We start from the raw sequence: 67150 nt of genomic DNA, 5'->3' as shown, positions 1-67150 counted from the left end.
TATTTTTTGTGTTGAGCGATTATTCTGGGTTTTTACGATTTTTTTTTTGGCATTGAACACACGATGAATAAGTGTATTAGATATATGTTGTGAAAAAAGTCCAATTAGCCCTGGGGTTGAATATCGAAAGGGGGGATGCCCTGTCCACAAGTACATTTGGTTTTCCTATGCGGGAAAATACATAAAAATTAAGTTTAGAAGACAATACAAATAAATATATATACTCATGATATAAGTAATTTTTTTAATATCTAAGAAGCTATAATATAGATTGAAGTATATTTTTCTGATCAAAAATCCAATAATTATTAAAATTTCCTTCTAATATATATAACACTCTTTCTTACATTGTAATATAATTAAATGACCCATTAGTTATAATTATTTTAAACGATTTCTTCATAGTAAAAACATAATAAAGGGGAGTAATCAAATGTTGAACCCGCTTTTGATTGGCTAGTTTGGATCTTGAATTTCGAATCTCGAATTTCGAATCTCGAATTTCGAATCTCGTACTTTGAAACTCGCTTCTGATTGGTTAGTTTGGATCTTGAATCTCGAAACTCGAATTTCGAATCTCGAATTTCGAATCTCGTACTTTGAAACTCGAATCTCGAATGAGCCTTCTGGGCTTTCGTATTCTATGGCAATCACAACGCTCTGAAGAACATATTTTCTAAAAGACCGTGCCATATTTTGTAAATGTCTAGTTTCCAACATGCATTGAAATTTTTTTTAAAAATGTCCTTTTATGTCCATTAATTCGTTAATTTTTAACACGTTGACCGTTTTCAAATGAAAGAAATTACAGTGGCTGCAACGTTATTGTTGACAACTTACACGAACGATCACGTTACACGAACGATTCCGCACGATTAACGCACAATTAAATCTGTTACACGAACGATCTTTCACGTTCACGATTCTACACGTTACACGATCTTACACGGTTGCTAATGCAAACGCACGATTCTTCATTTAAAATAGTTCAAAATATTTAGGAATCAATATTTTCAAAACGATATACGGCTTAATACTAAGTCAAGATTTCAAAGAATTATCAATATTATTTCATAGACTTGGAAAAAAACCGGAAATTGATATTTCTGTAGCTAAATATATGTAAGACTTAATATTAGATTATAAATAATTATTTCTAAGGTAATTCTCCGACCTAAGAAAACGGATTTTGTTCGCTCTATCAGAAGATGTACATCGTATAATGTCGTATAATTTGACTGAATTGGATTTCATGATATGCAGAAAGGGGGATACGATTGAATAAAAATGGCAGCATGGAATGACTTAAGTTATGATTACAAATCTTATCCGTATGCTTCCATTGATTCAATGTCTGCGAATCTCTAAAAATAAACTTGCCAATTATTCAACTTTTTTATTTGCAGAAATTTAAAATTAATTAATTAAAAATAAACTCAAGAGATAAACACAGATAATGAAAACCCCGAAAATCATGTTGTGTGCATGTATATTCGTCGACTAAATAGTTATGTAAGCATTGAGAAATGTTTATTTATTTGTAAAAAAAAATATTTATTTTCGATGCATTAATTTCAAGATTATCCTGACCACAATAAGAAGTAAATAATAATGAAAATCAGCGTTAAATATCTAAGTACGGTTTATCACAATATTGATCGCGGTATTTGACGAGAACTTTATATTGTACGACTTACTATATTGCTTATTTACGTGCGATAATTAGTTCGTTCTGCATTCTATTATGTTGCGCTTCATTCATTGTATTTGGATTTAAATAAATAAATTAAGAAAAACAAACAAGGGAAATGCTTATTTTACAAATAACATTCCGATAAAAACTTACAAAACGAAATTTACACGATTCTAAACGCACGATCTCGCACGATTAAAAAAGCACACGATTGAGTCTGATATATACACGATCTCGCACGTTACACGAACGATCACGCACGATACACGAACGATTCTACACGATTGGTTTGTCAACAATAACGTTGCAGCCACTGTACATAAAATATTGATATAATGTAAAATTAGAGATTAAAAACACTGTCTGGTGATCGAATCGTGAAAAGCAGAAATATATAGCAATAGGTCTCTGATTACAGCAGAGGTGAGATCTTGTTTCGAGAAGTAGTAAGCAACACCTGTATAAGACAAAGCCATAGAAAAAGGCATTTTCATATTTCTGGTATTTAAAGGTTTTGAGACTTTTAATCTTCAATCAGAATTTTGTTTAAAAGTCCATATTCGATATACACCACTTCTTGAATATATTGTAGCATAATTGAAAGGAAATATTTACTAACTGTTGATAGTTTTCCTTGGATATATTTTCTAATTAAGAATTTGGAAATTAACCTTCTCTTTGAAAAAAAATTGAATATGCAGGTAAATTTAAATATTTTTTTCATCTATTTCCAATACATATCAATATCTATATTAATTTTAACTATTAGATTTGCTAGACGAATTCATACATTGATATTATTTCAATTGAATCGGGTATAAATCCTAATACATTGATGGTAAAAATTATTACTCAGCAATATATTTGTTATATAAATAAAACTATGGATGACCATCTTTTATTTTCTTAATTCTTGCATTAGTTAATAAAACTTATAATCAAATCACTTTAAATTCTACACGCTTGTGAACATACCCACACAAACGACAAACACACAAACCAATCACGATGTAATTTTATTTATGTACTAGTTTTTAACAATTTTGACTTCTGATTCCTCTCTTGTCGTCAAGTTTATCTGTATACCTTTGGCCATGACTACTCTGTATCTAAAATAAAACATTATTCTATTTGTTTAGAAAGATTTATATTTAGAATAGCAATCATTTTTTATTCGTGTTTTACAACAAACTTTTCACTTACGTGTTTTCTTCGATTGTAACAATAACAGTAGAATTAGGATTTCGTTTATAACATCTGTTAATTTTATCATTTATTTTTCTTGGATACACGTTCCACTGGCCTTGTTTATCTTTCCAATGCCACTGATCTAATGCAGAAAAAGATAATGAATCTAAACTTCCATCAGGTTCTACATCAGTTGATTTGTCGTCAACTTTTTCGTTTTTGAAATATTTCCCTTTAGGCAATGTCAAGAGAGAAAGTCCAGCACTGGCATTTTTGCAAATCTTGCTGGATTTAATATCAATATCGTTTTCAGATGCACACGCTTCTATGTGAAACAAAAAGAAGTCTCAGTCATATATTTTTAAAAGAATTATATGTCTGTTTAATTTAAATAAAAGTACATGTATATAAGATAAGAATTCTTGAGAAGCGTACCATTTGACGGAGAACTTTCAGAAAGTTTCACAGATGACTCATTAAGTTCTGCCTTTCTGATTTGTTCTTGGAGATACTCAACAGCTTCCGGTGAGAAAGGATCGCTGTTTAAATAATGGTACTCACCAATTATGATTTTATACATTTATAGAACATAACTTATAAAGGATAAATCAAATTATTTGTAAATCCTGAGTTGGAAAAGTTTTAGCGTAATAAATCACTTTGAGATATATAATAATTAAAATAAAATAAGGAGTATAGCTTTTGAAGCTGTTAGTAAAAAGTAGTGATGTCAATTGATACAATGGGCCTTTATCGCTGAATACAACTGGACATGACAGAATAATATGCAATGTATTGGAAACGGATATTTACCAAACCTGTAGATCATATTTCCCACGATATCCAAATCTGTTTTCTGTTGTTTGGCCGTTTTGCCATCGTACCTGTAAGAAGACAAAATCGTTATTTGTGTGAGTAAGATTTGAAATTACTTTGTCAGACTTCTTTCATTTGTAATGTGAAATGGATGGATCCGACTTTGACAGAAAAATGTTAAGTAAACCTGTGTTTTTTGAAAATTCGACATACATGTTCAGTATAATAAATATGAATTTTAATTTTGCAAAAATTTGACCATAATTATAATTTGAATAAATTCAAAATGTTATTTAAAAAAACCGACGGAAGAGAGTGAAATATTAACAATCTTACGAACTCACAAGCACGATTCCATTGTGTTTACGTCTGTAAACTGATCCTATACTCAGGTTACTCTTTTCCTGGTATCTCCAATCCCAGTCTGGGCCTGGTTAAAATTCACATTCTTATAATTATTTCTAAGCAATCACCCATCTTAAGACTGAGCAATGCCTTACCTAGTTGAGCTAGCTAATCTAGTCCAGACAAGTTCTGGCACTACTGCTGGTGCAGCGTTAGCCTTCCTAGCTCGTATATAGAAGACATTGTGCATCAAATTTTATGCTTTTTAGAAACTGATTGTTTTATCATTGTTACCTTTTTTGACGAGAGAACCAACAGCAATAGTTTCTTTGTATAAAATTCTAGGTTCGTTACATAAATTTACATCATATTTATCTATTATAGGTCCGTATCTGTATGGATATCTCGAGCCAGTGTCCCATTCTACATTTAACCAGCCAACTAAAAGAGAACATCAGACATCTCTTAGAAGAGATATGTTTTGATATTTTCAGAGTGGAGGAACCTTATAATAAAAAAGAAGGAAATTTTATTTAACCCGATGATTTACTACATTATTTTACAGTATTTTGAATTGTCAAGTCGTTTAAACATCTTAAATGAAACTACCATTGAGTAATTTCATTAAATTTTTATTGAGATTTACTTTTTTCTGAGTGTCCAATAACCGTTCCTGGCCCATTGTTATCCTGATTATTACATTCCCAATCACGTCCACGCTTGACTCTGCTCCCCAAAGGAAGCATTGCTGGATCTCTTTCTTGGAATATGTAATTCATTTCATCATCAAGTTCTGTACATATTTCATCCCATGATTTGCAAAGTGACTTCTTTGAACATATTTTAACTATATCTTTCTAAAAAATTATATTTAAGACATTTTAAGGTAGTCCGATTCTCAGGTTTATAGAATTAGCAGTTAAGTAATCAAAATACCCATAAAAGTATCTCTGAATACACAAAGTTGTATAAATTTATCCACAGTATATCTTTAAAGTAAAAGATTAAAAGTGATCATATTACATAGGGAAAATTGTCAAATCTCCTATATTTTTGCAGAAAAAGCGAACTGGAATATATGCATTTTCTAATTGCAAATTTATCAACAAATGTATTTTAGGTTAAAAAACGATAGGTATCCAGGCATTCAGAGAAATTGTCATGATTTTTATACTTATTTTGTATTTTTTGTCTTCTATTTCCGTCATGTATTCTATAATACATAGTGTGAAAGGCTTTTGCTTTCATTGCAAGACACGACAAATCATTTCTAATTTCATATCATGCTATTAACATTGGTATCAAAGGCTGGATTCAAGAAAATCTTATTTCTCTAAAACTGTATTATTTTTTTTTTCCTTTTAAAGAGTACAAAAGTCAGCTTTTATAAGACCTTTTCTAAGACTTCCAAAAAACCTTGAATCTAATAAAGATGAATAAAATGAAAATTGTTGCATGAAAAAATTTCATTTTCAAGCTTCATTTTGAGGCATTTCAAATTAAATGTTAATTTTTGGAGTTATCCTTCCTGGCTGAGGATCGAATATCCTTAAGGGTATTAACTTGTATTTGAGTTTGAAATTTAAAAAAAAGCTAAAGAAAAGCTCACTTGCTTTGAGCTCAGATGAGCTAAATACATGATTTATCAGGACTTATGAAAATATTTGAAAGTTAACAATAATCCATATTTTAATTTAGTTTTGTACATGCATGGTTAATCTTTTTAATTTCCATTTTACCTGATCAATTTCTGTAAACTCTCTTTCAGGAAATTTGCAAGCCAGCAATGTCAGAATCATTTCGCGGTCAAAACCATCATTTTTCATTGTAAACGATAACATAGAAGCAGTTTTCTAGAACAAAAATTTGATTCAAATAAATACATATACATGTACATGTTTCAGAAAAGAAAATCAATTAAAGAAACTTCCAAAATTTATTTTGGCTTTTTAACTTACAATATTTTCAAAATACTTTGCTAACTGTCTTGCTTCCTTAGGATATACAATCTTCCCTCCCCTGGATTGAGCAGACATGAAATCTAGAGTTATCTACGAATATATAGATCAAATTAACTCTAATTGCTCTATATTATGTAACGTCTAATTAAATTTTAAAGGTTTTTACAGAACATGAAAATATACAAGCTTACGTAAACTTTCATAACCATAAGTATAAATGAATGACAAATACCAGATCAGGACTTCTCCCCACAGGGATGCAAAAGATAGGATTTACTTTTCCAATACCTCTCGTATAATCAAGCATCTGAGTCTTATCCTGAAAAAGTTTACAGAATGACAATCGACGCTTTATTAAAACCAGTATGATATACAATAAACAACGACGCTTCCTATTTTGTATTGTTTTATGGACTTCTGATCTCGAGTACATATGGAGATAACGAACAGTGCTCCTTGGCATGATCGGGAAATAACGGAAAATCCGTCGATAATTTAATTTGTACATTATGGCCTAAAATTTGGTATAAAGAAGTCAGTCATGACTTAATGAAAAATTGTAGTTAGTGACAATGTCATTGTATCAACCATAGAACTTACGATATGATGACTTAAAATGAGACTGTTGATATTCGTCTCAGCAGTTTGTTTGACAATTGGTAATTCACCTCGTTTTAGAAATTATAGGACTACCTCTTCAGTTTCATAAGCCGATGAATCTTCAACGTCACCAGTAGCACTAAAATCAGTTGGTCTACCGTCCGAAATAAGAATTATTCTTGGATGAACATGAAAGTCTCCTATTCTTTTGGTATGTCCTATTTAAGAATGGTTCAAGAGGTTTTATTATAAAAGTTAACGAGAATATGATGCAGTGTGTTGCGAAGCATTTTTTGAGTCGATCATTCTTTATTTGTTTTGCACATTATGCTAGATTATCCGTCAATTTATTTTATTTCAGAAAGGAAGAACGCCTTTCGATATTAAGAGCCATTCTCTGTAATGATTTGAAATTTTATATAGGAGCTGTGGCACGCATAGTCTCAGAATTTCTCCAAACTCTCTATGATGAATGTCATTGATACCCTAAACTGAAATCAGGCAAAAATTGGTTGCTATGTTTTATAGTTACCATGGCAACATGTCTTAAAGTTCGAAAAATGGCATTTTTAAACATGTTTAGAGCACCATAGTTAACATTTTCGGCAAAGCAAACAATTGTCAATGACTGTTTCCAAAAGTTGAAGGTCAGATGTCTCAAATGCATGATAAACATGTTTGGTAAATCAACTATTACATACGTTACTATGGTAACAAAGTATTCAAAAGTAAAAAAAATATTCATTGAATTTTATTAAGTTATACACGTAAAAATAAAAAGCAATTATAGGATGAAATGTGACCAAATAATAGAAAAAGAGCCTTGAAACACATACCAAGAAAAAAATATGATATTTCATTTTGGTTGCCAAGGTTTTTATACCACAGAGAGCCTTCAAAGTAACACTATGTATGTTTAAATCTGATCCTATCTTTAAAAAAAAGCTCATTTCCTCATAACTAATGACCAATTTCATAAGATGTTGGTGTGCTCCAAATTTTCCCATTTGAAAAAATTCAGATTAGATTCTTTAAATAGAGCGTTGCTATGGAAATAAGCAGAAAATATATGCTTAAAAACCTGAAAAATATTTTGTTTCCTTGGATACGTACCCTTAAATGTAGATTCCCAAAACTTTTATGATTGATATTTATTAACAGCTAGTTTGACTTTTAATTTTGACTATCATCCAATCTCTAAGTGGATGCAAGAAGTTGGCACACAGGGTTTAATATTGATATAAAGTTCTCAAAATCGAACATTTTCCCTTCTTGGTAACCATAGCAACAGTGTTGTTTTATTCATCAAATTTTATCAATATATGATATTCAACTTCAGTTCTAACAGATAAGTACTATTCAAGCTGAGTCCTTTAATTTGTTTCTTGATTATATGGCAATTTAATTCTTAATGCAGCGGAAAATAATTCACTTTTAAGCACTGGTACTTTGTTTCCATGGTAACACTACAAAGTAGCAATTATACTCAATTTTTCTTATGGTTTTGGTGTTGCAATGTCCTAAGGATGCATATTTGCCAGTCTTGAATTTTCATGTTTTTCCTCAAGACAGTAGCATTAACCCAATCTTAGTTACTGGTTTTGCATGGTTACACTGTGTTACCATGGCAACCATTGAAGTTATTTATAGAATAATATTGCTTATACTTATATACTTAAGGTCAATCATTTTCATTGTTTTTCTTAAGTCGTTGATTGAGTTCGAGCATATAACACCTACCATTAGTGAATACTGAGCGTTTTTCAGCATATTTCAGCATTTCAAATGTATTCCAAATGTACCCTTGGTTACCACTTACTTAGAGATATATTCTAAACAGTTTCTTTACAGTATAAAAGACATCAAGGTGTCATATTTTTGTGAGAATGGTTTGTTTGCTTTTTCTAGTTTTTATTAAGCCACAGTCAAGATTTAAAGTGGCTGAAAATCTCGATTTTTCAAACTTTTCCGGCTGTTGCCATAGCAACCGAGACACGTAGCAACGAAATTTTGTTTGATATTTGTTTCTGGTGTCAAGTACTAAGCATGGGTGAAGTTTCATCAAAATCGGTGACCATGCGTGGCAACGAAGTTTAAGTGGTTACAGAGAATGGCTATTAATTATCATAATTAACAAGCACTTGTATATTAAGGCAACGTTTTGTTTATATAGTCGCAATAATGATTTTCAAAGATTGTTCGATCTAAATCCTTGGTTTGCAAAGAAACAACACATTTGTTAAAATATCGGACGCAATATTTTGTGAATAGTTAAATGATATGATACTTATTCTAAGAAATGTTAATAGTAACAATTTCAACTTACCTACTTCACGTCTTAAGCATGCTGTGGCTAAGATGAACGCTGCTGTCAGTGGTGTTGGTCCTCCAAATTCAACGTCATCTAAACATGAAGCTAAATATTATTCAAAGTATTGAATTCGAGTATGGGCTAGATAGTCAATTGTATGAGATAAAGTGTTAAATATATATGTTCATTTTACCATTTTAGATTTTAAAAGTAGGATTGAGAGTATTAGGAGAGAATATGATTTTTTAAAGAATAATCTATACTTATTTTAAAATCCTGTTGAAAAATTATTATGATACTTAGGCAATGTTTTATATCCATGTATTGATTTGAATAATAGCGTTGAAATCTTGTGTGTTTTCCACATAATATAACAGCTACATTTTCATCGATGTCTGGATGGTTTGTGCATTCTAAAAAAATCTTTCAGAGTTATTACAGTAAGCAATCAATAATTAAATATTATTCTTAATTTTTCATTTTTTTAGAACAAAAATTATTAGTATTATTATTAAGTAAACATTTCCCATTTAAGTAGAACTGATAGGCAAATCATATACTAGTGAACGAAAGCCCCAAAACACCTTCGACATTCGAAGCTCAAGCATACGATTAGCAGGTTATTTTATTATTATTAAAAAAATATTATAACACATATTTACCCTTCAGCATTTTGCTGTTTTTAAATGTCTACGCGAACAATACACAATATCAAGAGTCATAAAAAGGGGCATATAGATATATATTGTAATTGATTATCTTAATCCTATAGGGAGTGCCCATACCTGACTTGGAGTTTAAGCCCGTTTTTTTCTTTTTTAAATAGTTTTACTTTGTCTCGATAATGGATAAAGTCGTCCCTAACTTTGAGCTTAACTTTCACCTCTTCAATGTTTTAATTAGCTGACGACCATAATTTAGGAGATAATATACATACAGCATAATAGCATACGGAGTTAAAAATATCTATACCATCAATAATGGTGCTAAATGTCTCTTTCATTTGTTGAAAACCTTCCTCTCCAAGACTTAGAGATGTATCTAATATAAATATACTGCAAGGACCTCTTCCATATTGATGGCGAACTTCATGATCTTGAAAAGGTTAAGAATGCATCTCTAATTTACCAAAGTTCTCGCAAAAACGTTTGCAAAACAAAGTCAAAAGATAAGTTTAATATTACCGATCTACATAAATATGAGGGTGCATGGTTTTTGATGTGTGTATAAAAGTAAACATACCTCTTTCTAAATATACCCATTAAGCAGTTAGAGGGTATTAAAATCTTATCTTTTCATGGTATGTATGTTTTTCTACATGCTCTCTTTTAAGATAACTTGCTTTTTAGCATTTGTTCATAGAAGCGATTATTAAAAATGCATACTCTTTGAAGCCTCAAAACCAGCTTGTTCTTCCCAAAACTCTTGTGCTTTTCTGAATCCGAAAGCCATCTACCTACCCAAGGTGGGAAAAGGAACAGTCAATCATTGATGTCAACATGGTATTATGGAATATGAGATATGGATTAGGAATATTCTAGTAAGAAGATAATGTTTTTGCAGCCCGAAGGACCAGGCTGCTCTATAATTAATTATAAGTTCGGTTCTTTCTGATGAAAATTACGAAGAACACAATAAAGTACATTTTTAAGATAGTATATGATTTTCATGTTATATAAAAAGTTGCTTATCATCTTGTATCGACAAAACGTAAGATCCGCCATTTCTAGAACATTAAATTTTACTTATAGTATAAAAACATAAGTTACAAAGTTTATGTTGATATTCTTTAAGTCAAATGTATATTGAATAATAGGTGATTTGTGATTATAATTTATATTTTACGCAGCCAATCGTTATTTGAGGAAATGATAACTTTTAAAACGGTATCATATTTTTTTCCGATTTTAATCTGATTAGAAGCTTTTCCCGTAGAAATATAAGAATATAACAATGCTGAATTAAATATATCCTCAAAAATTGAAGGCAATGCAAATAAAATAATTCCTGATTTGATTCCAAATCAATTATCTCTATTTTGTTAGAAAAGTTCATACTTGGATAAAAGTTTAGCTAAAATTGGCCTTTTACTTTTACTATTTTCTGCTTCCAGGTCCAATCATCACTGATTTAGTGCAATTTTTGGTTCATCAGATGTATGACTTTCCGACGAAAACTAGATACTGTTTTCGAAACATTGCAAACATGCAAAAATCCTGGACCCCCTTCCCCCAAATCCACCTGTAACTGTCTATTCTTTACACAGAGAACTTTGTTATTTCACATCTTTAAACACAATCATGGCTACTCACAAAATTGTTGTGCATCCCTAGCTTACCTTCGACTGTCCATTCTGTAAACAATGAACTTGACAAAATCAATTCATAAAAGTGATACACCCCCCTCCTTTTCCCCCTTTTTCATTTTTAAACTTCGTTTCTCATAAGAAAGGAAATAATGTTTTATGTAGGAGAAAGTCCTTAATCTGTCCATTCTGTGAGAGAAAGAACACATTTCGGTTCTAAGATCCTCGATTAGTTCTTTCTCTCATAGAATGGGCAGTTTTCGACCTTTCACTTTACATGTACATTAATTGGATAGAACAAGCTGAAGGTGAAATCACAAAACACGACATGTCTATATCTGAATAATTCAAAATTAACTTACCAAGAGAATGGTTTGTATTCTTGCGTTGCAAATCACGTTTCCTCGTTTTGTTTTCCTGTTTAAATTTATAATTAAAACAGACTGTATAATATTTGATACAATATGATATTTGAAAACATTTTTGTTAATTATAAAAAAGGAAATCAAAAACAGTTGTTTGGAAATAAAAATATAATAGCAAAAAGAAAAATGAATGTCATGTATGAAAATTAACATTATTTCGATTTGAATTGACAGGACTTTCGGAATTGATATAATTGAAATCTGAATTCTTCACAAGGTATGATTAACAAACATAATAGGACAAACATCAATACAGAGGTATTTTATACATACCTGTACATTCAAAAATAGTAAAATCGCTATGGTACAGCATTTAGATAGATAAATTTGATGACTTTAACTTTTCAACTTCCCTTACCTATGCAGCAATTTACCTTCATCACCTGCATACGGAGTATAAATATCTCAGTTGATTCGTTAGGCAAGAGCATGCTCTACGTATGAACAAATTCTAAAACGAGGTGAATTATTGACAAGCAAGTTGATGAAACAAGAATATCAGCAGTCTCGTTTAAAGTCATCATTTCGTAAGTTATATGGTCGACACAATGACCTTGTCAGCAAATACAATTTATCATTGAGTCAAATGCTGACTGACGTTTTTCATACCAATTCTTAGTCCATTTTTTTAATACACTGAATTGACGACGAATTTTTCCGTCATTTCCTGATCATGACATGGAGCACACGGCGGGTGTAACTGGCCGGTCAGCAGGGGATGCTCACTCCTCCCTGGCACCTGATCCCACCTCTGATGTTTCGGAAGTCCGTGTTTACTCTGCTCCTATTTTGTATTTTTTATGGACTTTGAGATTGAACATTGTTTGTTATCTCTACATTCCTTCTTCAAAGTATAAATTGAAAGATTTTGAATTACCGTATAAGAGGAGGTCCTGTGTTACAGTAGGTGCTGGCATGAAAAAGACCCTTCACTGCTCAATGGCCCTTAGTGCAAGTATAGTACAAAATTTGAAGCTCCCCATCGGCAAATGATGGCGTCTCCGAAAGAGTGAAAAATTCTCGAGAGTAAACATTTATTCAAGTATTTATATGCAAATATAGTTGAGTAATCTATTTCTAGTTAATTGGGTGGGTGTACATTCGAAACACATGTTTTGGTTCATGGTTGTAATATGTATCCCTCGATACTACTTATCCCTCTATATCCTATATGAGCCCTATAGTGACCAATCTGTCAATTCGTCTGTACGTGCCAATATCTCCATGTCCGTAATATACTTTACAAATGCAGCATATGTTTATTGCATAATAAATGTTAACGATAATCCATGACCAAATTTGCAGGCGTAAGGTCAAAGTTATAAAACATTTCTACGTAAAATCTTTGAAGTGAGCACAATATTTCCTTTTCAATCTGGTTCAGTGGATTCGAAGAGTAATCGAATGTGAGGTCAACGATCCTGAAATACATTTTCGGGTCGAAGTTTAGTATAGAATGACAAAATGATATATCAAAAAGATAAAATGAATAATTTTCTAGAAAATGATAGCGTAAACAGTTTCGCTTTTTTTTTTAAATTTACATAGGTAATCTAGAAAATTTTATTTTTTGACATTCTTTTTCCTTCCCTTTATGTTTGTTTATTCGTTAATTCAACAATTTCATCGTTGTCATATAAAAGAAAATGCATAAAATTTTGATATCATATTAAATTAGAGACAAAAACACTGAATGAAGATTAATTTACGAATACGATGATTAATTTACCAAAACGAATCGTGAATAAGCGAAATATATAGGGCCCTGATTAACCAGAGATAGAATCAGGTGCTTAGAACATGTAGAAGGGGTACCGCAAGCATCACTACATCTATCAATGAAACATGGGCGCCATAGTCTGATCAGTTGGTAAGAGTAATCAAAAGTTTTAAGGAGAAGACCTTACACATATTTTTTTTTATATTAAAAACCAAGTTAATCACCTCGTGTTCACCTGAATTAACAAAGTCAACAGAAATTGAAATCACTTAATTATAATTTTTTTTTTATAAATATATCAATTTCAATTGAACTTGGTATAAAATTAAAACATTGAAGGTTAATATTATTGCTCATTAATATTGGTATATATGAACCTACGGAAGAAAATAGCAGCTAGCAATTTCTAAATTCTTGCAATAGTGGATAAAAACTTTAACATCCAATCACTTTAGATTATTCATGCACGAAAACACACTACCACAAACGAAAAACACATACACAAACCTATCACGATGAAAAGTAATTTTATTTATGTACTAGCTTTTAACAATTTTCACTTCTGACTCCTCTCTTGTCGTCAAGTTAATCTGTATACCTTTGGTCATGACTACTCTGTATCTAAAATAAAACAATATTTCTATTTGTTAAGAAATATTCTACGATTTATTTTAAAGTCACAATCAAGTGTTTTTTTAATTCCTTTTGTTTTGTAATTTGTTAAGTACAACGTGTTTTTTAACTTTTCACTTACGTGTTTTCTTCGATTGTAACAATAACAGTAGAATTAGGATTTCGCTTATAACATCTGTTAAGTTTGCTGTTAGTTTCTATCGGATATGGGTTCCATCGGCCTTGTTTATCTTTCCATAGCCACTGATCTGATGCATAGAAAGTCAATGACTTTGACATCCTGTCCGTTTCTACATCCATTGAATCGCCTTCGGCTTTTTCGTTTTTAAAATATTTCCCTTTAGGGACTGTTAATAAAGGAAGTCTAGCATTGGAACTTTTCCAAATCTCTCTGTTAGCATTGTTTGAAGATGCACACGATACTAGAAGAAAGAAAAAGAAATTTAAAACTTCAACCAATGAATCTTATAATGCGGAAAATAAGTTAAAAATATTAGATAATAGGGTTGCTTTTAAGAATCAGACCTTAGATGAAGGACTTTCAGAAATATCTACTGAGGAATCTTCGGCTGAGGAATTCAAATCTGTCTTTCGGGCTTGATCCTGGAGGTACTCAACAGCTTCCGGGGAAAATGGGTCGCTACATTAGAACAAAGATGTAATACAATTACTTACATTTAGTGATGTAATTACTGCCTCTATTCCCCAAATTCTTGAAACAATAAAGCCTATCCTATAACTTATATCACAAAGATATTTGATTAGGAAAAAGTTATTATTACATACTTCATAATGTTAACACCCAACAAAAACCCCAATAGGCATGTCACTACTAATGGCATTTTGACTAATTATAAAGTATCATTGCTAAAGAACTAAAAAAGAGTTTTAAATGCTGGAAGCAACATTGTATTAGCTAGGACAATGTAACTGATAATCACCAAATCTGTAACTCATATTTCCCACGATATCCAAATCTGCTTTCAGTTTTTTGGCCGTCATGCCATCTCACCTGTAAAAAAGAAGTCAATTAGAAGATTTTGTCGATTTTGAATCACACGGATGATAATTTCGTCAGTTTCTGAGAAGATATGAATTTTCAAGTATCAGAAAATGCCATAAATTCTTTGATCATTAAATATTTGACGGATTTGTTCAATTGCATTGAACAATTCCATTTCTTTTACATCTGTAAACTGATTATTTATCCTTGGTAATTTTCATATTAAGCTCATCTGAAAATACCATAAATTCTTTGATCATTTACTTTTAGTTCAATAAATATTTGAAGCATTTGTTCTATCACTAGTTTTAATATATAGAAATATTGTTCAACATTATATAACGATCTTCTGATTAAGGATTTTGGAAAACGCACATAAACAATTCCATTTCTTTTACATCTGTAAACTGATCCAATACTTCTGAACCCATCATCCTTGTCTCCACCTTCCCAGTCTGGACCGAGAGTAAAATTCATATATATATATAGTTATGCACTTGTAAGTATTTTGATTAATACCGGTATATTAATTGTTAGCCACTGATCATGCTTAATATTTATTTACCTCTTTTAACAAGACAGCCAGTGGCAATATTGCCTTTTTTCGTAATTCTAGGTTCACTACAAACTATAACATCATATCTACATATATTTCTAAAAGGTGTTTTAGATCTGTATATGTAAGGATGCACCGAACCAGTATCCCATTCTACGTATACACATTTATCTAAAAGAAAATGCAAATTAATTTTTGGAAACTAAATTTAAAAAAGACTGCATGAAGTAAAGTTTTGAAGAGAGTGACAGTTAAAAAAAGATCTATGAAAACAGAAAGGATGTGAATCTGTCTTGGAAGGAGAGTTCCAAGTACAGATTGCTGTGAACAATTGAAGTACCCATTTTGAATGCAATACTTTTACTCTTAGAAAGTATGTTTCCATATTATCAAAACTAAAATATCTTTTATGTATAGTAAGCGAAATACCCTTATTATGCCCTATCACAGTCCCAGGTCCATTATTATCCTGATTATCCCAGACCCAATCAGGTCCACGTTTGACCCTAGATCCCAAAGGCGGCATATTTGGATCTTCCTCTTGATATATGTAATCCATTTCAGCTTCCTGTTCTGCTTCTATTTCTTCCATTGAAATATAGAGTGACTTCTTTGAGCAGATTTCAAATATATCTTTCTAAATAAAATGTCGAGTAAGTTTCATAATTATGCAAATTTTGTACAACGAGGTACAACGAAGAATAAGGGATACTAATAAGTTTGTTCCCTTTTTGGTCCTATTTATAAAATATGCTAAGTTTTTCTTAAATTTCCTTTTTACCTTATCATCTTCTGTAAACTGTCTTCCTGGTAGTTTGCAGGTCAGTAATGTCATAATCATTTCGCAGTCAAAACCATCATTTTTCATCGTATATGATAGCAGCGAAGCAATTTTCTAAATAAAATAGTGTGATAATCCAGTGCTTTATTTTTTTGTGTATCGTAAACATGTATTACACTTCAGTTTGAATATACATGTTTAGTCTTTAAACTAAATACATTACCCATAAAAAAAAATTATAAACAAAATGTCCATAAATTAACACCATAAGACCTTTAAAGGATGTAATTAACTGCAAAAAAGTTAATAAGGTATTTGGGTTTTTTTTCCCAAAAAGTACCAAATTTTCAGAGTATTTTGCAAACTGTCTTGCTTCTTGAGGATACACAATCTTTCCTCCCCTGGACTGAGCACAAATAAATTCTAATGTTACCTATAAATATCAATTAAAAAGGTTAAAAACTTATAAATGAAATCAATATCATTTAAGTCTTATACGATTCAAGTTAAATATATTAAGATAATAAAAATGTTATTAAAAAAGGAAAACAAAAAGATCGTGTAAAATACTAATGCCCCCATATGACAACTAATGGCGAAAGTTTTTGATTCCTAAAATCAAAGTTCAAGCTCCTAAAAGAAGTCTCTCGTCACAAAGAATACACCTATAATATATAAAATCTTATTACCCAAGAATAAAGACGTTCAAATGTATGTCAAATTGAAAGTTATGATCAAAGGGTCAAAATTAAAGGCACCCAAGGGAATATCTTTTCAATTAAAACTCATAAGAGAAAATACAAAAGTCCTTAAATCAACCATAAAATATATATAGCGGAGGATAATTTTTTTTAAGATATTAGCCAAACTCAAGGTCAAATGTTCAAAATTGTTGGTAACCAAAGGAAGTTCTATCCACGAAAAATATAAAAGCCCTAATACCAAAAATTATTTTAAAGACAGATGATACAATTAAAACTCTTATCAGAACTCTCGAATATAACAATGTAAGCCATGTATATTTTATTCAAATGAATAAGTTTAATATAATAGATTTTCATTTTTCATTCAAAATTTCCCAATGAAAGGACTTTTGTACATTTGTATAGATTTATAATGATGGTTGCAGAAAAGTGGGTTTCGAAAAACATAGTTAATTTTCTTAAGGTATCCGATCCATAATAGCTTCCAATTCAATGAATACGAATGCATAACAGATATATATTGTTGAATTCTCAGTATATGTAGATATTATGTTCATGTTTTAGTCTCAATATGTAAGAGCAAAACGTGTCCTAATTTTTATTTACCTTGTTCCGTCTTTGAAGAGTTATCCTCCTTTGCGTTTAATCAATAAAATTCATTTTAAAAAATCTATCTGGTGAAAAAATTATTTTTAAAAACGGTTTTCTATTCTCATATATTAAACTACATCTTTCAACCATAGTATATTTGATATTCATAGTATTTATTTTATAGAACCTGATGAATATGTTCAAAACATTTTCAAAGGACTGAAAAGTCAGAATAGGGGGAGTTTAGCAAGAGCAATAACTCTTATAGAGACTAGCAACCCAAAGAAGAAAGTTCAAGCCAAAGCATTACTGAACCTAACATTTAAAAAAATCTGGTTCCCATTCTTAATTAATTAATCACTGCTCGGGTAACCACATTTTCGAAATTTTCTCCTGGTAAATCGTTTTCTACCCTAAACTGCTTTGGATAAGTTTCAGAGTATTTAATACAGGATGGATATTTAAGGTTAGAATATTATGTCTTTTTATGGGTCGGATACCTTAAAATATTTTACAAAATTATTTTTCTTATCATTTACAATCACAATTTTTCCTAAAATATATACCAATTCAGGCATGCATTTGTATTCCTTTGCATCATTTGCCTTTTAAGTCCAAGATTCAAGATTTTCAAAAGTTTATCACACTAACTTGATGGTGAGAAAATACTGTCAGGTTCAAAATTTTTGACACGCGAAGAAAGGTTTTGTCAATGCAAAAGAAATTTACATTTGAAGTGGGATATATAGTCATACATGTAGCACAAACCCTTCAAATGTTACGGTCAAGGTAAAAAAAATATAATTTTGCAAAGTGGTTCAATTTTCAAGTTAAAGGTAAAGAGGTCAAATAAAATGGTACCCAAGTAAGTCTTGTCACAAGAAATACACATGTATGATATACGAGGGTTGATCCAAAGGTTCGTGAAATTTCTTCAAATTTTATCTTTTTTTCTAGTGAAATTGGTTGAAGATTACAAATGAGAATATAGACACTTTTTGAATATTTTAAATAAAAAACTTTTTAAATACTTATGTTAGTAACTCTAAGGCAGTTGCCATAGAAATGGTTGTTTGGAAATGCTGGGGAGACATTAGCGTGTTCATATTATTTAAATTCTTAATAAGTGAAATGAGAATAAAACATGCCTATGTGGTATATAAAACAAAATTATGTCATTATTACAATTGCTTGATCTTTTATAAATCTATGTGTGAGAGTTTTACTAACTTAAATAGATATTTAGTTTATTAGTTGATGATTTATTGTTCATCTTTCAGTTGTTAGAAGACGTCAAATTTCAGTCAAGTCAAAACAGTTTTGTGAAAATCCCAGAATCACTCTATCAATGCATAAACGCGTATATTATTGACATAGGCTGGGAAAAATGCATTTAATGACTGGTTTTCCAGTGGCATAAGAAATTTAAGAAAAATAGAACTTTCATGGACGTTGATTTACGGCGAGACCGCCTTTTGGAGGCTGTGTTTTAAGTGTGTACCCCCTAGACAAATTAAAAGCGTTTATGGACGTTGTCGGTTGACGTATCGATCATGACATTGCTACTGAAATTGGAACATCATATGGAAACATTAGTATTTTGAAATATGATTGAAAAATGAAAGTAAGTTGGTGCAAAAGGATATCCAGGCTTTTCTTGAGAAAAAAATGGAGAAAAGAGCAGCATTTTAGAATTGCGTATTCGAATTGGACAATAGGGTGAGATGCTTCTTTGACATGTATAACGTGACATGACATATTTAACGACGTAACGTCGAAGTCACCCCCGGGTTTTACAACTATCAATTTTCAGAAAGCTCGTGTGACCTTGTTTGTGATTGGAAAGTTATGAAATTTTTCAATATTGTTGCATAATGACTCTATATTATAAATATTCCTGTTGTTTGATTTCATCGAATCACATTAAAATTTTAGATAGAAATTCCACGAACTTTTGGATCAACCCTCGTATATGCAAGGCATTGGTTAAATTAAAACAAAGCTAGGGAGAAGGTTAATTTTTTCTTTGCAAACAATTAGATAAACAGCCAGGCGAACAGGACAAAAACTAGATGAACAAAACATCCGATTACAGAGCATAAAAAATACCAGATCTGGGTTACTTCCCACCGGTATACAAAAAATTGGATGTACCAGTCCAATGCCTCTTGAAAAATCTAGCACGCGCTGCTTATCCTAAAAATAGGTAGTATATTATACACTTATGAAAGTAAATCAATGAAAATACTTGAGAAATGCAGGGACACAAATTTGAAGTTAATATTTTCTCAGCTTTTTGGTATAATATAACGACTTCTTATATGTTAATTATATGTTTATATAGCAATTTCACACGGAAATATAATAATTAAACACACTTATTGTATCTGGAAATCGTTGAAACCACGAATTTCGGAAGGCCTTTGACTGAAGCATCTTAAAAAGGTTTATTCTTATGCAATTCTAAGTTAGACTTTGATCACCCATTATGATCCCATCCTAATTTGTTAAACTTGGGGTCATGTTTTGAACAATTTGAATCTCCACTACCAGAGAATGCTTCCATTTAAATTACCAATAACAACTTTGCTATTCTCGAAAAGAAGGTTTTTAAATGTATTCCCTAAGTAATCATATGTTAAACTTTGATCACCTATATGTATAGGTTGGGGTAACTACACTATCTGTGAATGCTTTCAAAAATCTATGACCAATCATGGCTTTACAGTTCTTAAGAAGATTCTAAAAGATGTTTCCTATGTATTCTTACCCCCAGGATGATGACTTGAACAAACGTGAATATGCACTACCTGGGGATGCGTTTCATCTTTCCTGGCCCAGTGGTTTAAGAGAAGATTTTTTATAAGAAGCCATTTATTTACTAATTCAAAATTAACTCCCCTTGGGAGAGAGCGTGGTCCTTCATTTGAAAAAACTTAAATTCCCTTAAAACAAGGATACTTCGAAGAAAATTTGATTGAAATTGGCTTGTTGGTTCTTGATAAGAATAGATGTGAAAAGTTTATGACGACAACGATCACGACAAACAACCGAAAAATTATGCTCAGAAAAGGTCACTACAGTCTTCGGCTCAGGTGAGCTCAAATAAGGATTTTGTTGTTTTAATGTGTATAAATAAAAAAAATAATTAACTATAATCCAGATAATACAGAATATAAATGTGAGGAAGCTAAACCAACTCACCAGTATTTTCAGTCCGTGCCCAGTGATGTTTGCAGAGTTAAGCAAATTGAACACACTCGCAAAACTTAAATTGTTTTTAAAGATAGGACACGAGCTCTGCTATAGTTAATAATTACATTTCAGTGGGTGTGTTCAAATTGTTCGGAATTATTTCACATTGTGTTCAAATTGTTCGGAATTATTTCACATGCAGAGTATTTAACATGGTACCTTTTCAGTTTCATAAGCAGGTGAATCCTCGACATCACTAATGACAGTAAAATCAGTAGGTCTACCGTCCGAAATAACAATTATTCTTGGATGAACATGAAAGTCTCCCATTCTTTTCGTATGGCCTGTCAGGTGTATAACACAAAAGGTAATGGCACAAAAAATGATGAAAATGTTTCTTTTACTGCGGTTTGTACTGTATTTGCAGATTATATGTAATACTGTTTTACAAATATTATTACAGTTGTATTATTAAATAATAAAGAATTTATTTATTTTTATTGAAATATTATCCAAGGTCAAATGGTAAAGAAAACTTACCTACTTCACTGACTAAACACACCTTTGCTAAGGTTAATGCTGCCATGAGTGGAGTTAGTCCTCCAAATTCAACGTCATCTAAACAAAGAAGAAATTTTGAAATATCTTTCAGGGTATTGTGATTGAGTTAATGCGAATTTCTGTATTTCCAATTTTAACTACTGTGAAATCACAAATTTTCTTGGGGGTTTAATTTTCGTTGTTTTCGAGGTATGAGGAGACCCACGAATTCATGACCACCACGAAATGTAAAATGTTACATAAATTAGTACTTATTTATTCTTGATCCACGAAATCAAACCCCACAAAGAAGAGATTTTCCTCAAACCACGAAAATTTGACCCCACGAAAATATGTGATTTTACAGTATTTTTTTTTTTAAATTTTGCATCCAGAATCCATAGATCTTAATTCAAAAATATTAAGCAAAATATGGAGTTTTCGATAGTGCTAAATGCCTCCGTATGGAGACAATAATAACAAAATAATATAGGCATGATTCAGGAAATCTTGCTAAACAATTATTTTTATTTTTGTTACCTAAGCAATGTTTTATATCTGAGTAGTGATTTGAATAATAACGTTGGAATTTGGTGCTTCTTCCACATATAATAACAGCAACATTTTCGTCGATATCTGGAAAATTTGAGTATCTTAAAATAAAATAGTCCCCAAATTACTGCTTATCAATTCATTTTTTACAAAGTACTGATACATGTAGTTTTCTTAAATCAATTAAATTATGAAGAGAACTTCTCCATGTATAGCATTTATTAGAGCAAACATATAAAACAGACTTTACTGTATTATTTGCAGGTGCTTCAATAATAAAATAATACAGAGAATGAATATATGTCGATTCCTGGTATACAAAAGCTCAAGTTTTAGAATACAAAAAGACATCATATTTTGCACTTGATTGCTTTCTCCAAGTCACCAATACTGATTAAATAACATTGCATACAATATGGAATTAAAAAACATCTTTACCATCAATGATAGCGCAAAATGTTTCTTTCATTTGTTGAAACCCTTCTTGTCCAAGACTTGAAGATGTATCTAATATAAATATATTACATGGCCCTCTTCCATGATGATAGCGAGATTCATGATCTTGAAAAAATAAACATTTTCTCTCTTACGTACTGACTTCTTATAACATTGCATAAAACGATTGTAATGAAAAAAAATTGAAGTTCATAAAAAAGATTTATCAGCCTGTATTGTCAAAGCTTTTCATAGATACAAGTGAATAAACATAATTGCTATCTTTAAAAAATGTGAAGAAGTTCACAAGTTATGTATATCAATAAAATGTATTTAAATTTTTTACTTGCCCCCTGACATATGTTTGCGAATCTATGATGAAAATAATTCATTTCCATGAGAAATAATAATTCCTATTAATATGAAATTCTTTCTTTTCATGTAATTGTGTTCGAATAGCCTACTTTTCATAGCTTCATAAACAGCTTGGTCTTCCCAATAGTCTTGGGACTCTCTAAATCCGGAAGCCATCTACCTAGTAAAAGTGGAAAAAGGGGCACATTTAAATGTTATTGGTGTACATTATACGTTGACGTTGTTTCAAAGTGTAGTTAATTAAAGTTATAAATATACAGATCACAATCATAATCTTGGGTTTAAATCTTCATTAAAAAAAGAAACATTATGAAAAGGAGAATGTTATTTTCAACAAAGGACATTTGAGGTAAATGTAACGGTGCTTATAATCAACAAACTAGATGCTGTCATGAGACAGTAATACCCGCACTATGGTGTTTGCCTCTAAATACACACTCCTTGATATTGGACTTTCCAAGGAAGAAGTCAAAATAATTCTATAATTATCACCGTACATGTATTCGTCAAATTGAACATAAAATTTTCAGGTGACCATATGATCTATGAGCCTCACATATGTATTTTGAATACTTAATTCATTACCAGTCTGAAATAACAGAATTTAATTAATGATTGAAGTAAAATACTTAATTAGATTCAGATAAATATTTTTCCCATAATTTGGAACTTTTTAAATTTACTTTCTCAACGACATATTATTTTAGTACAAAGCGTTTTTGATGAATTTATCAAAATGTGCAAACTGATTTTAGTACTTGGTCGGGAAAAAAACCCATTGAAAATACAACCCAATTAATTTGTCAATGCCTATCTCTCTCCCCCCCCCCCCCCCCCCCCCCACCACCCACACACACACACACACTCTCTCACTCTCACATTTTTTAAAAATAGACCTAGATGGCAAAGTTATGTTAAAACATAGTTTATTATGAAAGTTTGAAATTTGTTCTTGTACTAAACAGTTTTACGTGTGAACATCTTATTTTCTACATTCACAGTGAATTTGCGTCACCCATTATCATATTTTTAGATATCACCTCTCGGCACACCTCGGCCGATTCATACTGGCAACGGAATCAGCAAAGGTTTGTCGAATGAGATTATTTAGCACATGTATGCTGACGATGCAGTGTGGTCAGTTAAAATCATTTGTGTTTTAATTGGATTATATGGATTATATTTCATGAATTCGTTGTAACGACCTATGACATTCGGTAAGTACAAGTTAGATTTAGTATAGATTGCATAAAAATAAATAAATGCAAATGGTTAGGTTGAAGTTCAAAAAGGGTCAAAGATATCGCATGCCACAGTCGACAAATTTCACATTGTCAAGTTATCTCCCGTTGCGGACATTCAGTATATACAGGCGCAGATCCAGAATTTTTTTTTCAGAAAGGGGGGGGGGGGGCTGTCACACCTCAGTCAAAAAAATCAGCCCAAGATTTCCTGAGAAGCAAATAAAAAATAATAATAAAAACAATGATGGTGGAGTCCCTGTTTTCTAAGGGGGAGGATGTCCAAAGTCATTTTTATTCTCTACAGTACTACAGTACATAGTCTTATTTAAATAACTGCTAATTCCAGGGGGGGGGGGGGGTGTCTGATCTCCCTAGCCACTGACTCCCTGTACCTGAAATGACAATTGATCTTATGACTCCATAATAGTAGAAAATTTTTTCATTTGACTATATATACATATTTTGTTTCCTATGTTTATGTATGTTTGTCTGTCCACAGAAACTTTAACCTTGCCCATAAGTTTTAAGTGGATTTGGCTATACACATGGCTTCAATATTTCATAGGTTAATTTCTTTTGGCAAAACCTTTTAATGGGTACCACCAATTTTGACCTCTTGATCTCTTGACCTTGGAGTTTGACCCACTTTTACAAGAAAAATTCTTTAAACTTGGCCTAAGTTTTGAACAGGTGGTACTAGGACTTTCATGCTCTAACATGTGTAATCATTGTGAACTTTAAACAGGTATAATTATTTTTGACCTAGACCTTAGAGTTGAACCCAATTTAACTTTAACCTTGGCAATAACTTTTGAACAGGTGAGGAAGTTCTAGGGATTTCTCTCTTTTTTCACATGTGTATTCCTTGTGACAAGACTTTCCCTTTGATACCCTTTGACCTTGACCTTGGAGTTTGACTTACATTTGAGAAACTTCAACCTTTGCCAAAAGCTGCCATAACAGTTGCTGTCACAACAAACAAACAAATTACTAAAAAAAAAACAGTATACATGTACATATTTTATATTCAACAGATATACATCTGGTCATATCTCTAGTTCTCCCTTGAATGAGACATAGTGATATAAATTTTAAAAAATAATTATGATAAGAGTTGAAAAGGTTGTGCATATTAAAATATACTAAGATATACTAATTAGATATACCAGTTTAGATATACCAGTTTAGCTTAATTTTGCTACCCAAAGCACCTTGATTAACTATTTATAAGCATACTGTTTTCTGAAATGTACTGATTTCTGTTGTCCATCTGTTTGTCTGCAAACTTTTCACATTAACTTCTTAAGAACCACTGGGCCAATTTCAACCAATTTACATTTAAATATGCAGGGGACTTTTTCCAACATAAATCTTCTTCTCAAGAACAGCAAAGACATTTATTGTCCCCCATTTTCGCTAAGGTAGGGTACATTAAATCTCATTTGTTTGTCAATCTGCCCATCTGTCACAATAAATTTAACCTTGCAATTGGTCATCATGGTCGTATATTTTGAATAAGAAGAGACAGGACTTTTATATTAAACATGTGTATTAGTATTAAATGGGACAATACCATTCTAAATACACTATGATTTTTATTACCCATGACCTTGAAGTTTGACCTAATTTCATAAACAAATTAATTGCTTTGAATTAATCATTTTGAAAGATAAATGAAAGGGCATTCATATTACCTGTGATAAGACCTTTCCAAATGTATCGTGACTTTTTGACTCTGTGACCTTGACCTTGAAGTTTAACTTAGTTTTCATTAATGTTGTATTTCCTTTTCATTGAGAAGAGATTCGACTTTCACATTTCAAGTGAACATTACCCATAACAAGATGTTTCCCAACATGCTATGATTTTTTACCCCTTGACCTTGATGTTTTAACAAAATTTCAAAAGAGTGAACTCTCCCAAAAGAGGATAAGACCACTGTTTAAAACGAAAAAGGAGTTTAGGGAAGACTGGGCTTTTTCAATAAAAAACGTCATTTTTCGACCCTCATTTCACCCCCCGGGCAAAATCAAAATTCCAAAACCTAACTGCACATCTACATGACCCCACCAACCATCTCCCAAAAGATGATTAGGCTGCTGAATAAAATGTAAGAGGAGTTCAGGGAAGATGGGGCTTTTAGCATAAAAAACGTCATTTTTCGACCCCATTTGACCCCCCGGGGCAAAATCAAAATTCAGAAACCTTACTACACATCTGCATGACCCCACCAACCATCTCCCAAAAGATGATTAGGCTGCTGAGTAAAATGTAAGAGGAGGTCAGGGAAGAAGGGTCCTTTTGCATTAAAAAAGTCATTTTTCGACACCAATTTGACCCCCCAGGGCAAAATCAAAATTCCGAAACCTTACTGCACATCTACATGACACCACCAACCATCTCCCAAAAGATGATTAGGCTCCTGAGTAAAATGTAAGAGGAGTTCAGGGAAGACGGGGCTTTTTGCATAAAAAACATCATTTTTCGACCCCCATTTGACCCCCCGGGGCAAAATCAAAATTCCAAAACCTTACTGCACATCTACATGACCCCACCAACCATCTTCCAAAAGATGATTAGGCTGCTGAATAAAATATAAGAGGAGTTCAGGGAAGATGGAGTTTTTTGCTTAAAAAACGTCATTTTTCGACCCCCATTTGACCCCCTGGGGCAAAATCAAAATTCCGAAAGCTTACTGCACATCTACATAACCCTACCAACCATCTCCAAAAACCTGGTTAGGCTGCTGAGTAAAATGTAAGAGGAGTTCAGGGAAGACGGGGCTTTTTGCATAAAAAACGTCATTTTTCGACCCCCATTTGACCCCCCGGAGCAAAATCAAAATTCCAAAACCTTACTGCACATCTACATGACCCCACCAAACATCTCCCAAAAGATGATTAAGCTACTGTGTAAAATGTAGGTGGAGTTCAGGGAAGAAAAGTGTGACAGACGGACGGACGGACGGACGGACATGAGTAACAACAATATACCCGAACTTTCTTTAGAAAGTGCGGGCATAATAAAGTTATAACAAAAATGTTAAGTATTAGGTAAAGGAAGATAATTTTTTAAAAGCATATGCACCTACATCCTAATAATAAAAGATTGGACAATTAAATTGAAAATATCGGACACTAAAATTGCTTGTAATAAAAGAAAAAAAAATTAATTTTAAAAAATATGATTTGCATATTTGAACAAGCTATAATGTTTTCAAAATTTAGAAGAAAAAAAATCTAACCTTGAGAGATGCTTTTATATCTTGTGAAGCAAAATGTTTTTCCTCATTTTTATTTTCCTGATCCAGTCGTTTTCATTTATTTAAATCAAATCAACACTAAAAACTGTTTTTTTATTGCATTGTAATGAATTATTTAAAAGAAAACCGGAAACGCAGTCCATAAATAAAAGAAATTTATAATTAAATATGAAATATCAGGAATCAAATATTGTATAAATATAGAGATCACTAGGTGTTTCAATGTCTTTGACATATTAACATTGTTTGGTCATTATTTCATGATTTTTTTTACTGTCATAGAATACATCTGAGACAATCCTATGTTATTCGATATACCTTTTGACATTGGTATAAATATCGACAAATAGTGAAAAGTACTACTGAAATCGACAAATATCGAGTCATACCAAAGGATGGAAAATCACAATCATGGAGCATGTAGAAAAATAATATTTGCATGGATCTGACACTTAAAGTAGACAATAATGTGATATTTATTGAGAAACAAAAAAGTCAAACAAGTCTTTATTTCTTTTCCAAACGAGAAACAGAAATATTTATGCTAAGATAAGATTAGACATGTGTAGGAGTACAAATTGCAACGAAAAATCTTTTAGACATATTATACACTCAAGGGGAATACTTCCCTGTCGCGGGTTTGATAAAAGAACTATCCCACTCACAACCAGTGGATAAGCGTTTTATTATATTGATGTAAAATATAATTTATGAGGTTTGAATTTTGTTAGAGTAAGATAATACTGCAAAATGATCTGAAATTCTGATGACGTCACAATGCTACTGGAGTTATTATAACATCATCAGTCTATAGATTTATCACTGGAAATCAAAACTGATGGCAAAAATTACATTAAAAATTTCTGAGGGTGGATAGAAAAACCTATACCCCGGGGTATAGCTTTGCCCTGCGTAGACTGTTAAAGATAGTTATTTTACCTTCTTAAAGACGTACAACACACTGGGGGAGATAACTCTTGCGATTTCAATTGAACGTTTGACGTGACGTCAAGTTTAACGTCAAAAATAAAGCGTCAAAACGACGAGTAAAACGATCCCGATGTTTATCAATCATGAAAGAAAATTGGGATATGGGGCTTGGCTGTGATTGTGCGTACCATACTCATCAATAAGTATTTTTTTTAATTAACCCGATTAAACTCCGTAAAATATTTAATACCATCTCTTAATGTTTATTTCATTTCATTTCATATACAATAAATTGATTTTTGATCAAAGCGCAGCATTTCTTTTTTATTCTGAAAATTTTATTTTACATTGCCAAAATTTTCATTATGTACGGCTATAATATAACATTCCGATTAATGGTCTTCATTACAATTTGTGCATACACGATATGAATATTGTTTTTCTTCTTTAATTAAATAAAACAACAATAAATAAACAATAAACTTTTTACAATGTAAAATCGATGTTGTTCTCAGACCCTTCAAAGAGGAACAACTCTGAAAATGTAGGAGATGTTTATTTTCCTCCCTTTATTCGCGGTTTTCCACAGAATCAGATACATTTACAGCAAGACCCTGATACGAGGGGTGTTAGAAAAGTTCGCGGACAAGTTCTATTGTGAGCGCGCTATTTCTTCGAAACTGGTCAATCTTTCCAGATAAAATCTTTACCTTTTTTCCAATAAATATAAAAGAATTTGATGATCTCTGGTGATTATTGAAAAATGTACATTGTTTTTATTTTGATAAAACTTGCTTCACGGAGCATGCTATATTTTGGCACGTTTACATCACAAAGACTCTTTATTAAAATTAAAAATTGCACAAATGAAGCGCAAAGAGATTTATGATATTTTACCTTCCGCTAAAATACTCATGAAACGTCATTGGGAGAAATTTTCAGATAAATTGGAGGGTATATGACTGTTTTATAGCCGTTTATAAATGATCCACACGTAAAAACACAGCCAAAAATCGGAACGTCATTGAGCGTCATGGAGCACTGCAGTACGTAAAAATTATGTACGCAGACTGGAAAATGTCTAAAAGGAGATAAAATGCTCAAGATGCTGCCGGGAATTTTCTACACCTACAGAGGACAAGTTTTCAAATGGTTGTAGCTTCATAACAATGGAAAGATTAGCATTTTGAATGATTAACTTCATCGATACTTCAATACCCCCGTATCGCATGGACGTTGCGTTGCGCCTATATGGTTTTGCAAAGTTTCCATACCCGATCAATTAACTGCATGGACCTTTTTAAAGATCTCAATCATATCTGAATCAGTACAAAAGACATTATAGAGGAAAAATAACATGTCTTGATATAGATATTCAATTTTAAAGTAGAAAAAGAAAAAATAGATCTGAAGAAATGAAAGATTTATAGAACTGCGACAAAGATTAACGGGTTGAAATCTGGTTGTCACGTCGCCTTACGTAAAGTGATTGCTCCGTGAATCCCATGTCCTCATAGTAAAAATCGTTTTTAATTTTCAAATTTTATCATATGGACCAGATTTTTTACACACAAATAAACAAAATGTAGGGAATTACTCAGACATAAGTCATACTTCACAGTACACAATAGATTTTCCGTAATTCAATGTGTCCGCGAACTTTTCTAACGACCCTCGTAAATCCGAGAACTGAATACTATAGACCTCATATACACAATGTAAGTATAGAATTGAAAAGAATTGTTCACTTGCACTGAAATTATCTACATTTATGAATATCCTATTGCAGCAAATCGTAACTTTGACTTTCTGTCAACAATGTCGGTTCGCATTTCCTCGAATCAAAACAAAACGTAGCCTATAAGATTTTAGAAAAAATATCAATGTGGGCTTTGATATAAATTGAAATAGATGAAGAGTTTAATTTTTGATATTTTGAAGTTAATGTGGACAAATACGGAATTTTTCATTTTAACTTTAGAAGCAACGACATTGAAAGAAATGCGTACAATATCATGAGGGGTGTATGTACATCTAATGCAAATGTCGATGTATCCCCACGGCCACATACTGTCTCGTTTGAAATAATGACATGAAAGAAACTACAATTATTCCATTTATATCACAGGAGAGTTGAACATACACCATTTTTATAATGAATAAAATTAAAGAAATAAAATTAAAAATTAACATATTCAAGTTCAACAAAACTTGATCCAGGTTTCATGTGATATGGAATTGCATAACGCATACGTATATATATGGACTAAACACTAAAATCTTTCAGTAATTTTTTCCTGATACACTGTACATATAAAAAGAGTAGTCAATATTTATTCTGCATTCATGAATTTAAAAACTAATGCATACCTCCGGGATTCTTGACGAAATACCAGTATATTTGCACTGTAAACGACGTTTCGTCAAACGCTAATGGTCTTCGACGCAAAAAAGGAAGGGGTGGGGGTGATAGGGGTATTCAAAACTTGCCTAAAAATCTACATTTAAATACGCTTTACATATGAGAACCTTTAAATTTGTAAGTTAATATATTTTTAAAGCAAAAGCAATATTCCAATTTAATTTTTTTTAATGTGTATTTGTAGATTCATATAACAAAGTGATCGACCCCGTCTGAAAGACGCGCGGGAACGTGATTTATTGAGAAAGGGGTAGGGGGTAATTTTCCGCTATTAAATCAAAACTGGTCGTACAAAAATTATACAAAAAATTATGAAGATTATTTTTACTACCAGCTACCTAAAGAAAGTTTTTTACTAAAATTAAACGACAGGTTTTTTCACAAAAAAATTTGAATTTGAAAAATACGCAATTTTCAAGGCTTAGAAAATTCATAGTTTTTCAGTTTAAGGTCTTTAAAAATTGTTTGATGATATGTATATCAAAAAGATGACTATGTTTTTGTGTTAAATGGTCAAAGGAATAAGCCAATGAAATTTGACATTTATATCTAACCTGGTTTTATTGAAAATCAAGGTTTAAGTAGTTCATTGATTAAAAATTTTCTCTCCTTGTAAACAACTAAAGGGGGGTAACTTTCGGAAGTTCCTGTCCAAAAACCACTCGAACGATTTTGTCCAAAATATGCATACATGCAGTAGATATAATCATGTACTAAATATACAAAAATAACGAAAATTAAACGACAGGAATTTTTTGGGGTAGGTGTGTTGTACATCCTTAAATTTGTACAGGAAACATTTTAACAGAAGTATAATAATCTTAGCTGGTTGACTTTCACTTTGTTCTTTTATGCATTTTTTTAAAAATGATTTTAGAAAAAGTAAAAAAAAAATCTTACAATGTGATAAAAAATAAAAACAATGTAATAAAAATACATTTCCACCATTATTTACATAAATATACAGTACCTACATGTATATATTTTATATCTAGAAGCAATATAGAAAGGTTTTAGTACTAAACAAGCACATAACAAATGAAAGAATTGTAAAAATTCTGTATAAGTGAAAAAGTTGTCTCTTCCATGTCAGCGCTCTAAAATATATTTGTAGTTTGTTTAAAAAAGGAATAACGAAGTAAAAAAACCCTTTTTAAAAATACACTTTTCCACTCCTAAAATAAGTTATAAAGACCCAATTTCCTTTTGAGTCTGTAAAACGTAAAAGTTATATTAAATATTAAAGTCATGCTAATGTAAATCCTGACGTTACACTTTAAAAAGGATGTGTGCATGGCTAGATTAAAAAATACTCACTCTTAACATATAACATGGGTATGATTTTAGTATTATTTTTCCCCCACTTTTTTGCGATTCTCAACAGTCTACTACCAAAACTTAATGTTTCTAGCTTCCTTTTGTATATATATACTATGCATTTTGTGGTATGCTTACAAACATTCAACATTACAGTTTTAACTGTAATTTTCTCCCCGCTCTACATGCAACTCTCATCCGTATAAACGTTTGTACTTTCATTATTACAAATTTGTTCTTTACTTTATTTATTTACCTCAATGTATTGCGTCTTGTATGCAACATATTACCTCTGTATATATACTTTTTGTTATTCCAGTTTTTGTTATTTTCATGCTATATATTTGCCCACATTTTTGTATGTATTTTTTATAATTTCATGATATATAATGAAAATCTAAGTCATGCAACTAAATTTAAGAAGTCGCTAATTTACATTTCTAAACTTGTCAAAATTTCAGCAGTAACTGATTGCAGCCATTTTCTTATAAGCTACATGTATCACAAGGTTGATAATGGGTAATTCAATCGAACAATACCGAGCTGCAATCGGTCTATTTTACTTATCAAGTAGAGGCACATGTAAAACATATTCATATTTGTTTTTTCCAGGTGTATATATATTTCAGTTATTCAAAAATACACTCAAACTTCTCGCTTGCGGCATGGCAGCCATTTTTCAGAAATCAGTGTATATCAATTTTTATCTACAGTTTTTCACTTTTATTTTGTTGATTTGCGGGGATATTGAGGTCAATCCGGGTCCTGCTATGGAAAGTGTCCTTGATATACTACATTTGAATATTCGAAGCATTAGACACAAACTAAACTATCTAAATTCTTTTGTTCATGACTTTGATATAATATGTTTTACGGAAACTCATTTGGATCATACAGTTAATGATGATGACTTACATTTGGACGGTTTTGGCACAATATTGCGAAAAGACAGAAATGTTTCGGGGGCGGTGTAATGATATATTTGTCAAATCAAATACGAGCATTTAGACGCCAGGAATTTGAACCCTCTGACACTGAGTGTATATGGATTGAAATAGATAACAATACCTGCAAATACTTTTTATGTTGTATATACCGTCCTCCAAACTCGGATAGTAGTTTTTGGACAAAACTCACATGGTGCATTGAGAGAGTAGGCGAAGTCTCTGATAAAATATTAATAGTAGCTGATCTGAATGTTGATCTCCTTAATGCTCCACAAACAAATATAATTCGCGAAATAATTTCAACACACAATCTTGTAAACAATATCCATGAACCAACTAGAATATCACACACGTCCAGCACGCTTCTTGACCCAATTCTTACATCTGTCGATATTCAAGTATGCGAATCGGGTACTCTCACAATAGACGCCTCGGTCAGTGATCATAGAGCAACTTACATTTCGCTCCCTTCTAGTATAAATTATAATCGTTCATACAAGCGGAAAGTATGGGTTTATAAAAATGCCGATTTCGTGAAACTAAACTCTCTCATCGAAAATTGCGATTGGACTAAAAACATTAACGAAGCTAAATCTGTAGACATTGCTGTAGATGATTTTACTACGGAATTCCTTTCCTGTGTTCATGAATGCATACCTGAACAAACTGTAACCATTCGCCCTCGTGAAAAACCATGGATGGATTCAATGTTACGTAAAACAATAAGAAAAAGAAACCGTCTTCATAAGAAAGCTAATAAAACTAAAAAAGAATCCGATAAGGCTGCTTATAGAAAAGTCCGTAATTCAGTCAACAATATGAAAAAAAACACGCCATTTCAAACTACTACGATAATATAGAAACCTATTTGGAAGATTCTAGTAAAAACAACAATAAGTTATATTGGAAGTTGATGAAAGAGTCATTTAATATAAAATTTTCAAACGAAATACCACCGATACAAATATTGAATGATAACGGTTTAAGACAAGTAGCTTATTCCGACCAAGACAAGATTGAAGCATTAAATTCGTTTTTTTCTTCGATTTCATCTGTTGATGATTCTAACGAAATATTACCACAAAATTAATGTATTATACTTGTAATGACACACTATGCAACATCAAAATCGACGAACAGGAAGTATTAGACATAATTTCAATACTTCCCGTGAATAAAGCTATTGGCCCAGATTGTATTAGCCATAAAATGTTAAAATCGACTGTTGTTCTACTGTTGTTAAACCACTAACTATGTTATTTAATAGGTCGTTATCAGAAAAAGTTTTCCCATCTTTTTGGAAATTAGCCCATGTGATTCCTCTTTTCAAAAAGGATGACCCCTCTATGGTGTCTAACTACAGACCTGTATCGTTACTATCTTGCGTAAGCAAAATTATGGAGAGAATTATTTTTAAACACGTGTACAATTATTTCCATATCAATGATTTATTTTATCGATACCAAGCAGGATTTCTACCTGGTCATTCAACTGTATATCAATTACTAGAAACATATCATAGTATTGTTCAAAGCATAGATGAAGGTAAATCATGTTGTATGGTTTTTTGCGATCTTTCAAAGGCTTTTGATAGAGTTTGGCACCAAGGGCTTTTATTTAAATTGCAAACTTATGGTATATCTGGTGATATTCTCCAATGGTTTTCCAGTTATCTAAGTCAAAGGTCTCAGAAAGTTATGTACAAAGATTTGTTATCATCAAAACAAGATATTTTTGCAGGTGTACCTCAGGGTTCTGTTTTAGGTCCACTGTTATTTCTTATTTATATAAATGATGTTGCTGAAAATATGATTTCAATATGTAGACTGTTTGCAGATGATAATTCTCTCCAACAATCATCATACAATATATTAGATATAGAATACAAATTGAATCATGATTTACACATATTGGAAATTTGGTCAAATAAGTGGCTACTCAAATTCAATCCATCTAAAACTAAGGTAGTTTATTTCAACAAGAAAAATATTTCTGCTATGCCAAAGTTATTTTTCAAAGGCGATAGACTTGAGTGTGTTCCAGTCCATCGCCATTTGGGTTTGTTATTGTCGCAAAATCTTAGTTGGTCTGAATATATTGATGGGGTTGTAAATAGTGCCAATAAAAAACTAGGCCTTCTAAAGAAGTTAAAGTTCAAAATGGGTAGAAAAAACTTAACAAAATTGTATATTACATTCATCAGACCTATGCTTGAATACGCTTCGATCGTTTGGGATGGCTGCTCGAAATATGATGCAGAAAAACTTGAAAAAGTACAATTAACCGCCGCTAGAATCGTAACTGGACTTCCTACATTTGTGTCTAGAGATGCACTTTATTCTGAAACTGGGTGGGAAACTTTAAAAAACAGACAATATATTGCTAAAATGACTACTTTGTACAAAATTCATACGGGACGAGCACCGGAATATTTGAAAGATATTGTCCCCAATAAGCATGAACATGTATCCACATATAATACCCGTAACAAATAAGATTTTATTGTTCCTAGGTGTAGATTAGAACTATTTAGAAACTCATTCGTACCTGACGCTACAAAACAATGGAATTTATTAAAAACAGATACGAGAGAAGCCGTTTCAGTCAAAACATTTAGAAAAAACTTGACAACAAAAATTGATATTCCACCACCATACTTTTCTTTTGGCAAACGATACACAAATATTATTCATACCAAGTTAAGACATTACTGTATACTAAACCATGATCTATATAAACGAAATATTGTAAGTAGTCCATTATGTTTATGTGGAAAAAATGAAGATGTGTATCATTTCTTTTTTGCATGCACAAATTATTCCAATGCTAGAAGTACTCTTTTTAATCATTTGTTCATGCTTGATTTGGTTTCTATTGATATTAATGTATTATTATGTGGTGATGTTAATTTGCCTTTACAGATAAATAACAGTATTTTTGCTGCTGTTCATAAATTTATTGACGAAACATGTAGATTCTCCAAATGATGTATTACATTATATTGTATCTATTTATTCATGTATCGATTGTATTACTTTTTTTCTTTTTGCATGACATATTGTATTATATAAGGAGAGGAATTCACTAAGTTATTTAGAACTTGTTTCCAATCCTTTTGATTGATATCAATAAACTACGTTCAAAACAAAACAACATATTACTCTTATGCCTTATTCATGCGGATAGTATTTGCAGTAAATTAATGCGAAGTAGATTCATGCTAGTAGAGTAAAATAATAAGAACTAAATTGCGTCCACGCGACAGGTAAAGCGAAGTAAACTAATGCAAATTAAAACTTAATTATTTCTACGATAAGCCTATTCAGTATTTTTGCTTGTTTGTTTGCAGAGCAGATATTTGAAATAATGACTATGTACAATTTATTGATAAACACAGTTTTCCTCAATGTTTCAGCAAAACTAAGCAAAGGTACCTAAATCTAAACTCTTCTTGTGAACAGGAATTCACTGCGCGTTAAATTACTTCGCATTTGGTCCATATACATGTAAGCGAAGCTTATTCGAAAATACACTGTGACGCATGGGTGAGAGTAAAATTAAGTAATGGAGCGCTACTCGTACATACATGTAAACCTTTATGTCACAGACCACATAGTTGCCACATTTACACCATATCATAGAGATAGTTTTGTTAATTTAACTCTAACATCACACTTACAATATAAGATAACATATTTATCCCACATTTTCCCCTTGAATCGTGAATATGGATATATTTTTTGACATTCCACACGTAAGTGCAGTTGTGACGTCACAATGTTTTTGAGTTAGCTTGGTGGAGCAATATAAATATAGAGGATATCATATCATAAATTTAGTGATTTGATATTGGCTTTATCCAACGAGTTGAAATGGAGTATATATTCGCGAGCCATTTCAACGAGTTGGATTAAGTCAATATTGAATAATACAATTATAGATGTTCTCTTTATCTCATATGATTTTTGTTTATTTGTTTTTTAATTTGAGATAACCCCTTTAAAATTGATGATGTCGCACTGTTGATTGACATGGAGAACGAAAGGATATTGTGTAAAAAATCTTTTCGATTTGCGTCGTTTCAAAAATGTGTAGTCGCCCGCGTTGCGCATGTGGTTAGAGCATCTGCTCTAGAGTCGCGAAGTAAGGAGTTGATCCTTACGTCGCGGGTTCGAATCCCACTGATGGACGTGGAGACCGGTCCTTCGGATGAGACCTATAAATCCAGGTCCCCTGTAGCAGAAGGTGCTGGCACGAAAAAGTTCCATCCATGCTCAATGGCCCTGAGTGTCAAGCATAGGTCAAAATTTGCAGCTCTCCACTGGCAAGTGGTGGCCGTCGCAGCTCTATATGAGTCAAAATTTCTCGAGAGGGACGTTAAACAACGACAACAACAATCAATCAATCAATCAATCAAGAATGTGTAACAATCAGTTAGAGGTTTTTTTAAAGACTAACTTTCGACTACAAGTTGTAAGGACAGAAGGGTCATTAATTTTACTCTGATGTCATTTTTTAAAAGGTGGAAATGCAAATGCTATTAAGCTAACGTTAAGCCCTCTCGTACATTGTATTGATCAGGATCCATGGTATGGTACACATACATTACTATAAGGCAGACATTACATAATATAAGAAAGCATTTTGTAAAAACAACTTATAGGCCTTAAGTACAGTAGTTGGCCATAAGTATGTTCCCAAAATGGCCGACGTTCTTCAATCGCATTGAGAATTCTGAGATTAAAAAACTTTTTAGCAATATTACATTCGTTTTTTCTCGAAACTAAACATCCGGAAATAAAGTTTTTGTAGTGGTAGAGGTTTTAAAATAAGCGTCCTTAATTGATTTCCGGTTTATTGTTTACATATCGTCTGCTTGGAGATATGGGTAAGCGAGGGAAGGAATTGACACAAGATGTTAAAAACATCATCATTAATTTATATAACAGCGATCATTCCAGTTACAAATATCAGAAATAACAGGCTTGAATAGGAGAACAGTTAGTAATTTTTTAAAGCGTTTTCGTGAGCGGGGGAACACAGAAAACTTACCGCGAAGCGGCAGGCAAAGAAAACTTGATGACAGGGCGAAACGACGACTCGTTCGCATGGTTCGGGGCAATCGTCGGCAAACATTAGAGGATCTCACAAGTAAATTCAACAATTCTGCAGTTGTTAAAATATCCTCTAGGACTGTGAGAAGATTATTTGAAAGTGAATACAAACGACATGTTGTTTCCAAAACGATTACGATCAGAAAAGTGAATCGCTCTCGACGTGTGGGATTTTGTAGACAAAAGTTACATTGGAATGTGCAGAATAATTGGAGTAGAGTGATTTTTAGTGACGAGACAAATATTATAATAGGTGAGGATAAGAAAATCTATGTTTGGAGGAAATCTGATGAACGTTTGATTGGGGAATGTACGGGAATACGTTTGGACAGGGAGAGGCAGGGAGTGATATCCGCGATGTTCTGGGGGTGTATAACATACAATGGTGTGGGCACCCTTACATCTGTTGAAGGAAATTTGAACTCTAATGTTTATATTGAAACTCTGAACAATAATTTGTGGCCTGTCGTTGCTAAAAACTTCGGAAATGATGCCTGGATTTTCCAGGAGGATAATGCCCCTTGCCATGTTTCTAGGGTTTGTAATGATTGGAAAACGCAAAACAATATTCCAGTATTACCATGGCCTGCACAGAGCCCAGATATTAATATTATAGAAAATATTTGGAGAGTATTGAAAATTCGGATTAAGAGACGCGTACATGACATTAAAAACAAAGCAGACCTGGAACGCATCGTTCATGAAATCTGGTCCTCTTTACCGCTTCACTATATAAGAAGTTTATATCAAAGTCTACCCAAACGAATTAGGGCAGTTTTGAAAGCCAAGGGACACATCACAAAGTACTAGTCATAAAGGTTAGTTTTATGCTGTTACATATAATTAAATTTAGGTTTTACTTTTTGATATGTACTTAAGTTTACGGAAAACGTCGGCCATTTTGGGAACATACTTATGGCCAACTACTGTATATCTTAAAAAAGATCAGGGGTGGGGGGTTACATGTAACATCCGTCTTTACAGTAACCAATACACACGATCAGATGCATGTCGGAGAGTAAATTTATATATTGATTTACGATGATTATTTGAAAGATTAATTGATCAATTGTATATTGTTTATCGTCCCTCTCGAGAATTTTTCACTCATATGGAGACGCCACCACTTGCCGGTGGAGAGCTGCAAATTTTGTCCTATACTCGGCACTTAGGGCCATTGAGCAGGGAGGGAACTTTTTCGTGCCAGCACCTACTGCGACACGGGACATCGGTTTATACGGTCTTATCCGAAGGACCGGTCTCCACGTCCCACAGTTGGATTCAAACCAGCGACGTAAGGATTGGCTCTCGGCCTCGCGGCTGTAGAGAGGACGCTCTAATCACTGCGCCACTCGGGTGACATCATTTGAAAGAAGAGATACTAGTACAACTTTTTCATATTATCTGGATTTTTTATTTTTATATTTACCATTTATAAGTAGTTGAGGCAAATTGCAATTACGAGGGGTGATCAAAAAGTTCGCGAACTAATTGAAAAATTTCCGAAAAAGAAATGATATGGGGTTTCAGTGTTGAAAATGTTTCAAAGTAGTCCTCTCCTATTTTAATGCGCATCTGCAACCATTCTGACCATGCGCGGATCACGTGATATAGGCGATCACGTGACATGCTCTTTAGCGTTCTGTCACAGAAGCTTAAAATATTTTCGGACTCTTATATTTTTTACCATGCAAGTTTTTTTTTGCAACGAAAACAGTCCATTTGTCAGAAATGGCCTAATCTCTGCAATAGTTTGGGTAGATAATGATATCCTTTTGCAGAATGAGCATGGGGACCATCAAAACCCAAGTCCTCTGTCTTTTGAGCGTCGTTTATTTCATGTGGATAAAGTATGGGTACCTTGACTTTATCATATCTGATATGTTTAAAGTCGAAAGTAAACGATATTTTAGGGATTTGTAGTTTCTGTAAAGTATCAACTGAAAATCCAAGAATTCACTACATTTAATGAACATGAATTTTCAAAATTTAATGTTAACTGATTTTAGATTAGATTTAAGATAAGGATTTTCCTTTGTTTAAAAATACGGAAATTTTATTTTTACAGCATATAATGTATTTCAAAATAACATGTATCAAAATAACTTTTTTGAATTCATACTCCTGTCGAATACAATGGCAGTGAGTTTAAAATCCGAAAAGGAAATCCAGGATTTCTCACCAACGAAACTAAATGCCAGATATTTATAATTTTAATGAAATATATTTTATAGAAGTCTACAACTTGAATTAGAAATTTTGCAAAATAAATATAAATGTTCGAAAATTCAACCTTTTATCAGTTTTTAATTTTTTTTCAGAAGACATGGAAATCAGCATCAGAAATCGATGGATGAGCCGACTTCATGAAGAATCTAATAACAGTAAGCTGTTTTATAATAAAATCAGGTCTTCTTTTTTCTAGTTTCATGTTTCTTCTCTTTTAGAGTTAATGTTTATTATTAAACTTTATCCTGAGCAAAGTGAAAAGAAACCATTTTAAACATGGCCTATATTCTAATAGTTCACATTCATTTGAATCTATAAACATTTGCTTGTTTGATTGGCTTTAACATTTTCTTCTGTTGATTTAGTTTCGTTTATACTTTAAATAAATTTGAAGGTTTTATTTCTTGTATTATGTTTTTGATGGCAGAGGAAAATAATTTCAGAATGAGCATTCTAAATATTTTTATTTACAGCATTGATAATACTTTTGTAGACAGTAGGAGTTTATATAAAAATGGCTGCCCATATGGTACCTACGTCACTACCGTCTTTCTGCTTGATACCTCGGCTAGCATGGCGGGAGAGGGTCTGGAACAAATGAAAACGGCATTCAAGGATATCATTAACGGTAAACATTACTTCTTAAATAGCAAAAAGCTTCACTAATGCAAAAAGTTACAAACAAAATCGTTTTTGTATATATGGATTATATTTTTAGAACGTTATTTACATGTATCCTTTCTAGAGTTTTCTAAGCATCCATCAATAACAGAAAATGTGTCTGTGATAACTTTTGGAGATGACGTGAAGATTCTTAAGTACTATTCCAAAGATTACAAATCTATATCCAGATGTGTAGGTGAGAACAAATCCATAATTCTCCAAATTTTTATACCAATAGATAATTATAAAGAAAACATATAATTGCAATTGAAATTCCTTGTTCTGCAGATAGCATAGAATGTGGAGGCGATAGCAAATTAGAAGCAGGACTTATCATGTGTTTGTCAGGTATACAAACAGGTAAAGTGAAATTATTTCAACTTGCAATCCGTTATCCATTCTGTAATCAAGAAGTACATGTAAAATGACATTATTTTACAGTTCCTTACTCAAACATTGGATCATTTCACGTGAGAACAAGAATAGTCGTTATCACCGATGGTAAACCGACAGATCTCTGTGACGAAAACGGTCACGAGATTTACCAATCACGTGGTTATGATGAGGTGAGTTCACCATCAGATTAAAAGAGATGATTTCTTGATAGTTTACCACATGAGTTATTGTAATTAACGAGGCTCATTATATGTCTTAATTTATCTAGACTATACTCCTACTTAAAAAAATGTCGCCCTATGTCAAAGTTCATATTCTTGCTTTCGATATTGATACAAAAAAGATTCTATTTTCTATTTTATCACCTCTCTGACCTTGTACATTGGATCTCAAAATTAAGAGTTCTTTTCAAATAATAAAGATAAGTGATAAAAAAAAGTATCATTGCAAAACCTGTGAAACTTAAGAAATATTGTCCAGAAACAAAAGTTTTGCTTGCACAAAAATGGAAGATGAACAGACTGAAGGAAAAAAGACTTAAGAAAAAGTAGGGTGGCCCGTTGGTGATATTGACAAAAGAGATTGATTGATTGATTGATTTGTTTAACGTCCCTTTCGAGAATTTTTGACTCATATGGAGACGCCACCTTTTGCCATTGGAGGGCTACAATCTCTGAACTATACTCAGCACTTACTACCATTGAGCAGTTAGGGATCTTTTACGTGTCTGCATCTTCATGTACTGCGATACGGGAGGTCAGTTTTACGGTCTCATCTGAAGATCAAAAGAAGCTGTCTCCACGCCCCACAGTGAGATTCGAACCCGTGAGGTTAGGATCAACTCCTTAATCCACGACTCTAGAGCAGATAGAGGAGACGTTCTATCCACTGCATCACGCGAGCGACGTCATAAAATAAAGCTTCGAACGTTTATAACAACTTTATCTAAAATTTTTGCCATGTAGGTTTTTTTCCTTTACTTGCAGCTAAAAAATATCTGTTTTGTAAGACATTTCAGGAAAGCTGCAGGGATGTGAAATTCTTGACTTGATTTACTCAGACCAAAGTGAAAAATCACACTATCATTATAAGAAACCTGGTCCAAAAAATATTTAACTTTTTTCTAAGTTGTTTCAAAAGTTACAGGGTTAAATTAAATAAGGTCCTCAGTAACATTGCTTTTTTCTATTTTAAAAATTTTAACCTCCAAAATATTTATAAGGATATTTTTTAAAGGAAGAATCTTTTGCAATTCAAAAATGAATCATAAAAACTAGATTTTTCTTTTTATGATTTTATAAAAGGTTAGCGATGCAGTTATCAATATAGCGAAACAACTAGGAAGAGGTAACCCCATCTTCTGTATTCCAGTTGGAACAGATCCGGACATTGTGAGTATAAAATGAAAATTAATTAGGAAAATTCAGGTATAGGTATTCATGCTTATGCTGTGTTTTGACACAATGCCTATTACACTTTTATGCCAAGAACATATTAATAATTGTTTTCCAAAACTTCTTGACTTTTTCGTCGGTGTATTTTTCAGTGTTTCTTGGGAACGATGGTTTTGGCATCAGATGGAGGAAAGATAATTCCTTTCACCGAGGCTGAACAGTTTGGTAGATATGCAGTTAACATGGTAAGCACATACCAATGCTTACAATAAATCCTATACAATCATTAATACGTGTTAACTTTGGTATCTTTTTTGCCAAGGAGTCGATTCATATTAAAAAATAATTGTTCAATATGTTACTCATTTCTTACAAAGTTATCTCTTTTTAAGGACTTAGCATCGAAAGTTTTAAATAGAATTCCGGAAGAAGATCAGTTTTCAAGAGAAACTATTAAATCTGAAATTCGTCGAATCAAAATAGTTTCTGAAAAAGATTTGGTATGTTATTTAAAAAAAAAAAAAACACTTCATAACCATAAAAATGATAAAGATGTTTTATATATCAATATTTTACATATGTAGATATTGTAAATATTTAAAATAGAAGATACATTTATTTCTTATAGAACAATTAAAACTTTTGATAAATTAATAACTAATAAACAAAATAATATCACCATATTAAAAAAGGATGACGTCTGTGAAATAATTGAGAACAGAGATGCCTACAAATCAGGTTTGGCATTGATGGAAGAAAGAGAGATCGAAGTGGAAAAGGAATATGAAGAAAGGGATGCGAAAATGCCATGTGTAGGTACACGTGTACGCCGGGGTCCCGATTGGAAATGGAAGAACCAAGACGGACACGGAATCGGAACTGTTGTAGGACACTCAAAGAGAGGTACTGGATTAATTCGTAAAGTATCTGGATATTCATCTTAAGTTTTATCATTTTGTCTGACAAGTTTGATTCCATTTGTAATTGGTCATTTCTTTTACTTATACTTAATTTGACTTCGTGGTTCTCCGTATACCTGATCAACACATAAAGCTCACGACGGAGGTGGCCGATCTATAATGGATACCTGTGTGTTATTTTCGTTAATTTTGTTGTCCATGGCCAAGACAATAGATTATTTCTTTATAGATTTACTTAATTTAGTTGAACTTTCTTCGATCTTTTTGCATTTATTTGGTCTTGTTGACACAATGATGATTAACTGGATGATGAGACAGAGAAAATAAAGAGAGGATATATTTCGTTTCATTCTATATGGACTGTTGATTGATTGTATATTGTTTGACGTCCCTCTCGAGAATTTTTCACTCATATGGAGACGCCACCACTTGCCGGTGGAGAGCTGCAAATTTTGTCCTATACTCGGCACTCGATCAGGGTCATTGAGCAGGGAGGGATCTTTTTCGTGCCAGCACCTACTGCGACACGGGACCTCGGTTTATATGGTCTCATCCGAAGGACCGGTCTCCACGGCCACAGTGGGATTCGAACCCGCAACGTATGGATTGACTCCTTTCTTCGCGACTCTAGAGCAGACGCTCTTACCACTGCGCCACACGGGCGACCATTCTTTATGGAATAGGATTTTAAAGAAAAAAGATCTTTTCAACTATTTAGACATATGAATGGATATCAGTTTTACAGGTATACCTTTGGTCAGAGTAAAACTTAAATTGCAATCAATTCCAGCATCTGCATGCCAAAAAATCCTTAATAATATCTCATCTCCAGAACAACAACGTCATTAAGCTAAGTTGATATTAATGAATATCAATGTAGTGTGCACTTAATTTCAGTAAAGACAAACCCCTTAAAGCTGCGCTTGGATCACAATATGGCTTATTGGGCATGTTTCATATCAAATCGTTTATATACTAAAATTGTCTATACAATTTGTATAGCCACTGATCAATTTTACATTCTTGTACGTAGTTGGTTGGATAAACGTTGAATGGGACACTGGGCTGCATTTGCCCTATAGATATGGAAACAATGGTCTGCAGACTGCATATGATATTGAACCCTGTAATGAACCCAGGATACTCGAAGACCATCCTATCGCAGTTGGGTGTCTTGTTAAAAGAGGTATGATTGGTCACTTTTATTTATCTTACTTTTGTATATCATTAGTATTTTGCCCCATCATTCCCAGAGTAACGAATTCTTACATGTATCGTCACATTTTTGTCCAAACCAATAAATATCTGATTCAGAATTTTCTGTTCCAAACTGCATTCAAAGGCAAATTATATAGTTTTAAATTCCATATTGAACGTTTTGAAAAGGTCAGGACTGGAAATGGGATGATCAAGATGGAGGCAAAGGGAACGTTGGAACTGTGTATCGTTTGAAAACACCAACAGAGATTTACGTGAGTAATACAGTAATGTTGCGGGATATGGATGGTTAATGGTAGTGTTATATCGAATCAATGAGTAATTTAATCAACTATGCTTCATTTATGCGTATATTTTGAAAGAGTTTCGGACATAAATTCTATACAGCCATTTGTGTATGACAAAAGTAAAAGAGAACTAATTATACCCTATGAATAATGACCATCTGGACAATATGATTATAAACAGTTTTATTTATGTTTTGCTCTAAAATAATTCGTGCTATTCCTACTATACCCCCAAAAGCCATAAACAAAATAAAAAAAAAATAAATGGACAATTATTTTTAAAAAATGTTTGTAACTCTGATAATTTATTAGCAGATTCTGTCAGAAATATCTTTAATTGTATCATATAATAAAATTATTTAATGTTAAAAATTTTTAAGCCATTTTTTTCATATTAAATTTGATTGACTCATTTCACACAATAGTTTTACATCACTGTAACTCATCTGTTTATTTTTACTTGCCATTCTCTATAGGTGTTTAAAGTATTTCTTTTATTTTTTTTCAAAACTTCAACATTTATACAATTGAAACATACTCTTTTTAAGCCCTTATAGCCTAATTAAATAAGATTTCCACGCGTCTTTATTTTCTGTTCATATGCTTTTATTAAAATGTAATATGATTACTGATTTGGTTTCTCCTTGAATGATCAAAGGGCTTTAATCATACTTAAAAACATTATTATTATTTTAGGTTAGATGGCCCAATGGAAACAAGAGTAATTACAGATATGGATATAAAAACAAATTTGATGTAGAGTTATGGTTAGTTCAATTTATCTTACCGATGGTTTAATTAAATTGCTATTTAATTAAAGTTTTCCTGGGACATGCAATGGAAACAAAATCCTTTATTTTTTTTTTTAATAAAGTGACCCATTTGATCCCAGCATAAAAGAAATGTTAAGAAAACGCTCACTTGACGCCAAAGCAACCGGACCTTATGCCACCAGGGAAAAATCAACAAGTAATTTTTTTGTTGTTGTCTTTAAATTATTAATGCATAATAGTAGATTGACATACATACATGTATATATATACATTGTTATTTTCTCGTTCTTCATGGTAGACTTTTAAACAATCCCAAGGAAGTTTATATAAATGAAGTATGAGTTTGGAATAACTCTTTTGAATACAATATTACATGTATATATTATCTGATTGTACACGCAATTTTATCTCTTATACAAAATAAAATTTATGAAACATGACAGAAACGCAATACAAAAAAAAAAAAAAAAAAAAAGAAATAGTAAAATTAATTATGTTCACATGATTTATTGTAGGACATGATGAGGCGAGGTTTGTCAGTGAGTCTGTGTACTCATACAACGACTCCAGTTCCCAGGGGAATTTTTCAAGCATCGTAGAATCAATTCCCATGACGAGTGAGGACAATATGAGTAACACTTCACTAGTGAATAAGAAAAAGAGGCGGTATTTTAGGAATACTAGTGACCTTTCTACGTGTAAGAGGTGGCAATGGAGAAGTGAAGACGGGAAGTGGAATGATTTTCCAAAAGAAGCAAATGAGATCATCGACAAAAATTATACAAATGCTTTTGGGACAAGTGTAGTTGTTCGTCTAAATGGTCAATTGTAAGTTTGGGGCTTCGTTTCTATTATTTTTTCTAAAATATATACGGTAAACATTACGTGTAAACTTTCATTTTTGTTGCAAAATATAAATTGTGTCATCATGACTAAACTTTGTGTTATTGGGTTGTACCACATACTAAAGATATAAAAAACTTCATTAAACTGGATTGTGATTTCAAAACTACACGTAGCTTGCATGAATTGAAACGATTCTACCTAAATTTTTTTCGATACATTAACATTTTTAATATTTTCCAAATGCAGAATGATTGAAAACGTAAAACTAAAAAAATAACATTATGAGTCTTCAGAAAATAATATAAAATCAAACGAGTGCATACCTTTTCTTTTTAACATTATAACACATAGGACTTGGATTAAATACAACATGTATCACATAGTTTTAGTTGGAATTTGGTCGAATTAAAAAAATTGTATTTTGCTTATTAATTCCATTTTTATCTTTTAGATGCCGAGTCCATTTTCAGAAGAAAAGAATGGTGAATACAATAACAAAAGAAGCTACTGATATAAGAGTACGAGAAAGTCATGATTATAATCAAAAGTGATACGCTGATTAACCAACACAGTCTGACTTTACCAATGTCTTTCATAAACTCCTGAAAATTTTAAAATTGACAATTTTTTTCTAATTTTGTCTACTAACTGGGAATCACATCAAATTATGTTATTCTTAGATTGATTGTACAGTATTTCTTGTAATTGATTGTATATCGTTCCAACCGAGAATATTCATTGTCACTGAGACGTCAACATATGCTGTTAAGGTGAAAGGCTTAATCCTTTAGTTAGAACTTTACTTAATTGTCTGGCTCATTGACCAGTAAAGCGGTTTTTTGATCATGCCAACGTCTGATAATTCAATAGACTTTTAGTTTTTGAGATCTCATCCGAATTTCAAATACGTTGACTTATTATGCTTAGGTCTGTGCATTAACCCAGCCTGTTGAACAGTAATTTAACCCGGGCTAATAGATTCTTTTCTAAGCAAATTTAACTCGTCAAGTCTAGATTAAGATAGCAGAGATCAATCCGAATGTTTGTTTTTACACATTTAGGGATCCACTCTAAGTGGACAGGCATTTAACTATATTACTTTGACACTTGATCTGAAGCGGACACTCTAATTGGTCAGGCATTTCTATTACTTTGACACGTGACCTAAAGACAACCAATGAAATAAATCATTAAAATGCATGATATGAATAACAGTAACAATAATTGTCATTTTATCTCTTCTTCTGTACGATAATCAATTAAGTTTTATTTAATTGTGGCATGAAATAATCTTGGAAAAGGATATTTCGAACGTTTCATTTCTTTTTAAAGTCTGTACTGAACTGAATAGCCAGTTTACTATTTCGCTTTCATTGAGTTAGTAAAGTTTGATTCTTCTGGATATAACACTTGGTCACCTTTTACGAATTTTATGTCAAGTTCCTTTCTTGTGGTCAAGTCTATTTGTACATTTCTTGATAAATTCACTCTATATCTGTAAAAATAATTTTGAAATTAATTTTTTTTTTCATGTTTTTATAAAAAAAAGTCAAAGAAATAAAAATCAGAGTTATCTATTACAGTATTACTATTTCATTGATATTAGAAACTGTATGAGCTCACAGTTGATTTCTTAATGAGATAACAACGGTTGATTTAGGATTCTTTTTGTAACACTTCATGATTTTATCATTGATCTTCTTAGGATAATGGTTCCAGACATCACTATGAACTATCCATAAAATTTGATCACAGTGTAATGTTTCCAGATTTATTTTGGAACTGACACACCGCCTCGTGAAGAGGGTAAAAAACTACAAACAATTAAAAAAAAAAAGAATCGTCAACATTTGACATACATCAGGTCCAGTTCAAAGAATATTTCTACCTACGTAGCTATTAATAGCTACCTAGGTATTTAAAGCTACCCAAAGTAGCTATTTTTACCTACTTTCTGCTGTACTTGCATTTTGTGGCCAAATGCAGGAACGGCGCAACATGGTGAGCACAAAATTTCTTGATACAGTCACACTGATGATGGATATGACAAAAATTTGCCCAAAAAATGAAAACTTCGTATAATATCAATTTTGCATAGAAACTAATGCAAAATTGCCGATTCCGGAAGTAATCATTCTCTTGCCAAAATTTTGTCGTATTCATCATAAGTGTGACCGTATCAAAAAATGTGGTATTCACCATGTTGCACCGTTTAGTCTTATGGCCGCAAAATGCAGAAAATAAAAGTAGGTAAAAATAGCTACTTTGGGTAGCTTTAAATACCTAGGTAGCTATTAATAGCTACGAAGGTAGAAATAGTCTTTGGACGGGACCTGTACATATCATCTAGATTTACCAAAAAACATAATAATTGACATTGACAATAATTTCTCGTACATGACTATAGACAAACAGACTGACGTTTTGCTAGAAATTATCCAGACATGTGAATTTAATTTGAACAGTATCATTGGTATAAAACAAAACAAATATGCTCTAAACATTATTTTTCTTGAAAATTTATGCATTTAAATAATTACTTACTCCTGTGAGGCTAGGAAAAGATCAAGCACATGTTAAAACTGCTACATTGACTTGGGCGGAAACATAAACAAAACACATAGTAATCAAACCCGTACCGGGAAAATTTCCCGATCGGGAACTTCACACACCCCCTCTGATTTTGTCAAAAATCACTATAGCAACAAAAATTTACCCTGGACATTCATTATGTTCATGTATATGAAAATAACATAACTAACTGTTACGTAAAATGTTCATACATTGTACGGGTACATTTGTAAAATAGTACATCAGTGACCAATGTGTATCTCACGAAGAGGACAAAAGTAGAATGTTCACTCATCAACTTCCAACAAAAGAATAAGATCTGTTATTGGTCTTAAACACAAAACTTGTTTTCCGTCCTTTACAATAGCTTTTTCTACTTTTCTAACAAGTCCATCTCCACTTTCGAATGTTCGGCGCACGACTCCCATAGGCCATTCATTGCAAGGGGACTCATCTTTGAGAAGGATCACATCTCCAGACTTGATATTCCTCAATTCTGTCCTCTTTTCACGTTTATGCAAGTGGTGCAAATATTCCGACTTCCACCGTCGCCAAAATTCTTCTGCCAAGACTTGAACATTTTTCCAAGCTGACTTAAGAGCATCCTTTGTTCCAAGGGGTGGAAATGGCCCGACATCTGGGTAAGTCTTCATGGTAAGTAGCATCGACGGCATAAGTAGGTTTGATGAGTCCAGATCACATGTCACATCTATCAGTGGTCTGTTGTTAACAATGGCACATATTTCTGTCATGAGTGTTGTGAGTTCTTCATTTGTCAAGTCTCTACCTTGTCGTTGCAATAACATGGAATTCAGTATACGCTTGACTGTCCCAATAAGTCGTTCCCACACCCCTCCCATGTGTGGGGCATGAGGAGGATTAAACTTCCAAGTAGTGCGACAGTTCGAGAGAAAGTCTTGCACTGGTCCCTTCTCGATAAATTCTGCGTTAATAGACAAATATTCTGACGCTCCCACAAATTAAAATTAGTACCACGATCAGATCGGAATTGGGTCACGGGTCCACGTAATGCAACAAAACGTCTGAGAGCATTGATAAAAGACGAACTTGTGAGTTGTTCTATGATCTCAATGTGGATGGCTCTGGTCACTAGACAGGTGAATAATAGGCCCCATCGTTTCTGATTAGCACTTCCTCCTTTTGTACGACGGAATGCCACCATCCACGGACCAAATGTATCAACGCCGACATATGAAAAGGGTGGACTTGGTTTGCAGCGATCCTCTGGAAGATCTGCCATCTTTTGTTGACTGAATTTACCCCACAGCTTACGACACATCACGCACTTGCTGATGAAAGATGAAACTTTCCTCTTCAAACCAACAATCCAATATCCTGCAGCACGCACAGCACCCTCTGTGAAATGGAGTCCCTGGTGAAATACTTCTGAATGAAAGTGACCAATAAGCAGGTGACTGACATGATGGTTTTTCGGTAAAATTATTGGGTTGCGCTGTTGCCCACTCAGTTCTGCATCATTCACCTTGTTCAGTCTCCCACTAACTCTAAGAACACCTTCACTGTCCAACACAGGAGAGAGAGAGATAGGATGGTACTGTTGTGTGGAATTCTGCCTGACTCTTTCATGTACCTCATTTCTTCCATATAACTGTCTCTTTGAACACATGCAATTATTGCAAGTTCACTGTCCCTTAACAACTGAGGATGATCAAATCGAGTACAGGAATTCTCACTCCTTCGTTTGCAGCAAGTCCAATACTTGATACGAGCAACTGGCCTAACCAGTCTGTTCCAAGATGAAAATCTTGAGAAGTGGTCTGAAAAGCGGTTTGATGTTTTAGGGCAATCTTCTGTGTCCTCTTCTTGCTTGCAGCTAGTGACTTCTGGTCGAACTTCAATGTCATGTTCTGGATTAACAAGTTCAAACTCTGACTTGGTTGTTATTTCAGGTGTCTCCACTTGACCACGAAGCCATGCTGAATCTTCAAGCTGTGACGCATCAATGCTACTAGTAGCTACATCTGCAGGATTACATTCTGTTCTAACGTGATGCCATTGAGATGGTTGGCTAAATAGACGAATTCTGCCAACACGATTAGCAACATAAATGTAAAATCTCCTTGTTTCATTGGAAATATATCCAAGCACAACTTGACTATCTGTAAAGAAGTGAAAGTTGTTCTGAGGAATCTTCAGTTGATCTCGCACATTTTCTGCGATCTCGGTGGCAAGTACAGCTGCACACAACTCTAGGCGAGGAATTGTGTGCCCTTGTGTTGGTGCAAGTTTTGCTTTACCTATTAGAAACTGATTGTAGATTTTTTCTCATCACACAACTTGAGGTACGCAACTGCTGCCACTGCTTTCTTTGACGCGTCCGCAAATACCAAAACCTCTCTATGGGTGGCATCCTCAAACGAGATATCACCGTACATTCTAGGCATGTGAAGAGTCTCAAGATAGCTTAAAGAGTTCATCAATGAGATCCATTTGTTGCACAGTGGTTCTGGTAATGCGTCGTCCCAATCAGTTTTACTGGTCACAGACATCATTTCACGAAGTAAGAGTTTTCCTTCAATAATGAAAGGTTGTAAAAAGCCAATAGGGTCGAAGACACTGTTGATTACAGATAACAGTCCACGTCGAATGTAAGACCTTTCAACAGAGCTGACTTTGAATGTAAAGGTGTCTGTATCTGTATTCCAAAGTAGTCCTAGACATCTCTGGGTGGGAAGAGTAGCTGTTCCTAAATCAAGATCCTTTAAATCTTTTGCTAAGTCACCTTGGTCTAGCCCATTAAGCACCTCTCTGCTGTTTGACGCAAACCTGTGGAGTCTTATTCTGCCGTTGTCATGTAAGGCTTGCTTTGTGCGAAGGACAAGGTCAACGGTGTGTTCAACAGTTTTACAGGATACCAATCCGTCATCTACGAGAAGCTCTCTCTGATAAGGGTCTGTACATCTTGGTCAGCAGTTTCTACAACGTTGCGGAATCCGTAATTGGCCACTGCTGGCGATGCAGTATTGCCAAATACATGTCTAGTCATTTGATAATCAACAAGGGGTTGATTGAAGTCATTGTTTTGATGCCATATAAAACGCAAATTACATCGTTGTTCTTCTGGTACTTTGAAATTATAAAACATATGTTGTACGTCCATGGTAATGGCTACCTTTTCCATACAGAATCGAAGAAGGATACCAACCAGACTGTTCAGCAAGTCAGGTCCTTGAAGAAGCACTGAATTCAATGACACATCTTGATATTTTGCCGACGAATCAAACACCACACGAATGCTCTCCGGCTTCTTCGGATGGAATACAGCGAACATTGATAAGAACCATCGCTCAACATTAACAGGTGGTTCAGGAGCCAATTCTGCATGCTCATTCTGTAGAAGCTTCTCTACAAATTCGATGACTTGTTTTTTCTTTCCTGTGTTAGAACGCAAGTTGGCATCAAACGACTTGGCTCTATGCAGGGCCATTGAACGGTTGTCTGGTAGAGATTGTCTACCCTCCCGAAAGGGTAATGGCGCTTCCCAAAATCCGTCGTTAGATCTATGAAAACTTGACTCCATGACGTGGAGAAACTTCTTGTCTTCTATTGAGAGGCCTGGTTTCTCATCACACGGTAGACGTGTAAAAATGTCACATTCTTTCAGCAAGATCTCACTTTCACATGGAATCAAATGTGTAGCTCTTCCACTTGACAATATGGAGGTCTTCAAAACACTGACAGTCTCAGGTTGATGGGTCTTACCAAGGCAAACATTCCCAAATTTCACCCAGCCGAGGGGAAGTTTCTGTTCCTATTCTTTGATCCAATACATGGTGTGCTGTTATTAGATCACGACCATTTCAATATTGACACTCTCCTCAATCTCAGGAATACATTTCTCAATATCCCGCAAGTGTTAATAACCTCGCGCAACAGCTTTAGATGGAATCTCGTTCCTGTTGTCAGGTATCTCATCGCAGTCAATGAGGCTAGGTAATGTGAGAGTACATGATCCATCTAGTGAGCGCACTACATATCCCGATGCTTTCCGTCCAGACGTAACAGATCTCCCAGTAAATGTTGATAGCACATATTCTGTCTCTGGGCCATGTATGTTGAAAGCATCAATAAACGATGGTGATGCCAAGGATCTGTTGCTTTGGTCATCAATCAGGCAGTAAACTTTTCGTTCTCGATATGGCTCTCCCTCTGGAAACACCGACACTAACACAGTTTTTGAACAAGATTTACGAAGGTTGTCCCGTAAAATCGTGGACAAGTTGTCTAGTGTAAAAAATAAACATCACTGCGTTCTGAAATTTTCACTATTATTTAGTACATATTTTAGTAATATACACAGTAAATTTCAGGTAAATATATGCATAAATAAACAAATTATGTGATTTTATGTCATGTATTGTATCACCTTACGGCGCATGGAATATATCGTCAAAGTGTCTAAAGTGTCTAAAACAGCATCACGTTTTATCTTTGCTGAAAATAAAATTTGATGAGTAAGACTCCAAGTTAGGAATTTCAAATTAGGAATTTCATTGATACACATTCTTTAGTCTCCATATACAGTCAAAGAACCAAATGGTACCCTCATGCGATCTTCTGAAGATTTATCAGTAAGTTACGGACAATCATTCAACTAATAAAAAAAAATCTCGTATCGGCGGTCTACTGTGACAGCGTCTTTTGCTATTACATAAGGAGTTTGTCCGTATGTTTCGTACTCCCCAGGGACTCGATCAAAAAAGACTTCGCTAAGAAAACTCCCATTTGTATACTTAAGATATGGTGATATTTTTATAATCTTTTTTTCCTCTATGGTCATTTCAAGTCTCTAAAGGTGTCATTACAACATCGAATTAAAATGGAACTGCTCTTCGGTGCGCCGTAACGTCATAAAACGTCGCCATTTTTCGTGTGTTGTGTTTACCACTTTCCCATTTCGAATGCTCGAGAAACTTTCAAAAATTGACCAAATGCCTTAAAATTTTTATAAAGCCTACAAAATTGATTGTGGAATTGAATTAGGATAATTTTAATCCAAATCTTATGTATTTAAAACTTTTATTTTGAATTCAGACTTGTGTATTTTTTAATAAAACCTTGTTTTTTTATCTGTGCGCCGTAGGACAATACCCCGTGCACATTCAAGCATAATAAAATCTTTATTTTTGCCCATATTTTATCAAAAAAATTATCATGCATTTAAATATGATAAATAAACATTCACAGAAAATTTCAGCTTGAGAAAAACGCTTTGTCCACGATTTTACGGGACAACCCTCGTAGAAGTGTTTCTGGGTACATTACATATTTCTGAGCAACAAGCATTCACATCGGACTGCTCCCCGTCCTGGACTTTCCTAGGTGCAGAGTCTGGATGAAGAATAGTTACATGTTCCGTCGAATTACATCTTTCACACTTGACCGACTCGCGACAGTTCTTTTTTAAATGGCGTTTCTGGTCACAACATTTCAGACAATATCCTTTCTTGAAAAGGAAATCCATTCTCTCTTTGTAAGGCTTCTTACAGAGTTTGTGACAATCTAGAAGAGCATGGTTGGAATTTCCTCCATGAATGGGACACCGTACATAGGAAATGTCACTGTCAGCTTCATATTCATGACGACCTGGTGCTACAGTTGTTTTGCGAACAAATACGTCCGACTTTTGTGCTGACTTTCTTTGTAGTGGATGCTGTGTGGTTGTATTCTGAGGTAAGTTCTCCAATATCAAACCAGGGTCGTTTCTAAGCCTAGCAAGGTCTCGCAAGAAATTCACCAACACTTGGAAAGGCACATAAGACACTCCATTGTTGACCTTGTATTTGTCACACGTTGTCATCCATTTCTCTCGAAAACGCTTTGGCAATTTTCGAACAAAGTCATTTATTCCAGATGTGGAGTCAAAATATGCGAAGGCTGATCCATAGGCTTCATCACCTTTCAGGGATTCAACCTCAGCAGCAAGGTCGTACAGATCAAAGTAACGTTTCCTATCATTCTCCATTAATGGTATAAAATTAATGATGCGCTGCTTCATAGCATGTTCAACTGCTTCAGGGCTACCGTACTCCATGTCCAGTCTTTCCCATATTTGTGTGAGAGCCCTCCCTGGATTGCGAGCATTTGTAGTTCTTTTTTTTTCGCACTGCAGTTTACACCCTTGTCCGAGGTTGTTCAATAACAGATCTAGTTGCTCCAATGGGCTAGAATTGATGTCTTTCATAACATTTAGAAAACAGTGTTTCCAGGTTATATACCGTCCAGGTTCACCACTGAATTTCCAAAGTTTTTGTGGAATCATTTGGTTTTTTACTACTGCCTTTGCAAGATCGAATGCAGTGTCCTGCTTTGTGTTAGTCTGTTGCAAAACCTGAGGGACAACGGATTTCAACGAGTTCTGTATAGGTTCGGACACTTTAATACCATGCGCGTCTACAATTGCAGGGGAAGGTATACACTTCAAGATTATCACAAATCATGTGCATATTTTTTGAAACTATTTATTCCTTTCACAATCTTAATAAAATAGATTTTAACGAATAACAATTTAACAAATAACAATTTTTTAAAGAAGAATGTACTAGAAGAAAAGGCAGACATGTTGCCAAAAAGAAACCCAATTAATCATCTTATGCACAAAATGAATATGTGATGGTTAATCAAAACTGTAACAGCAATGACCTTGGTGTTTTCCTTCTTAAACCTTCACATGTTTTTTTAATACTTTATCCTGTATGCAGACTACTTATCACTTTAAACAGAAACTGAGATCTAAAGGGGGTAAAAATGTTTCGGTGCTACTTAATGTGTGAATTCTAGATGAAAAATAATTACCAATACATCGTTTTATTTGATTGTACTAATTAGGATAGTGGTATCTAAATGCCGTTGTCCTCCCGCATGTAATTACAGACACATTTTCATCTATCTCCTGATATTTTGAAAACTCTAAATAGAAATATAATATATTAGAGTTAATCGTAATTGTGTGTACGTGATAAATTCATTATATTTATGAGTTAAATATATGGAGATCACGAAGAGTACTTAAGCTCAAAAGTCCATTAAACAATACAAAATAGGAAATACGGACCTCCAAAATAGAGGTGGGATGAGGTGCCATGGAGAAGTGAGCATCCCCTGTTGACCGGTTACACCCGGTGAAAATGAGAAAAAAAGGTGTGCAACAATTCAGAATGTAGACAGACAAGAAGTATGCATGGAAGATTGCTATGATATATAAACTGTCATGATTATATAAAGTGGTTTGAGTATACACAATCACACACGCATATATTCCTGTCAATGCTACCCTTAATTGATGTTCGACTTTTTTTAGCATAACATTCGACAATATAATAAGCAGTGGTCTATAATAATAGCATGTTTAATTTAACCATAAGTTAAGAATGATAGTATGCTATACCATCCACTATGGTACAGAAAGTATCCTTCATTTGTTTGAAGCCGTCCTCTCCGACATTTGATGGTGTGTCCAGTATAAATATATTGCATGGTCCTCTTCCCTGCTGATATCTTTTTTCTATGTCTAAAAATATCACATTGAATCTTGAAAACAAAATTTTAAACGTTTCAAAAGACACTAAAAATTTATATATATAAAAAAATAATAAATAAAATAATAAATAATAAACAAATAAATAATAAATAGTGATTGCAGCAGCATACCGATTTGATGTTGATATTTTTGTAAAATCAAATTCAAATAACCGATCCCAATGGCAAAAGTACCCGAATGCGGAGGAATGCGATCATAAAAAAAGATTTCATGCGTTTAAATTACTTCTCAAATCATTTTAATTTCATCAAAACCTTACATCGCCCGTGCAATTGCTTTGCATCTAATTCTGGAGCAGCAGATCATCTATTATCGGAAGATTCTAAAATATACAACGTGGATTCGGAGGAAAATGATGAGAACAATAAAATTATGGTAATGCCTGATAATAGTACATGTTCAGAAAAGGATGTGATCAATATGTCTTCAAAAAACCTAACAAACGCGCAGTTAAGCTTGCTTAAAAAAGGACTAAAATTTGTACCTACCAAGAAGAATATTGATTTCACACAGTTATTAACAGACCTGCAAACATGGGAACGTAGAATGCGACTGCGGGAATTCTTTTTTAATGAGGAAGATGAAGAATCTTCAGATACGGATGAACATTATGAAAAAAAGAAATCCAATTCAAAGTGGACACCAGATCCAAAAATTATCATTAGACCAGCAGACAAAGGATCAGGAGTCGTTGTTATGGATACAGATAAATACGTTGATCAAGTGGAAAACGAAATGATGAATAGCTCACCCTACAGTGAAGTCAAAGAAGACAGATCTCAACTAATAGCCAATAAAATAAAAAAGTTAGTGAATAACATGCATAAAAGAGGATCTATCTCGACAGAGCTACGACACTATCTTTTACCAACAGATATTTCTTCCGGTAAACTACAGGCCAATCCAAAAGTACACAAGAAAAATCACCCGCTGAGAACTATAGTAAATGGCCGTCAACATCCCACAGAAAAGCTAGCAGAATATGTTGAATTACAGCTCGAGGATGCAAACAAATCACTTAAATGTTACATACAGGATACTACGGATTTCTTGAGGAAACTCTCAACATTGAAACAACCGTTACCAAATTCTTCTATATTATTTTGCATGGATGTTAAATCACTGTATCCTAGTATACCAAGGAAGGAAGCAAGGGAAGTTATCAAAAGGATCCTAGAAGAACAACAGAAAAAAGAAGTAGATACTGACAGTATTCTAGAAATGATGGATGCTGTCCTGGATAACAATAATTTTAGTTCCAACAATAAACATTATATCCAAACCGAAGGTACCGCTATAGGATCCAAACTGGGACGAAACTATGCCTGTGTTTACATGGGGGAATGGGAAAATATTCTTTTGGCGAATTGCAAACAACAACCTCTGTTTTATCTAAAATACATTGACAACATTTTTTTGGGATCTGGACGGGGACAGAAGAAGAATTACATGATTTCCATATGACTGCAAATAATATTCACCCCAACATTCAACTTGACCTGCGTTTTTCAAAAACAAAAACAGATTTCCTTGATGTTTATATTTGTCTGGATAACGGATTTCTTACAACAGATCTTTACAGCAAACCAACTGACAAACATATGTACCTTAACAAAATCTCCAGCCATCCCGAATCTACAAAAAGGTCAATTCCGTACGACCTTGGTCTTAGAGCACGTCGTATTTGTTCCACAGAGGAAAACTATCAAAACCAACGTGATAAAGTGAAAAGGATCTTGCGAAAACGAGGATATTCTAACAACGAAGTAGAAAAACAACTTACAAAAGTCGACAAACTCAATCGCTCAGATCTACTTAATTATAGAAAAAATAAAACGCGATGTGATCGTATTCCCCTTGTGTTGACCTATTCAATAGGATTACCAAATATTCATAACATTTTGAAGAAAAGGCAAAAAATTCTTGAAAATTCCGATCGCCTGAAACTCGCGTTCAAAAAGACCCCAATCGTTGCCTATAAAAGAGACAAAAATTTGAAAGACATTTTAGTGTATAAAAAACACAACAACTGTTTATCAAATATGCTTAAAAGATTTGTATATATTGCGATCTGATTACATATATATACATTCATGTCATTATTTTTTATGAGAATGATGTTGTTTATCAAGCCGGATAATTTTTTAATCAAAATTTTAAGAGGGCCGACGATAGTTTTATTGTGTGAAAACTACAATAGCGAAACTTTTTATTTTTATACCATATATAACTTACACTAACTTCAATGTACATGCAGAGTTTGGGGGAAATCTACCGTCCAGGTATTTTTGAGGGACTGTCGCAAAATACAGGTACATTTACTGTAGAATTATATAAGAAAATGCCAATTTTTAGCACTTTAAAGCAAATTATACAAATACTACAATAGACATTTTGTTCAAACTATAATATTTGATGAGTAATACTATATTATACAATATATGTAAAAAACACAAAATTCTACCGTCTTGTTACCAGAGGGGGCATCTCAAAATGCAAAAAATAAGCAAATTTTACTATTTTTATAGAGTATTACAAAATATGACGTACACAACGGATTCATATGAAAACATATTAAAAATATTGGAAATAAACTCAAATTTCTGTGTTTTAAATTTCAAGAGCGTATGTTAATTACTTTTTCTTTAATAATATTTTTATTACCCCTTTCTTTAAGAGCTACACATTATCATAACGTCAAAAACACACTGCAACGACGTCAACCTACCTATCAATTGCAAAATTGGTTAAAAAATCAGTTATATCAAATTGTAATTACATTTTTATACCTATAATTTCTTAATTTTGTTTAATTTTAATAATTAAGCGAAAAAACTTGCATTAAAACAGTAAATACGCTTCATTATACTAAGATGAACGAAATATTGCGCAATGGAAACTATAGTCGGCCCCCTTAAAATATGAAATATAAATTTTTAATGAATTTTTAATGTAAAAAAGAACCAAATAAATGCAAGATTACATGTACTAATAGTATTAATATTTAGTACAAAGTCTTTGTACATATGTTACTTATCTATGTTTTAACGGCATTTATATGGCAAGCCCTTTTGCTACTAAGTCTTTATTCGGAAAATAAAATCTATCTTAAAATTACAGAGATATCTCTTGAAAAATAGAGATATTTCCCAAGTTAAAGAGATATTTTTCATTTTTAAGAAATATCTCTTTGAGAAAGAGATATCTCTTGAAGTTAGAGAGATATCTTATATTTAGAGAGATATCGCTTTTTATTAGAGAGATATCTCTTCCACTTGAAAAGATATCTCTTTCTTCATAAGAGATATCTCTTTCGTGAAAAGAGATATCTCTAAACGTCAAAGAAATATCTCTTTCACATAGAGAGATATCTCTTTTACTTTTTGAGATATCTTTCCAAAGTAAACAGATATCTCATAAAGTTAAAGAGATATCTCTCTTAGTTTACCTTAAGAGATATCTCTTAAAGTGAAAGAGATATCTTTCAAAAGTGTCCAAAAGAGATATCTCTCAAGCAAAAAGAGATATCCTTTATTGCAAAGTGATATCTCTCTTCATTATTTTTATTTCAATATCATTTAAAATGACTTCCCCCTTTACCGGAATTAAGCTTTTTATTCACGGAAGTACATTAAAATAATTTTGAATACGACCTATTCATGATATTTTACATTATAGCTTATAATATCTCAGTTTTGTGTAGATTTCAAATTAGAAATAGTTGCTTATATTTTATAAGTTGAGAAAATTCAGTCAATTACATTTGAGATTATATATATGTGTTTACTTTCATCTTCCTGAATTTTTATCAACAAAGTTGCCACTATTATTTGTTGTTTCAAGAAAGGGATTTATAGCATTTTTGCATACACAGTACATATATTATTCTGGGTAAATGCTTGCTCAGTCTTTTTTCTTATAACATCGAAACTATTTCAGAGACTTTACTTCCTGTTTTGGTTTCGTTTTAAAGTGGAGAATTCATCATTCTATTTTAAAGATCACTTGAAAAGGGAAATTTCTTTAAAATTTCTTTAAAAGAGATATCTCTGAAGCTTAGAAGATTTCTCTTTTTGGAAATCCAAAGAGATATCTCTCTAACTAAGAAAGATATCTCTTTTAATCTTATTTAAGAGATATCTATCTAACTTTAAAAGATATATTTCTCGCTTAAAGAGATATCTCTCTAGCTTATAAAGATATCTCTCTAAGTGAAAGAGATATCTCTCTTACAAAAAGAGATATCTCTTTTGTTTAAAGAGATATCTCTTTAAGCAAAAGAGATATCTCTTAAAGTTGGAGAGATATCTATATAAGATAAAGAGATATCTCTTTATGCTAGAGAGATATCTCTCTTATTGAAAGCATTTTTTTTTATTTCACTAATAAATAGTAAAAGGGCTTGCCATACATTTATTATAAGTACAGTAAAACTCGGTTACAGCGAAGTCCTTGGGACCTGTGAATTTAATTCGCTATATCCGTAATTCGTTATATCCGTATAACGAATTCGTATAACCATTATAGCGAATTCGCACTATGCATGTTTTCTTTCAAGTATTACTACCAACTACATGTATGTTAGTGAAGCAAATATAGCTAAACATATCTTCGATAACTAAGGTTTTCTTATGAATTGAGTTTTGTATACAAATGCGAAAAGGAAATAAAGTAAGTTCAATTTATCATTTTTTTAATAATCTTTGAAAGTTAGTTATAAAAGATGTAAATTTCATTATATTTAACCTCAACGGGACTCAAAATCAGTTCGCTTTATCCGTAAATTCGTTATATCAGAGTTCGTTATAACCGTAAAAATTTTACAAAGATTTGTTAAGAATTTTGCCGGGGACTCAGAAAAACTTCGGTATATCCGTGAATTCGCTTTATCCGTGTTCGTACTAAACGAGTTTTACTGCAATCCCAAACTGCTAAAATTTATCATTATCTTCTTTTGTTACTTTCTTTTGTTACTTTCTTTTCTTTTAATATTTACATGTTGCTGCTATCAATTTTGAATATCTTCATCTTATACATATATCTCTTCAAGTCCAAAATTGATATACATTCCAGGGTTGTCCAAAAAGTTCGTGGACAATAACGTTTTTGCTAAAATAAATGGTTCTATATAAATCTTTTGTACTCGTACATCAAAATATTTCTTATGAAAAACCAAGTCAGAAAGATTTCATTTTTATTGATGTAACTATATTTTTGTAAAAACCGGGGTCTTTAAATGTCACAGATAAATCTTGTTTTATCTTATAATGTACTTCTTGAAATAAAATATTTGCAACTAGGCTGAACTAGAATTAATTAAATGTTGTGAGACCAATATCCTCATCCAACATCGGTTACTGATATTTATAGTTCAAATATTCGAACAGAAAGATGTATTCCGACCTCTGAGCTTTATTCAACAGGTGCTTAGACTGGACCCCCTTCCCATTCCCGCCATGTTTCGTACCCCAAAGATTCTCTGACTTTTTAAAATAGAATATTTTTCTATGACATATTCACAAAGTATTACAACTAAAAAATCTTAAATCAAAGCTAGAACCTTTTATAAAAATTCATACTCTCTGATACTAAAACAGAGTATGATTTTTAAAAAAAAATTATATGCTTAGTTTTAGCTTAAATTTAGGGTTTTTATACCAGTATTTTATATTTATATTTTACCTAGATCAAAATAAAATGGAAAAAGAGAAATAATTGATGAATCTAAGTGGTCAGAATTGTTCAAACTCTTCATTAAGATAGATAAAAGTAGAAGTCAAAGAAATAAATCAAGCCAAATAAGTAATTTTATTTTATAAATCAAATTTTACAAATTTAACTTTAGACTCCTCCCTTGTTGTCAAATTTATATGCATATTTTTGGCCATAACTACCCTGTATCTGAAACAAAATGATAAAACGAATGGCTATTTATTTATGATAATATTTTTTTATGAAATCTTTATTCCATATGCATAATTATGTATATGCACATATTCGAAAAGTAACTTACGTTTGGTCTTTTATTGTAACTACAACAGTGGAACCAGGGTTTCGTTTGTAACTTCTGTTGATTTTATCGTTCATTTTTTTGGGATATGGAATCCATTTTCCATTACCATCTTTCCAAAACCACTGATCGACGGCATTATTTATCAAAGAGTTTGTTTCGCAGTCAACCTCTATGTCAGAAAGTTCATCATCCATTCTATCATTCTTAAAATATTTTCCCCTGGAAACTTTCAAGATAGGAGGACTCTCCACAGGTTTTTCGCATGTCCTCTCAGTCTTAAAATTATGGTCATTAGCAGATGAACAGGAGCCGGTGCTTGGTGCTTTAAAGAGAAAATACGATCTGTGAATTTTACATTTCCAACTTTCTAAAAATTGAAATCTTTTCTTCTTCTTTTTAAAGACTATTAGAGATTTGCCAGATACAAAAACCTCTCCATTCACAATTTAATATACTAACACATCAAAACTTGTAATTATAGAATTTACAAGATTGTATTTATAAATTTTACAATTGTATTTAAATTTTTACGAACAGATTGGCTAGCCATTGAAAACAAAAATCGACACAGCTTTTATTATGAGAAGTATACGGTGGCTGGTATAGGACATGGTATGGGAATTTTTTTTTTATTAATTCGTGGCCACGAAATAAAATTCTTGGGAACGAAATAAAATTCGTGGCCACGAAATAAAATTCGTGGGAACAAAATAAAATTCGTGGTCACGAAATAAAAATTCGTGGGAACGAAATAAAATTCGTGGCCACGAAATAAAATTCGTGGGAATGAAATAAAAATTCGTGGCCAAGAAATAAAAATTCGTGGGAACGAAATAAAAGATAAAAATTCTAGTGCATGTATTGACAGATCGGGTTCGTGACGCCAATGTGCATAGACGCGCAGACAAAAAGCTGACAATATATTATGTTATTTACAATAGCTAAGCTTATGTCCAGTGCATTTTTCAATGTATTTCACACATTTATTGTTAGATGTTTCAAATAAATACGTGTAATTGTAATGCTTTTTTAAGTCAATAACTCAAAGTTTATTTATTTTACAATCAGTGGCGGAGTAGGCCCCTATTATCGGGAACGTGACATCTTAAAAATGAAAGCAATATTCAGATATTGTCATGATTGTTTTCACATAAAACTCAACTGTGTAATACAAATGAAAGTGTGTGCTCTTCAATAAAGGTACATGTAATTGTTATGGAAAAATGCGATGAACTAGTCAGATCAGTATTGATACTATTTATTCATTCACCAGCTCTTCATGCAATTAACCGGCAAAAATCAATTTTCAATAATTAATGATGATTCAGGCATATTATTCAATACCCAAACAAAAATCCATTTGGCTCAGTCCAATTGAATGATAAAAATAAGTCCGTTCATCTTGAATGAAGCTAAAAATGACATTATATAACACAATTTTATTTCGTGGCCAAGAATTTTTATTTCGTGGCAACGAATTTTATTTCGTTCCCACAAATTTTCTTTCGTGGCCACGAATTTTTATTTTGTGGCCACGAATTTTGTTTCGTGACCACGAATTTTTATTTCGTTCCCACGAATTTTATTTCGTGGCCACGAATTTTATTTCGTTCCCAAGAATTTTTATTTCGTTCCCACGAATTTTATTTCGTGGCCACGAATTCATAAAAAAAATTCTCATACCATGTCCTATACCAGCCACCGTAGAAGTACCTGTTAAGAAAGCATTTTCATTAACGTTCATGGATGAATCCTTCACAGGGCAAATAGCTGCGGCTTTTCTCTTTCGGTCTCGAAGATACCTGGCAGACTCCGGCGAGAACGGGTCGCTGTTGTTGATAGGGAGATAAATGGTAGAGATTTTTAATTAATGGTAGTAATTTTAATTAATGGTAGAGATTTTTAATTAAATTAGTCTACAATGAATACAAACACGAATTGTCTTGAACAACTATATTTAACATTGCATAAACTGTAAAGCCCATTTGCATAACAAAAGCAACAACAACAACAACAACAACAACAACAAAAATTAAGTCATATAATACTCCAGTTGTCTAGCAACCATTTTACCTCCACAATTTCATTCTTAATATTTATGTACTAGTGCTCTACGTATGACCGATTCCTAAAACGAAGCAAGCTATCGACAACCAAGTTGATGAAACAAGGTATCAATAGATTATGGTCGATGCATGTACAATGACCTTGTCAGCAAAAACAACAAATGTGCAAGTCACATGCTGACTGACGTTTTTCATACTAATTGTTCTGCCATTTCATTATCTATGGATTTCCTCCTTTTTTTTCTGATCATGACAAATTAAAGAACACACAACGGGTGTGACCAATCTGCGGGGGACGCTCAATCCCCATGACACCTGATCCTTTTGCACTCTGATGTTTTTGAATGTCCATGTTTGCTCCCGATTTCTATTGTTAAAACGAACCTTTGAGCTTGAATACTGTTCCTTCGTTATCTCTGTACTTGTATTCAATGGGGACGATAATCAAGACTGATTGACTGATTGTATACTGTTTAACGTCCCTCTCCAGAATATTTCACTGATATGGAGACGTCACCATTGCCGGTGAAGGGCTGCAAATCTAGGCCTATGCTCGGCACTTACGGCCTTTGAGCAGGGAGGGATCTTTATCGTGCCACACCTGCTGCTAACCAGATCAATAGATCAAATTTTCCTTCAAAACTGAACCTGTATTCACTCATCTGACCATTTTCCCAACGCACCTGGTTGAAGAACAAACGAACAAGGTTAGTTTAAAAAAAGTATTTCTTTCAGTGCTTTATGAAACGATTGAACAGCAGGCATGGTTGCCTTGAATATTCTTTCTATATTATTAAAATTTATGAGAGGTTCATAAACAGAAAATCAAATCGAATTATTGAATTTTTTTTATTATAACGGGTTAATGAAAATTAAATGGCTATATAGCTATTATAAACGCACGTTAACAACGCCATTGCCTTTAACTCTGTAAACGGATCCAATACTTCCAGCTCCGCCATCTTGGTCTCCCCATTCCCAATCTGGACCTAGATAGATACATTTCTATGAATTCTCGACTCTTTAAAATTGTTATTTCTTTTTTCTAGGTGTCAGAGCCTTTTCTGTATTACAAATACCTCTAGTGACTAAGCATCCTGTGGCAATCATTTCATTTTCCAAAATCCTAGGTTCCTCACAAACAGCGACGTCATATTTATCCTTCTCAGTACTTGTAGTACCATATCTGTAGCCGAAGTTTAAACCTGTATCCCATTCTACATTTAACCACCCAGCTGTTTAATACAAGGTACAAAACTAGGTCACTCATCTAGATACTTTCAGTAAATTTTCAATCAGAAAAAATCCAATCTGTATTCTTATTCATATCTCCTATGAAGGATCACTTCATTATAAATAGGAATCTGACCTATAGGACTGGGCTTGGTTTTATTCTCTACAAAAAGCTTGTCGATTTCCGTTCTGAATAATGACATTAGGCTGAATACATATAACAATTTGTTTTTCCTAAATCTTTATTTCAGTGAGTAGAAATAGGGGAACCCCCCCTTTTTTGTTGATTTTCTGAGATTGTTATCTCCAAATATAATAGGCCTAATTGATATTTGTCTTTACTTCTCATTGTGCATAAAGGTAATGTCCTCTGTTTCTGAAAATCTATTCTTTATGTCTAGGCTATTAATCCGTAGAGATAATGAAAACTTTTCATTAATGTGTGCAAATTATAAAGGCCTAAATGAAATCCAAGGGAGTGCATTTACTGAAATGTATTGTCAAAATCAATGTGATTAAATTCAAAGGAATATATACAATTGAAATTCATCGCAGCTCAACGCTGCCAAGAATACCCGTATTGAGTAACATACAGTGAGTTATTCTTGTCCTCGGAGAAAGTGTGCTATATGCTGAGGTTCGTTCCACCTGACTGACAACTGTACATTGGATTGTTACGATTTGATATCTCTTTAGTGTTTCTTATATCAAGAATGGGCATGCATAAGGGATAGAAAATTGAAGGAAAAATATACACAAGTCTATAAAAAAATTAAAATAGTCTTTGAAAAGGCGAAATTTAAAACTTTATTTAAGTGTTGTACAAGGTGGATTCGAACCCCTGACTTTAAAGAGAGTATCGAAGGTGTAAAAGTCAGCGCACATATCAACTGAGCCAGTCTGACTATAAGAATGAATAGCATAAATTTAAAGCAGATTATGAAAATCTGGTTTCCTTATTTTTTGTAGGTTTTTTGTGAATTTTAAGGGCAGG

General features: G+C 32.8%; 5 protein-coding genes across 5 annotated transcripts; 1 reads left to right on the top strand and 4 right to left on the bottom strand.

The window, feature by feature from the left end:
* Positions 1-2685: 2685 nt before the first annotated feature.
* Positions 2686-10406, bottom strand: LOC134242976 (uncharacterized). Its single transcript, XM_062725188.1, has 13 exons — positions 10300-10406; positions 9887-10009; positions 9214-9327; positions 8930-9007; positions 6697-6821; positions 6292-6322; positions 4689-4895; positions 4337-4483; positions 4042-4127; positions 3695-3765; positions 3317-3420; positions 2897-3206; positions 2686-2802 (listed from the first exon to the last, which is right to left on the bottom strand). Exons 1-13 carry the CDS (start codon positions 10364-10366, stop codon positions 2721-2723), a joined length of 1545 nt encoding a protein of 514 aa, XP_062581172.1. The 5' UTR covers positions 10367-10406; the 3' UTR covers positions 2686-2720.
* Positions 10407-14516: 4110 nt separating this feature from the next.
* Positions 14517-22885, bottom strand: LOC134242974 (uncharacterized). The gene is made up of 12 exons (XM_062725187.1): positions 22819-22885; positions 22358-22480; positions 21908-22003; positions 21368-21445; positions 21047-21171; positions 19742-19828; positions 16678-16770; positions 16338-16451; positions 15986-16193; positions 15562-15727; positions 15344-15457; positions 14517-14637 (listed from the first exon to the last, which is right to left on the bottom strand). Exons 1-12 carry the CDS (start codon positions 22883-22885, stop codon positions 14517-14519), a joined length of 1392 nt encoding a protein of 463 aa, XP_062581171.1.
* A 17360-nt stretch (positions 22886-40245) lies between these two features.
* Positions 40246-47335, top strand: LOC134242977 (uncharacterized). Its single transcript, XM_062725189.1, has 15 exons — positions 40246-40349; positions 40688-40822; positions 40940-41053; positions 41146-41217; positions 41299-41423; positions 42558-42644; positions 42800-42892; positions 43040-43147; positions 43340-43550; positions 44601-44753; positions 44954-45039; positions 45769-45839; positions 45947-46041; positions 46361-46673; positions 47143-47335. The coding sequence occupies exons 1-15, from the start codon at positions 40292-40294 to the stop codon at positions 47240-47242; spliced, it is 1821 nt and encodes a 606-aa protein (XP_062581173.1). The 5' UTR covers positions 40246-40291; the 3' UTR covers positions 47243-47335.
* A 2214-nt stretch (positions 47336-49549) lies between these two features.
* On the bottom strand, positions 49550-52575 carry LOC134242973 (uncharacterized). Its single transcript, XM_062725186.1, has 5 exons — positions 52417-52575; positions 51638-52186; positions 51027-51551; positions 50331-50898; positions 49550-50205 (listed from the first exon to the last, which is right to left on the bottom strand). Exons 1-5 carry the CDS (start codon positions 52573-52575, stop codon positions 49550-49552), a joined length of 2457 nt encoding a protein of 818 aa, XP_062581170.1.
* A 10082-nt stretch (positions 52576-62657) lies between these two features.
* On the bottom strand, positions 62658-66172 carry LOC134242978 (E3 ubiquitin-protein ligase HECTD1-like). Its single transcript, XM_062725190.1, has 6 exons — positions 66003-66172; positions 65827-65912; positions 65536-65606; positions 64571-64686; positions 62858-63179; positions 62658-62745 (listed from the first exon to the last, which is right to left on the bottom strand). The coding sequence occupies exons 1-6, from the start codon at positions 66031-66033 to the stop codon at positions 62658-62660; spliced, it is 714 nt and encodes a 237-aa protein (XP_062581174.1). The 5' UTR covers positions 66034-66172.
* Positions 66173-67150: the final 978 nt, after the last annotated feature.

Source organism: Saccostrea cucullata, unplaced genomic scaffold, assembly GCF_032062105.1.
Source record: "Saccostrea cucullata isolate Sc308-1 unplaced genomic scaffold, CSIRO_AGI_Scuc_v1 ctg4622, whole genome shotgun sequence".
NCBI lineage: Eukaryota > Metazoa > Mollusca > Bivalvia > Ostreida > Ostreidae > Saccostrea > Saccostrea cuccullata.
The sequence above is the reverse complement of the archived record's forward strand: the minus strand, read 5'-3'. Positions and strand labels throughout refer to the sequence as shown.

Coding starts and splice junctions, on each gene's coding strand:
- LOC134242978 (XM_062725190.1), bottom strand. CDS start 66,033: ATGATTGCCACAGGATGCTTAGTCACTAGAG. Junction 65,607..65,826: donor AAGGCAATGGCGTTGTTAAC/GTGCGTTTATAA, acceptor TTCTTCAACCAG/GTGCGTTGGGAAAATGGTCA. Junction 64,687..65,535: donor AAATTTGATCTATTGATCTG/GTTAGCAGCAGG, acceptor TATCAACAACAG/CGACCCGTTCTCGCCGGAGT.
- LOC134242976 (XM_062725188.1), bottom strand. CDS start 10,366: ATGGCTTTCGGATTCAGAAAAGCACAAGAGTTTTGGGAAGAACAAGCT. Junction 3,766..4,041: donor AACACAATGGAATCGTGCTT/GTGAGTTCGTAA, acceptor GTCTTCTTACAG/GTACGATGGCAAAACGGCCA. Junction 3,421..3,694: donor AAATATGATCTACAGGTTTG/GTAAATATCCGT, acceptor TTATTTAAACAG/CGATCCTTTCTCACCGGAAG.
- LOC134242974 (XM_062725187.1), bottom strand. CDS start 22,885: ATGGCTTCCGGATTTAGAGAGTCCCAAGACTATTGGGAAGACCAAGCT. Junction 22,481..22,818: donor TGTTTATGAAGCTATGAAAA/GTAGGCTATTCG, acceptor TATTTTTTCAAG/ATCATGAATCTCGCTATCAT. Junction 16,194..16,337: donor AGTTTACAGAAGATGATAAG/GTAAAAAGGAAA, acceptor CATTTTATTTAG/AAAGATATATTTGAAATCTG.
- LOC134242977 (XM_062725189.1), top strand. CDS start 40,292: ATGGAAATCAGCATCAGAAATCGATGGATGAGCCGACTTCATGAAGAA. Junction 40,350..40,687: donor TCATGAAGAATCTAATAACA/GTAAGCTGTTTT, acceptor ATACTTTTGTAG/ACAGTAGGAGTTTATATAAA. Junction 42,893..43,039: donor GTAGATATGCAGTTAACATG/GTAAGCACATAC, acceptor TCTCTTTTTAAG/GACTTAGCATCGAAAGTTTT.
- LOC134242973 (XM_062725186.1), bottom strand. CDS start 52,575: ATGTTCGCTGTATTCCATCCGAAGAAGCCGGAGAGCATTCGTGTGGTG. Junction 50,899..51,026: donor TTTCATCTTGGAACAGACTG/GTTAGGCCAGTT, acceptor ATGTGTTCAAAG/AGACAGTTATATGGAAGAAA. Junction 50,206..50,330: donor GATCATAGAACAACTCACAA/GTTCGTCTTTTA, acceptor CTATTAACGCAG/AATTTATCGAGAAGGGACCA.